The sequence below is a fragment of the Sceloporus occidentalis genome, unplaced genomic scaffold, assembly GCF_023333645.1.
Source record: "Sceloporus occidentalis isolate IW3139 unplaced genomic scaffold, rSceOcc1.0.p SCAF_7, whole genome shotgun sequence".
In the NCBI taxonomy this organism is placed as follows: domain Eukaryota; kingdom Metazoa; phylum Chordata; class Lepidosauria; order Squamata; family Phrynosomatidae; genus Sceloporus; species Sceloporus occidentalis.
The window spans coordinates 43,768,227-43,840,315 of record NW_028316987.1 but is presented as its reverse complement, the minus strand read 5'-3'; the positions used below and the strand labels follow the sequence as shown (position 1 = coordinate 43,840,315).

Below are 72,089 nucleotides of genomic sequence, written 5' to 3'. Positions count from 1 at the left end.
TACAGTCGGGCCTTTGTATCCATAGGGTATCTGTTCCAGACCCCTTCATGCATATGCAAAAATGCTAGACCTCAAGCCCTGTGTCCCTAATGGCAGTGTGATGTGCATGTGGCTGCCATTTGGAACAATGGGTCTTGATGTCCATGGATGCTCAAATCTGCAGTTGGCGAGGTCCACTGTACTCAGAGGTGGTTTTGCCAGTTCCTTCCTCTGAAGTATATCCTACAGCACTTGGTATTTATTGGTGGTTTCCTGTCGAAGTACTAACAAGAGCCAATCTTCCTTAGCTTCCAAGATCAGATAGGATCTGGTGACTAAGTATTTATGCACTGACTGTTTACCTATTATTAAACAATGCAGGCTGTAAAAGTAATGTTCACTTCCAGACCTTAGGATCTTGGGACAGTCATGTAGAAATGTTCCTTAAGCTACCTCAGTTCTTCAGCGTACAGTGGGCCTTTGGTATCCACCAGAGTTTGGTTCCAGGACCTCTCATGGATACCAAAATCTGTGGATGCTCAATCCTATTGTAAAGAATGGTGTGGTAAAATGATGCCCCATGTATAAAATGGCAAAATCTAGGTTTACTTTTTGGATTTTTAAAAATATATATTTTCAAGCCATGATTTAATTTGTGGATGCAGAATCCATGAAGGGCCAGCTGTAGTAGTTTTTAGATAAAGCATGTTTCTACTAAAAACAGCAGTAATGCCACCTCCTCCTAATGTATCCATTTTATATAGACAGACATATATGTATGCTGCATGGTTCATGATAGATAGTGGATTGAGACTATAGGCAAGCACAGAAACAAGACTCTGTAAATCTATTTTCTCCATCATTAGTTCTGAAATAAAAGATGTGAAACACAGCTGTTATACCACAGTAAATAGCAGGCACTGTATAATGCAGAACTTCATTTTCAACTGAGAAACCAACATACCCCAGAGCTTAGCTTTAACAGTCTATTAATAATGTTGAATAAAAGCTGCTGAACTAGAGCATTTTAGTAATGGAAATTAATGCAGAACATCTCAGATGCAGATATGTAGTCTGTTCTTTTCTATTAAGGGCTCAAAGTAGGTAACATTGCTCTTTTCCCCATGTGCTGTATGGGTCAGGATGAAAGCACTACTATCTTCAGTGGGTGAGACAGCACAGTTACAGTGCTATGATTCCCATTTAACTGCATGGTTTTGTCCTGCAGAATCCTGGGATTTGCAGTTTAAGGAGAGGCATGTAGAATTCTCAGCCAGAGAGCTCCAGCACTTCACAAAACTATGAACCCCAGGATTCCATAGAGATTCCTGGGGTTACAGTGGAATCATAGAGCTATAATTGTGTAGTGTGAAATGGTCCAGGTCAGCAAAATATGGAAACAGGAAATACATACTGGGGAAGGAAGCATAGTGGCAGTATATTCTGCTAGGTTGATACTGAAGAGGTGCAGGCTTTTTGTGTTGACATTTAGTGACCCTAACTAGACATACTCGGTTTGTTATTCAATGTGACATTTCCCACAATATGTCACATTCAAAGCAGTTCACAAAAACAAACAAATGCAGTAACAGTAATTCTCATATAATCAATGCATTAACTCACTTGCAATTCATTTATTACATGTCTCAAGTTTTAATAAGAACACCGCATACTCATTGGTCAGTTAACAGTCCCAGATACCAATCATACTAACATTATATTCACATTATACCGTTCACTTAATTCATACTAAGTACCCTAACAGATAACTATGATTGCAATTTTTTTTCATTAAACAACAGAGTTTTGTAGCACTTTTATTTTAGCAAGACTTTTTGCAGACATCTCCTCAGATGCACAGAGCATAATATTAAGGGGGACCATCAGGAGTTGTGAGGGTTGAAACTGCATCATCATCCCTCCAAGAAATGAGCTGTCAGAACTGCAGTTTGAAATATTTTCTAACAAGTGAAATATCTTCAGTCTGTGGACTAGAGCAATGGTTTTCACACTTTGGCCTTTCATCTGTTTAAATGGGACTCTGGCTCCTGAGCAATAGGCATACAGTCTAGAACTTCTGGGAGATGAAGTCCAAAATATTTGGACTGGATTCAAGTCTTTCCACATGAGGGCCAGCTTCTTCCTTTTTGCTGCCACAGAGAGCTGAATCAATCCCCACATTGGGGAGCAGCATTAGCAATTTCAGTAGCCAGTGTGGTGTTGTGAATTTAGCTTGGACTATGACTCTGAAGACCAGGGTTCAAATCCTGACTTTGCCATGTAAACCCATTGGGTGACCTTGGGTAAGTCACACTCTCTCAGCCTCAGAGGACGGCAATGGCAAACCTAGGGTCACCATAAGTCAGAAAAGACTTGAAGGTACACAAGCACCACCACAACAAGGAATTTCAGAAATTACTGTCTTGGCACTGGAGATGTAAGTTAAGGAACGTAGTGGTCAGTGGTGGAGTTGAACCAGGGCTGACAAGGTTAAAAGTGATAAGACTATTTGATCACCAGGAATATGATCTACAATCTCTATATGGATTTCCATGTTTCCATTGAATTTAGCTTTAGTCCTTATAGTAGCTTAGGTGAAAAGACTTTCTCCAGTAATAATATACGGTACTGTATTATTTTGAGCTATCCGTGTTGCAGTGCAAAGTGTGTTTGTATGGGTCATACACAAACACAAAGCGATATACACATGGAGCTGCTCAGATGCCTGTATCCAAAGATTCACCCTGGAAGGTGTGGCTGTGTCACTATAATTTGTCTGTCCATCAAAATTTGCCTCTTCACTGCTGGTAATGATAAGAGGTATAGAAAGATCACAGTTGCTTACCGCACTGCTTTGAAAACCTCCAGCCTCTCTATCAGCAGTGCAACCTTGAGTCAACTGCAGCTGGTTTGCCCACTTTCTGTGGCTAAAGGCAAGATGGGGATGTTGTTTCACTCTGACCACTATCCCTTGCAGAAGCTGCTTTGCAAGTTGCTGCAAGTCAGGCTCAAACAGCAAGGAATGCAAAAATGACTCATAGCTATGCTATCTTGACATGTGAAAACAGGAGCTCAGGTGAAGTTCAGTACTGCGTGTGGCATAATGGATGAACCTTGGCAAAACTTTTATTAGTGTGTCATCCCTACATATCACTATATATCCAACTACTCAATAACAGACAGCTGAAGGCAAATTATGTTGATCTAGTTAAAACAACCATTCCATGTCTGTCTTTTTCCCAGTCCAAATAGTGCTTTGATGCTGAATCTTATCTTTTTAAAAACAGGTGGGGAACTTGTAGCCCTCCATATGTTGAACTACAACTCCCATCATGCCTAATCATTGATCAGGCTGGTTGTTCATGGGAACTGCAGTTTGTTAATATTTGAAGGGCCACAGGTTTCCCAACCCTCTTTTAAAAGTAAGGTATTTTCAATCTTTCATAAGCAACAACCAAAACATGATACGAAAGAAACTTCCTATAACAAATGTTGTTTTCTTGAACTTAAGGGGAAAAAACTCAATGAGAAATATATGCACATCACATGTTCTTGTACCTTTTTACTTCCTCTCCATTTAGATCAGAGATCCATATACCTGCTATAATTTTAGGCAATGCAAAATGCCATGAATTTCAGATCAGGCAGCCTCAAATCAGCATTCAACCCATAAGCACAAATATATACACTGCGGAACAATTATAATTAAATTTGAATGTACAGTGAACAATATTTGTCCTCATATTACACTTTGCATTTGTAGCAAATGCCCACTTAATTCATACTGCCTACATTTGTATTTGCCTATAGATCAGGAAAATCGGGCTTTATAAGAGCAAGTAAGCCTGGGTTATAGTTTTAACGCTAACCAACTGCTGATAATAATTTCTAGAATGAATATTCAGTTAATAAGAGTTCTGATCTGTAATGTGCATATTGAGAATTGGAAATTAACTGGTCTCTCTCAATTCACATCATTCCATGAAGATTAAATCCCCAAGGTACTGCAAGTTTTTCATCCCACAAAGCATTTGTGTGCCTTCAAGTAACTTGTCAATTTATGGTTTGCTTGGGCAAAGAATACTCAGAGGTGGTTTTGCCACTTCCTTCCTAGTCTAAAACATAGCCTGCAACATCTGGTATTTGCTAGCAGGCTCCCATCCGAGTACTAACAAGCGATGACCCTGTTTAACTTCCAAGATCAAATAGGATTGTGTGCCTTTAGGGCGTTTAATCCTACTTCTGGTTTATTTCCTTGTTAATTATATGTCTCTCATCATGGGCCTAAAAATAATTCAGGGAGGTTCAAAAAATGATGAAATTGCCCCCACAACCCCCAGGGGGCATGGGAGGTGTACTGTGTGACAAAAGTCCCATGAAGAAAAGAGGAATTGTAGAGGGAGGTGACTGGGTGGGAATTCCCCATCATTGTTGTAGTGTTGCTGCTAGACTGTAGAATAACCAATGTATATATTTTAAGAACAGTGGTCCTAAAACTGAAAGTCTCAAAGCTTTGCTGTTGTTTCCCCCCCTGAAAAACACAAATTCACGACTTGATTTGCAAAGCACATATAATTTTATTTTATTTATTTAGGGGGAAATAATGCCATCATGCATTTCAATACAAATTTCCCCAAGGTAGACAACAATATACAATCCAGAACCAAGTAACTTTCAAGCAGCTGAGGCAAACAGTAATTGTAGCTCAAACTGACAGATTCAGGGGGGAAAAAACCCTAGTCTCATTTTTAAAGCTCCCTTAAACTAATCAGATACCAAGGAGGCTTCATGTGAGAGATGATTCCATAGTCTTGGAGGTATGAAAAGACATTTCATACCTTGGTTGCTGCCATAAGTTTTGCAAAGGTAGGCATTAAACTGTCATGACTGGAACGCCACATGGCAGGGCACATAAGGAGGAAGGCTCTATTATGGGGAGGGAAACATGTGGCTTCCAGATGTTAGATTATAATTCCAAGCATTCCTTTTTCCTGCTTTACACACTGAACAATTATACTACTATGATTCTGCTTTCACTGCCATGGTTCTATCTTATGAAATCCTGGGATTTGCACTTTAGGGAGGAGCATTTAGAATCCTTAGCCAGAGAGCTCCTCTTCACCAAATTACAAACTCCAGGATCTCACAGGATGTTGCCATGGCAGTGAAAGCAGAATCATAGTGGTATAATTACATAATGTGAAAGAGGCCCTAGAGACTCACCATATTATGAACATGGAAGCCACTGGCTGCCACTCTGCTGAGCTATAGCTGGGAGGAGACATACCATGCTTATTCTGCTGGTGTGAATGTCTGCAGCTGAATTTTTGTATTATCCAAGCTGGTTAAGGCTAGCTGTGATTTCACTTGATTTTTTTTAATGTGACTTTTTACTGTTCACTTTTAACTATGTTCTGAGGGCAGGTCAGGCTGTGATATGCAGGCACTGACATCAGAGAAGAGATAGAATGATGGAAGAGTGGTTGTCCTTGCCATCAATCAGTTAAGAACTTTCTTCTCTTCTGTTGTTAGTTTCTTCATATCTCAATCCCTGGGAGCTCTAGCAGTCATTCATTATTTTTATTTAATTACTATATGTTCAGTCCACTCAATAACAAAAGTTCTTCACTAGCCTGCACATAAAGTCGGATGAGTTTTGGGTAAAACCTCTGTTAACCATAATTTAATAACATAGGAACAGACCCTTCCCTGTGTTCCAACTTGAGTAAATGTTTGATTGGGTCCAGGCTATTTGTATCTCCTGTATGAGCTCCCCGAGTACTGAGATCATCTGGAGAGGCTCTTCTCTCTGTCTCACCATTCTCTCAGGTGTGTTTGATGGGAACAAGAGAAAGGACCCTGAGGCCTTGCCATTCAACAACTGACCAACACAGAAATTAACATGTAAATCACTTCCTCTCAGCCAAGAGTCACACAGTATATATACCCCACTCACTTCCATGCCAGCTTTCTCTGAAGATGCCAGCCATAACTGCTGGCCAAACATCAGGAATAAACTCTTCCAGAACACAGCCACATTGCCCTCCCCAAAAACACAAGAAACTAAGAGTGTCACCTCTTGACCTTCCAGGGTCCCTGAGGCAACAAGGTTATGTTGGGTCCAGGCCAAAGAGCTGCCCATTTTCTGTGAAGGAGCACAGCCCAGGAAGGACAGTCTGGTCCAAGAGGAATAATAGGCCTTAGTTGAGCTTCCAAGCTTGAGACAAACTGTTAACCTAAGAGTTTTCCAAAGTGCTACCTGAAAGTTCCTTATATGCATCTGAGGAAGTAGACTGAAGTCTACAAAAGCTCATGCTGCCAACTTCTTTATTTCAGTTCGTCTCAAAGGTGCTACAAGATCTATCTACATATATGTGTTAAGAAATATATGCAGACAAACACCAATATTTTTTTAATTCACAATAAAAATGAATAGAATGACACATTGATCACGTTTCCATAGCATAGTTACTTATTCAATGATGGCACGTCCACCTTACCCCATATGAAATTAACTATATGGAGCTTATCCCATGAACAAATAAACTTGCTTACCTCCTCCAGCCTGAATTCAGGATCCAGGATGCCCCCAGATGTTATCATACATAAATTGCCACCTATCTAGCTGGGATGCCACTGCCTGGATGCATCCTGGATTGCGGCCTCACTCAGCCAGCACTTTTTTGAAGTCAGGGAGCTTCCGACTTCAAAAATTGGATGGCTGAGTGAGACTTCAATCCAGGATGCATCCGGGCAGCGGCATCCCAGCTAGATAGGCGGTGATTTAGGTATGATAACATCTGGGGGCATCCCAAAACCTGAATTCAAGCTAGAAGAGGTAAACCAGCTTATTTGTTCATGGGATAAGCTCCTTAATTAGAATATCATTTCAGTTATTAAGACTTTATTACAGGTTTGCAATGGATGATGGTGTCCAAGCCATTCCGCATGAAGAAGCCAACATTGCATTTTTGCTTCAAGCTGTATCGGTTACTGGTTGGGAAGATGAGTTCTAGTTAAGTTTGTGACAGTGATCAAAACAAAGCTCAGCAAGACTAAATTGCACAATTTAACAGGAGGATTTTAAGCATATGCACATGTCAAGGCAGTTTCAACACCCTGCACTTTGAGTGTGGGTAGAGCAGCCTTGCAAAATTCTTCCAACCCCTCTCCTTCACTCCTACATGTAACCCTTTCATCCCAGAATTCAGATTTGCCTGCCTTTGACATGGCTTGGATGTCACCAATCCTATTTTTATTTCTTCTCCCCTGAAACCCAGAAAGAAGGTGAGGCCTTTCTCCATTCAGGGGCCTTCTCACATTCTCCCCTTCAGATCCCTCATGAGCTGACTCTCTCCTGGGAACAAAAAAGAACAAAGAAGGGGCTGTTACCCAGCTTGTAAGTTCTCACTAAGCCTGCATCCACACTGGAAAAACAATCTGGTTTGACACTATTTTAACTGGTTTGCTCTGGTGCCACAACCAACTAAAATTCCAGAATTCCATAGCATGGAGCCATGGCAGTTAAAGTGGTGTCAAACTGGATTGCTTTTGCAGTGTGGATGCAGCCTAAGATTCTTTTAGGTTAGTCTTGATGCCTTTTCTGCAGACTCACCTCTAGTCTCACCTCTGTAATGGTCTTTCAGGTGTTAGGCTAAGGTTGCCTGCCAGGTTTGTTACAATGTCTAGTCAAAAAGTGTTGTCCTGCCTTTTACAGCATAACTAGATTATTAAACCAATAGAACTTTGACTGAACAGTAATACTGGAGAAACAGAATCATATGGCACCTTAAAGACAATAAATGTTTATTTGGCAAATGCTTTCCTGGACCCCAGCCCACTTCATCAGCTACATTCTATCATGTCATTGCACACATGATAAAACTCACTGAAGCCCATGAAAGCTTATGCCAAATAAAACTTTTAATATGCTGCAAGATTTTTTATCTCCAAGTGGGCATTTTGACTGTATGGATCACCACTTCCCATGCAGGATTGTACCAAATTTTCTTCTTAAGATGCCCAAATTCTGTAAAGTGGAATGGCTGCTGTCCTGAATAATGGATTGTGGAAGAGAATGTGGGTTATCTTATTAACAATGTTGATTTTTTTTCTTTTTCAAGAAGCAAGCAGTAGCGCATGAAGGGATTCCTCTTCATCAGAAATGTTGCCTGCAAATGATCTTGCATATTCCACTTTGTCAAACTTGTTTCCATAGTAACAGGTCTAAGTTCACAGAGCACCATACAATATGGCATTGCTATTTTCCCACTGAGTGGTGCGCCCAACGACTGCATTGACTTTCATAATTACTCTGGGAAGAAGACACAGATGACAGAAGTCCTCTGCCATTGCAAAATTTGGTACAGGTCCCTGTAACATTGCAGGTGGTGGTGGTGATGGTATGAATTACCAGTTTCTCACATGAGATAGCTTGAGATACACTGGTATACAACACACGGGAAAAATACTTCCTCATGCTTTATTCTCCTTGTATGGAAATACATTGAATGGGTATTCCTGCATGGCAGGGGGTTGGTGACCCTTGGGGTCTCTTCCAACTCTATGAGTCTAGTGCTGCACTTAGATAACTTTAAACTTTACACAATGGTCTCACCTGGCTCTCTCTGTAGATGACAACATATATTACCTCAAAATGTGGAATGCTAGCTCTGCCATATGTGTTTGGAAGGAGGTATGTGGTGCTCCTTCTCATTCTGTTGTGTAGTCTTATCCATAGTCATATCCTAATGGTACTGTTGTGGAGGAGCCATAACAATATTATGTCTACTTTTGAGTTCATTCTAAACCAGTCCTCAATTTGCACAGTGATACTAGTAAAATTCTGCATCAGGTTGCAGAAAATTCAACCTCCTTTTCCACTCTTCCACTGGGGCTACCAACTTTCTTTCATTTTTAAGATCCATGTTCCTATTTTAATAGCATCATGGCAAGCAGAAAATAAGGGGGCAAAATTTTATCCACACTGTCGATAACATTGCCCCAGTTATGTGTTTTTAAAAGAAAGCACAACAAAAGCTAATAAAATATTGTCACTGCTTGCCTTTCAATTTAATTCTAAACCACAAGTTTGGGAACCGTCCTATTTCCATCTCCTCCACTGAATTTTCTTCTCCCTTCCCAGAAAATTATGTCCTGTTTCCACAAAGATGCTGAGACAAAAATCAGTTACAGGAACTCTCTTTGAAATGGTCTAAACCAGTAGTAAATAATATAATTAAACTATAAATAAGATTGATTTAGTAAGCAACTTGCCACATACCAGGGATGCCATTTGCCCACAGGTAGGAACTTTGAGGTTATACATTATTTCCTATTATCAACAGCTGCAATGCCTTTGATACAGATTCTGCTGAAAGAAGTCAATGGCAACAATGGCTTACTGGTATATTCCCAAATTTGATGCTTGAAATGAGGAGTGACGTGATAAACATCAGTGTAAGGAAAATAATGGCCAATGTGCAAAATTAAGAGTACCCGTAACCCCAGTGTGCTCTTCAATAACACTTATTTACCAGAATGAGATCTAACAAACCTTTGGCTATTCTCCAATTAGACAAGTGGACTTTGTGGGGTATGATTATAGAGGGAGACTCATACTGCAATCAACATTCATCTCCAGGCTGCATTTTCTTCCTACTTTGCAGCAAACATTAATATGCGAATGCTTTATTTAACAGAGCAATTTGGAAATGGCATCATAGGGAGCTCTTATCTGCCAAACAACATTTTAAAAAAAGAAAAAGAAAGAAAGAACCCACACAAAGAACTGTTACGGTAACAGAGCCTCTGTGCTTCTAAAACCTTCCTGTGGTATTGTATCATGTTATTCAGCTACCTATAATTTCTTGCTTCCACAGAAGCACCCTGTTAGAGCTGGAGGGGGGCTGCGGGTAAGAAGAGGACACTGCACCAACGTTATGTTCTACTGCGAAATTGGCTTTCATCTTTGAAATATGTAAATTGCCACTTATATGCCACACTTTAAAAAAAAAAAAGAAATCACATATTTGGAAATTCAGTTTGATAGTAATACACATACAAGCCTTGTAGACTCAGGACCATGTTTTTTTTTATATCGCCTCTGTTCATCTGCAATGCAGTCTTCCTCTTTTCCTACTCCCTAAGTTCTTTCTTGCCAAGCATTATTATCTTTTCTAGTGAGCCATGTTTTCTCATGATGTGTCCAAAGTATGACAGTATCAGCTTAGTTACCTCAGCTTCTAAGGAGAGTATTATAAGTTTACTTTCATTTTTAGAGGGATGAATTAATCTCAAGGAACTCGTTGTTTATAAATTACTTGTGGCTTGCTATGGAAGAGAGCTAGGCCAATGCACTTGAGATATGGCAAGAACCAGGATGGACTAGCCATGGAGATCTGAACTATTCCACATAAAGTGGGATCAAAAACCTGTAAACAATTCCAGTCTCAAATAGACCTAATTTGAACCTTCTTCCCCTCCTGCCTAATCTAGTGTCTCCAAACCACTTTGGCAGATGGAATTCCTTTTTCACATCTGGAAAGTCTGAATGCAAATCAATACTCAGTCTGAAGCCTCGTTATTTTAATATTTCCCACTTGGTTTAAGGATAACTTCAGGATATACTTGTAGCTTTGTTGCGTTCAGTGAATGTATATTTGCTCAGGTTCATGTCTGGAATAGCAACTTTAGCTCTGGTTTCCTAGACAACCTGTTTTAAGCGTGTGCTGTGATCATTCCTTGCCACGGAAGACTATGCAAGTTCAATGAATCTCTTTCAACCATCTAGCTCCACTTTCTACAGCAAAAAATGTGGGGGGTTTAAACAAACTTGTGGGGTTTTAAATCAGGGAAGACAAGATTGCTCATATTGAGATTTTGACATGGAAAGTGATGTTGACAGAGGCTGTGCAAAATGACTTCAATCACAGGCCAAGAGGACCGCACTAGACTGACATTTTAACACTTTTAAGCAGAGCTTTGAATGCTATTTTTAGAAAGTAACATATTAGGCATTACTTATCTTCCCTTCTGACAGTATTACATTAGTGATTTCTCATTGCATTAAGAGCAATAAGTAATGCCTTAGCATTATTTATGTCATCTTATTATTATTATTATTATTATTATTATTATTATTGAAAAACACATTTAAAAATAGAAAAATGGTCTCAAATTGCACAAAATTTCTGAAATAACAAGCAAATGCTTCCTATTTCAGAAATGAAAGTGGTGAAAGTAAGAATGGCATTGTTCAGAAAAAGGGGTTTGCCTGTGAACTGTCAATACCATTATTTCACAAAAGCAATGTCATTATGCCCGTGTTACTCCCTAAAGTAATGTTTTACAGAGAACACCATTAGTTGTAGCATGTTACTTCGAAACTCTTCTTGTTAGTGAGACCAGGCTTGTTCTAATTCCCAACACAATCCTGGACACATGTAATCAGAGTGTGAAACCTACTCAGTTCAATAGGATTTTTGTCTGTAATAAGACAATTTAGGACTGCAGACTTAATTCTGTGGCCATCGTATTGATGTATATCAACACGTGAATCTGATATTTGAATAACCACACACAGAGATAATTTTTGAAAACCACTTTTCATTATTTACCGATTTGATTGATACCATACCTTTTTTACAGAACTGGGACCCAAATTATCTTGTTACAAAATTAACAACAAATGCAGATTAAAACCCAGAAACAATTATACTGTCAAAATACTTTTTTTAAAATCCCACCTTTCTTCTAGAATAGCAGTTCTCAACCTGTGGGTCGTGACGCCTTTGGGGGTCGAACAACCCTTTCACAGAGGATGCTTAAGACCCAGGGTTGTCGCCATAATCTATAATACTCTATTGCAGTGGTTCTCAACCTGTGGGTCACAACCCCTTTGCGGTTCTCAACCTGTGGGTCGCGGCATTAGGAAGGTTGAGGTTCTAGAAGCTCAGGTTTTAGGTTTTATTTATCATAACAACCATATGAGGTAGGATAGATTTGAGGATGATAGGACCAATGACACCCTGTGTCCTACATTTACTTTAGATACTATTCCAGTACAGTAGAGCCCAACTAGTTGGAGTCAGGAGTGTGAGGGTTGTTAGTGGGGGGACTTAGGGTCCCCTTCAACTGTGCCAGTGTCTCCTTAAATAGTGGGTGAAAGGTTTAGCTCAGAGGAGGTCTGTGAGAGGTTGGGTAACCTAAGGGACTGTTTTCACCTATCCATACTGGTAACTAAATCTTGTAGGACTCCCAAGTTTAATGACTAAAGGTTTTATTTAGAAATATGTGAGACAGCACACAAACACACAGTAACAATTCAATCAGAAGTACCATACAAGGCTAACCAAAACAGAGGTATAGACACTGGATAGCAGAGGTTTAAGATGATAGAGGGGTGATAGTTACCAGTCCTGAAAAGGAATCCACAGAAAGCAGTATGTGGCTCAGTGTCTAAGGGTGATACAAGAAGGGGAAGTTCTAGACAGTTGGACAGAGCTCTAATAGGTGACAGTTGTATGCACAGAATGACCGTACGTGGGCCAGAAATTATACCTTATTTAGTGTCCTGGATGGGTACTTAATGTTTCCACATGAAGTACAAAGAATGAGTGCTTTCCCATGGAATTGACAAAAAGGCCAATTTTGGTAGATGGTTAATTTCTGATTAACAACACAGTGATTGGATATGGGTCAACCCATATGGGATGCTTTGATTGTGAGTTCCTGCATGGTGGGAAGTTGGACTGGATGGCCCTTGTGGTCTCTTCCAACTCTATGATTCCATGACAGTATCTACTGCAACCAATCATAGATGAGAGAGGGAAGGGTTGCATCACTCAGAGTGCTTATACACTTTCATTCATCAGGCAACAACTGTGAGAGGCTGCCAGGTCATAAATAATCCAGTAACTTCTTCAGGAGGTTATTGCTGACAACCAACCATTCTGGAGGAAGCAACATATTCATCTCTTGATTCCTGGCTTGTGTTTCCAAAGAACCTTGGACTCTGCATTGCAAGCTGATCATGCTACTGGATATTCCCTTGGACTGACGTCTTGAAATTACTGCTATATTCTACTGATACGAGAGTATGGGCCAGCCACTTTTGCCTACACCCCTCTGAGGTGGTGGGTAGTTGCTCTATCTTCTATCCTAACCCTGATGGGTCTTGTCCTACAGAGGTAGCCCTGTCTTGTCTTTGGATATGTGAATGGGTGGCTGCTGGGTCTCTTGGCTTTCATGCTGACAAGGTAAGATTTGTTCCTCATCTGATGACCAGTCTTCAGGGCAGAATGTGCCACCCATTAGTCTCCATGGATGGATGCGGATTGGAATCTGGATCTCTGTGTTTGTAGTTCAACATTCTATTTCACTACCCTGGTTGTATATTCCTAGAATCCAGCCCAATGCTTTCTGGATGTTTTGCACCTTTTCTGACCACTGTGCATGCTGGTGGGGCTGATAGGAATTGTAGTGCAAAAGCTCAGGAAAACATCAGGTTGGATAAGGTAGGCCTAGATAATATTTTGCTACAAAAAGCTTCACAAAGTTCAGTAACATCTTTAACCATCTGGTTCTAGTTTGTATAGAAAAATGAAAGAGTTCAAGTCACTGTAAAGTTAGCTGACATGAATGCTTCCTTCTGGCTTTCCAGTCCTGGTTCTATGCCAGGCTTTAGTGGATTGGCAAGAGGTTTAGCATTCTGAGGCTGGATAAGTCATAGTAAAACAAATATCTACTGAAGGATAAACATGCCTTAGGCAATGTCTAAAAGGAACATCTATTTGGAACTTCAAGACAGTAGATCATGTAAATGACCTAATGTACATAGTCCTAGGATAAGTGAAAACAGTAGTTCATAATCATTTCTGAACAAATGGATTAATCACGCAAGTGTCTGGTAAAAAAAGAAAAGAATTTAGCCTGATAGGAGATACAATACAGATATCTGGATAGCTGCATAGTTCTCAACCCTGAGTTAGAAGGCCGGGATGGGATTAGAATCCAGTTTCTAGTCCTGTTGAGCCATTAAATTTACTAGGTGAATTTGGGCCAGCCATTCTCTCCCTCAGCCTGACCCCCCCTCACAGAGTTATGGTTAAAGATAAAGTGGGGAGGAAAGGAGCTATGTAAGATGCCTTGAGCCCACTAGAAGAAAGAAGAGATATAAATTAAAACAAACTTTATAAAAACAGCCAGTTTATGGTAAACTGGGATTCCTGTGGAAAGAAGTTAGAGAGACCTACAAGATGTGCAGACCTTCCAAAGCACAGAATTTTAACTAGTTTATAATACAAATGATAGCTTCAAAGATTATCTAAATTCTAAAGCATGAATTAAGTTGAAAACCAGTTTTTTAAAGTGAGAAAGCCCATCTTCCTTCTCCACAAGAGCCTTCTAATGGTTGCCAGACTAATGTAACTCATCTTTATCTGCTTATTTTATTACATTAACATCCCATCCTTTCTTCCAAGGAGCTCAAGATCTCTTCCCTGTTTTTTCACAAAAACTCTGTGAGGTGGGCTAGGCTGAGAGTCATCCAAGCTTAACAACTGAGTGGAGATTTTAATTCAGGTCTCTTCAAGAATTGTTGTTAACTGCTACCAAGTCAACTTCAACTTATGGCGATCCCATGAATAAGAGACCTCCAAGTTACTCGATCTTCAACTGGCCTGCTCAGGTCTTACAGACTGAAGGCCATGGCTTCCTTGATTGAGTCCATTCATCTGGAATGCAGTCTTCTTCATTTCCTACTGCCTTCTATCTTACTAAGCATTATCATCTTTTCTAGTAGCAAGTCATGCCTTCTCATGAGATGGCCAAAGTACAACAGTCTCAGTTTAGTCATATGAGCTTCTAGGGCAGGGCTTCCCAACCTGGGGGTTGCGACCCCTTCGGGGATTGATTGACCCTTTCTTGGGGGCCGCCAGGTTGGGATTCCCCAGTCTCCTCCTCCTCCCTCTTCCCTGCGGGTGCCGGTGCTGATGCCGGAACCATGCGGGAATGAAGACGGGGCTGCCTCCTCCTCCTCTCTTCCTTGTGGGTGCCTCTGCTGGCACTGGAACCGCACAGGGATGGGGACGGGGCTGCCTCCTCCTCCTCCCCTTTTCCATGCGGGTGCCGGTGCTAGTACTGGAACTGCATGGGGACGGGGCTGTCTCCCTCTCCTCCTCCGATGGCGCTGGCGGCAGGCCAGAGCAGGCCTGGCCGGCATGGAGGAGGAGGAGGAGGAGGAGGGGTGAGGAAGCGGAGGTGGAGGGGCCTCCAGCAGTCTTTGCAGCCGGAAGTCCTGCCCCTTCTTTCGGCTGGCGGCCTCCCTAATTGGTTGGGAGGCCATGAAGGGGCAGGACCTCTGGCCGCAAAGGCTGCTGAAGCTTGTAGGCAGCTGGAGGTCCCGCCCCTTCTTGGCCTCCCAACCAATCAGGGAGGCCGCTGGGTGGGATTTTCATCTGCAATGGGGGTCATGGCCCAACAAAGGTTGGGAACCGCTGTTCTAGGGAGAGTTCAAGCTTAATTTGCACTATGACCCATTTGTCCTTTTAGCTTCTATGGCAGGGGTAGGCAACCTCTTTGAGCCGGGGGCTGGGTTGCTGTCCCTCAGACAACTGGGGGGCCGAAGCCAAAAAATAATAATTAAATAATTTTTTTAAAAATTAAATATATAAATAAACCAGGACAAATGTAGGGCAAATTTTTCAAATGGAGGACACTTTTTAAAAAATGGAGGACACACGAAAAAAATTGCTGATTTTAAAAAAAATGTTAATATAAATGCATGTTTCTGAGGCTTCTATAGACAATTGCTCCCCAAAGGCCCTGGCGGCAATCGGCGGCAGGACTGGGCTGGGGCCGGTCCCAAGGCCTTGCCGGGCCGGATCCAGCCCGCGGGCCACAGGTTGCCTACCCCTGATCTATGGTGTCCTCAGAACTCTTCTCCAGTACCACATTTCAAAGGAGCTGATTTTATTCCTGTCACTTTTCTTCACTGTGCAGCTTTCACAGCTAAACACAGACATCGGAAATACGATGGCACAGACAATTCTAACTTTAGTATGTAGTGATATATCTTTACACATTAGGATCTTGACTAGTTCCTTCATAGTTGCTCTTCCAAATCCTAGCCTTCTTCTGATTTCTTGACTGCAATCTCCATTCTGATGAATGGACCAAGATATGGAAAATCTTGAACTATTTATTCAGTATTAGTCAGACACTTTGCACACCACACTGGATCTTGACCAAGAAAAAGGGAATACACAGGGATAGGCATTCAGTTACACCAGATAAATTATGCTGAGAGGTATATGTATTAATGCCAGTGAGCTGTATCATCCTGTTACGCATCTAATAACTGAAAGCTGGTGGGTTACTCATCAGTGAAACTAGGAAGGAAAGGAAAATGGGTTCATGGTCATTCTGTAAATTGCATGGCACAGCAGGTACTAGAACCTAGATTTCCAATACTCCAACCAAGGCTAGGAATCATGCAAAATGAGTATAGCATGCTAGATAGCAGGACTAGAACCTGGACTAAAACCCAGAGTAGGTTTACCATCTCATTGATATGGAAACCACTAGACACCACTATTTCCAGTCTGGGTATAGGTTGGTTATGGCTCTCCAGATCAGATGCTGCTGATGTTGGACTGCATTTCTCATCATCCCTCATCATTGGTTATACTAGCTAGGGTAGTTGAGAATTGCAGTCCAGCAGCCTTTATGGAGGCAAGAAGTTGCCAATCCCTGATCTAGAGTCTATACTGTTAATTTGCAAACCCTCCAAATAAACTATTGCATATAATAATAAACTTCCACAATCAATATAGTTGAAGATGAAACCATGGTTGGGGACATTATTTAATAGAACATAAGCACATCTAAGTGCACTCCACAATACCACATCATGGCACATGTTTGCACAGTATCTTGACTCTGTTAGGAGTCTGCCGTTTCAGTCAGACACATGCTGGTGAAATCTGTCCCTTAGCTTGTATTAAAACGTCTTTGTTGCAACACGGTATTAGTCTTTCTTCCCTGGTAAATAAGGTTGACTATTCCTTATCTGAAATACTTAGGACCAGAAGTGTTTTGGATTTCAATATTTTGGGGGGAGGATTTTGGAATATCTGCATATACATAATGAGGTATCTTGCAGATGGGATCCAAGTTTAAACACAGCATTCATTTCTGTTTCATATACACTTTATACACAACATTTTGATAATTTTGTGCAAGAAACAAGTGTCTTACCAGCTCAGCCACCCATGTGACAATTATGGAATATTTTGGGTTTTGGAATTCTGGATAAGGTATACTCACCCTGTACTAACCAACAACAGGAGCTCTCCATCCAAATTCCAGTAAATGGGGATTATTTATACATTTAAAACCCAATGTGTGCTATCAAAGTATAACATCCGTATTTTACTACTGCTAGGTGCTAAACATATGTGTTGTATTTTGGGCTGAACTCTAGTATGTATCCGTTGCAAAGTCTTTCATCACTTCCCTTTTTTGTCACTTGCCACATCATCCAAGCATCTTCTAACTTCTTACCTCATACTCCAAATATCAGCACTTTTGAAAGTTACTATTTTACGACTAGTTTCCAAAATGCTCCAGCCAGCATGGCCATGACTATCAGTAAACTGTCTAAGCTACAGATGGCCCTAAATTTGTGCAGTCCAGATGTTCTTGAACTGTAATTTCCATTATCCACCTCCACAGGCTAAGACAGGGTGGAAATTGTAGTCCAACAATATCCAGAGGGCCACACATCTCCCATCCATGCCTTACACCACCATTTCCCTTTCTGCTTTTTCCAAAAGAAACTTTGAATTTGAAGTAGAGATCTGTGAAAACTAAGAGCTAAATTATTATTATTATTATTATTATTATTATTTGATCCTAATAAAAGTGTTATGATACATTCCAGCTTGGATTTGTACTCGTATTTGTGACATTATGTAACACTTGAGTTCCTTCTAAACAGATAAACGTTGCATAATGGTGGGTGGGGGCAGGAGCTGACAATAGAAAAGGTGTTGCACTTCCTACACTTTCTCTCTCTTGGAAGCCAATACATACCTTCCAACTGTGCCCATTTTATTGGTGTAGGATGTGGGTATAGGTTGCCAGTGTTCACCGAAGATGCTGTAGAACCTCCCTGCTGTTTTTCATTTTTTACAAGAAATACAATTTCATGCCAGATTGTGACATTCTGAATATTTTAGAAGTGAACTATTCATCTGACAACTAATGTGCAATTATCTATATCATATGTGTCCAAATGTGTATTATGGACTGGGCGTTTTTTGAATTTAATATATCATTCTAGGTTGCATGCAGCATTTGGGTTTTGAAAATTATGCAATGCTAAAGCATGCCCTGGTATAATTGCTTAACCACTTTCCCTCACTTCACAAAACAAGTTCTGCACTTAAGCTGCTGCAAACCTCTACTGCACTTAACGTGAAAGGGAATTTCAGCAGGTGCAGATAATTATAATAAAATCCCCTCTTAGAGCAATTCTCTACACCTTTGCAACAGGTCAGCCTAACATGGAAATCGCACCCTTGTTAAAATGAATAAATCTTCCCTTCCAGTACACAGGAAGTGAGGTGTTTAGAAGGATGTCAACATTTGAGTGTTGGACTAGGAGAAGGAGATGTGGGTTCAAAACCTCAGTCAGTCATGAAGCTGAATCTTAGGCCAGTCACTTTCAGCTTAACTGACCTCACAGTTATCTCTTGGGATAACTTTCAACATCAGGAAGGTGAAATGCTAGTGATTCACTTGACAGCTTTTAAACCACTTGAGTCCCAATTTTGAGAAAAGGATATAAATATATAAAAACAACAACAACATTCTCTTGTCCTTCTTTGCAGTTGGTCTCTCTATTGCTGAACAAAACATAGGAGTTGCCTTTTACTGAGTTTGACCATTGGTTCATCTAGCTCTGTACTGCCTATACTGATTGGAAAAGACATTCAAAAGTTTTAGTCCTATCTGGACATGCTTGAGATGATTGAACCTGGGTTCTTTTGTATGCAAAGCGTGTGCTCTACCACTGAACTATAGCCCTTCCCTACTGTGCTGTCTCATTATTGTGACAAGGTGCCTGTCTCTTGGGAGGAATTCATGGTTACATAAGCCAGCGATGCACGTTTAGACAAGCTTTTTACAAACTATATTCTACCTCCACATACAAGCATTCAGTTCACAAAATGGGGGGTGGCGGGAGGAAAACCAAGCAGGAAATGGAGGTTTTGGAAATTTCACAGTAGGTAAAACATTATCACAAAAAAAAAAAAAAAAAAAAAGTTGTTGTTTTTTTGAGGAGGAGGAAACAACTTTGGGCAAAGTGCAGCTTTGGTGCAGCTTCTGGATGCTTAGGATGCATGCATCATTTAAACAGCATACCTCCAAAGAGACCTGAAGCAGCTTTATTTTGGCAGTCTGTAATAGGCCATAATTTGCTTATAGGACCAGCTCAATCATTAGGCCACATGAGTCAGTTCAAAGTTGTTTCTGCCTCAGGCAATGTATGTGTCTGACTGTAGCAATATGTCTTACTATGGATTGCCTTTTGTGGGAGACCACCATTTGCAGCTTTCTTTCAAGCAGGCAAGTGTCTTGGGCTGGATTCATTTAGAATAGATGATAGGAGGTGATAAAGATGAAGGTAGACATTTAGTAGTGTCTGTATGGTGCAGCAAGACTTTCACATATCAGCCGTAAGACGGTGGTTTAGTGTGTACAGATTTGGGAGACAGTTGTGGTGATGAAATGTTTTTGGCCAGCATGGATGCAGGAACAAACCCAAGCATATTATTATTATTATTATTATTATTATTATTATTATTAAAATTATTTCTTACCTTACCTCCCCAAGACTTGAGACAGCATACAGCATGGACAAAAACGCATAAAACCATTTAAATACTGTAAAGACACATTTAAAACACATAAACCCAGGACACATTAAAACCATCCAGCATAAATTAAAATATCCTAATTTAAAATGCATAATTTAAAACAGACTGGCTAGGCCTGCTGGAGGAGATAGGTCTTTAATCTGCTTTTGAATTCTGTTGCCACGACTAAGTACAATTCCCATTTTAAAATGCTTTTGAAAGGAGCCCTGATGGTGCAGTGGTTAAGTGCTGGTACCGCAGCCACAAGGTTGTGAGTTTGATCCCAGGGCTCAAAGATTGATTCAGCCTTCCATCCTTTTGTAGGTCGGTAAAATGAATACTCAGCTTGTTGGTGGCAATTGGCTTACAGATTGTAAACCACTTAGAGAGTGGTGAGTTCATTATTAAGCAGTATAGAAATGTAAATGCAAATGCTATGTTGAATTTAGACAGCATATTTAGTTGCAGAATCAATCCTGGCAGGTCATTCCACAGTCTAGGGGAGGCCAAAGAAAAAGTCCTCTGAGTGACAGTTGCTAGTCTAGTCCTGGCTGGTTGAAATAGATGTCCCCCAGAGGACCTGAGTGTTGGGGGCGAATAATATGGGAGGACGTGTACCTGCTTAACTAGAAACTATTTAAAGTTGTTCATTTAGAATGGTGAAATACAGCAGTAAGAGATGTATTCCTCGTTGTCTTTAAGCCTAGTTCTTCCTGCCTTCCTGAAAGCACTTCAACCTATCTAAACTTATTAATTAAACAGACTGGACAATTTCCTTTACATAGAGCTTCAGTCTCCACTATTATGTTCTTCTGTGCTTTTGAGCCTGACTTTAATGAAGTCACAGTGTTTTGCTTGCTCCCTTGAGAGACTATTATGCAATCTAATACTTCTTGCTATTTGGCAATTATTCCTGCATGTAAGAAGTTATATTTTGTTCTGTTATGTTCTGCTGCTTGTAATTACAATAGCTGTCATCCTCTCAGGTCATGACATCATGAGAATTTTCTGTACTAGACTGCTTTCAAGTCATTTTCACTGTAGTTTCATACTGCATTTATTAAAAGGTAAGGCGTGTCTTTCCAACATAATTTTCAGACATGACATGCTAAACTAAGCAGTACCCAGCTCTTCCTGTGGAGCCTGAGAAAAATTAGAATTACTTTCCCTTCTATTTCTCCTGAGACCAGCACCATTTGAAATTCTCATTCCCCCTTCCCCATTTTGATGATTTATTATTCGTTGAGAAAGTCATATTATTTCATCACTTAAACAGTGGCAACTGTTGGGCCTTATAGCCTAAATCTTGTTCTTAGTCATAACTAAAATAGACTCATTGACTCAATGGGATTTACCCATGCATCTACTCAGGGGAAGGCAAAGGCAAACTTCCTCTGAACAAAATTCGCCAAGAAAACCCCATGAAAGGTATGCCTTAGGTCAGGGGTAGGCAACCTTTTTGAGCCGGGGGCCGGGTTGCTGTCCCTCAGACAACTGGGGGGGGGGCCGAAGCCAAAAAATAAATAATTAAATAATTTTTTAAAACTTTAAATAAATAAATAAACCGGGACAAATGTAGGACAAAATTTTCAAATGGTGGACACTTTTTTTTAAAAAAAGTGGAGGACACACAAAAAAATTTGCTGATTTTTAAAAAAATGTTAATATAAATGCATGTTTCTGAGGCGTCTATAGACAATTGCCCCCCTTGCCCCTGCGCGTGAGAGGCCAAAGGCCCCGGCGGCAATCGGTGGCAGGACCAGACTGGGGCCGGTCCCAAGGCCTTGCCGGGCCGCATTCGGCCCGCGGACCGCAGGTTGCCTACCCCTGCCTTAGGGTCACCATAAGTTGGAAATGACTTGAAGGCACACAATAAATAGCAACAATAACACCAACCATTCACCATTCAACAATTGACTGAATAGGCCTACTCTACTTGGGACTAACCAACAGGCTGCCAGACCAGATCTGTGGAGCAGTGAATCTGTTCTGGGTTTTAGTCCAAACTTCTCAAAAGGTTACGATCCAAAATCTGTGTTCCAGATGAGTTTAGCACCCTGGACAACTCCTTAAAATTTGAAATAAAATCTGAAATGGATTTGTTGATCCATAAATGGGAGAGTGATCAGCTGCCGCTAACTTAAAAACACCCTTGAATTTCTCTGGATAAACTGGATATTATACACACAGGGTTCTATTTTATTTTATTTATATGTTGCCTTTCTCCCAGGATGGGAGCCCAGGTGGCTTCCAGAACAATAGAAGAGAAATGACCTCCTTCTTTCAAAGGTCCTCCTCTGTGACACACCAGAGAGGCCAATACACTGTGTGAGGATATGAAATAATCCAAACTGTGGAACACCCTCCTCTTGATGACCTAACTGGTGCCAGTGGTGGTTTCATTTAGGGACCAAGTAGATACATGGCCATTTAGTGCATCTACACTATATAGTCACAACAGTTTTATACCACTGTCATGGCTCTGTGTTATGGAATCTTGGGACTTGTAGGTGAGTGAGGGGTACTTGAAAATGCCTGCTGAGAGCTGTAGTGCTGCAGTTTTGGGCATCCACTGGAGTATTCTAGAAATCTAAGTACTTCACCAAACTACAGATCCCAGAATGGAGCTATGGCGGTTAGAGTACCTGTAATCCAAAACAGCTAAAACTGTGTAGGCATTGCAAGAAAGTACTGTGAAGTAGATTGTAATCCACAAAAGCTAAAAAAGTCGGCCCTTCTTATACACGGATTTTTTATACACGGACTCAAGCATACACGGTTTGAAAATGTTCCAAAAAAGTATAAATTTACCTTGATGTTCCATTTTTTATTAGGGACACCATTTTGCTATGTCATTATATTTAATGGGACTTGAGCATACACGGATTTTGTTATACACGGGGGATCTTGGAACCAAACCCCAGCGTATAACAAGGGTCCACTGTACACAGATTTTTTATACACAGATTCAAGCATTCACGGTTTGAAAATGTTAAAAAAAGGATACATTTCAAATATCAAACCTTGATTTTCCATTTTTTAAAATAAGGCACACCATTTTGCTATGTCATTATATTTAATGGGACTTGAGCATCCACGGATTTTGTTATCCACGGAGGACCAAACCTCAGCGTATAACAAGGGTCCACTGTACTTTAAATAAAACTACTGTATAATGAATAAAGAGTCAAAGAATCAAATGCCTCCTTATGGCTACTTTTAAAAACTGCCCAAGTTCACTTTCTTTTGAGTTATGGCAAGTTCATAAATGCACATTTTCCAGCCGGTAGTAACTGTGTGACACTATGAAAGCATAAAGCACTCCTCAACCACCACATGTAGCACATACATTCCTCTCTTGCCACCTTGTACACAATGCTTTTCCATGAGAGCAACACACTTATTCCAGCCGTTGTGAGTCACCGGATGAAAACCCATCCAGTGGTTTACACACACGAGTGATTCAATGTCTTCACATGTGATGGGAGATGTACTGAAAACAGGAAGAGCAAATGTTCCAGGCTTTTTATCTTGCAGTTCCATATCATGTCACAAACAGTACTTTTTGAAACAGAATGTGCAAGCTATCCTTGCAACAGCAGTGTGTCTGTGTGAGGTGTGAGGGGTCCCATGTCAGTGGGGTGGTCAACCCAGTCTAAAGGTATTTCAGACTTAACATATTGGATAGTTTCTTTAAAAAAATTAGCGTAGACACCAGTTCAGACTCTCTGCTTTCCTTCCTGGAAGCCAACCACCACTATATATGTTTTTCCTTCAGTGAACTCATGATTGTCCTCCTCATGCTATTTTATCCTCACAACACACCTCTGAGGTAGCTCAGACAAAAGGGCAGTATGTATTTATTTAATTCATTTTTATGCCGCCTTTCTCCCAAAAAGGGACCCAAGGCAGCTCACAAGATAAAAGTTCCAAAGTAACTATCCTAAGGTCAACCAATGAGTTTCATGGCTCATTGGGAACTAGAACCTGGATCTCCCAAGTCCCAGTCCAGTCTAACGGTACCACTACACCACCCTAGCTTTCAATAATTCGCTGTTCGTTGCATTTTTAAATTAGGTCAGATGGGATGATGGCTCTCAAGTTTTTTCCTCACATGTCGCAGCACACATTTGAGCAGCGTTCAACTCATTTGCAACTACTGTATTACAATAGAAACACATTACCTGTCTCTAGAAGGAAGTGAACTTTGGAACGTTTTGCTTGTAAAAGGACGTAATTTTATCTGACTGCAAGCCACGGTATTCCTATAAAGGAAAAACATCAAGGACAGTGGTAGATTATTTCTTCATTTTTATTCAATTTTTGTCCCCAACACTAGAATTCAAGGTGGCTTACAGAAAGTAAAACAAATGCAGTTAAAATCCCTTGCAAAGGCATAGTAAAAACATCTAAAATCTTATTACTGTTATTAAAGTGTGGCGTAGTGGTCTGAGTATTGGATTACAACTCTGGAGGGCAGGGTTCGATTCCTAGCTCAGCTACGAAAACCAGGGGGTGACTTTGGGGAAGTTACATGCTCTCAGCCTCAGGGAAAGGCAATGGCAAACCTCTGAACAAATCTTGCCAAGAAAAACCCACTAGTTTTGCCTTAGGGTAGACATAAGTCAGAAACAACTTGAAGGCATGCAACAACAACAAACTATACTATCCAAGAACTTATTGGAAAAACGGCATGCTGTTAAAAAAAGAGCCCTTGCAGCCAACTTCTAGGAGATGGTTGGAACAGAAAAGTTTTCCTTTGTTGAGGGAAGGCCAGCAAGGAGGAACCATCCAAACTTCACTCAGAGAGAGTCTTAAGATCTAGAAGCAGCCGTTGTTAAGGTCCTCCCATGTGTCCCCACCAAATGTGTTTTGGAAAGTGGTGGGACAGAGAGAAGGACTCCTCTGTAAGACCAGAGAGTCCAGGCACAGTCATAATGTAAGATATAGTCTGCAGGTCCTGCCACTGAGAAGAATTTTTTTAAACCTAGATGACCACTCATGTCTCTTGTAAGCCCCTACATCCCCAGTTTCTACATTTCCATTCATAATGAACTCATTCACCTCAGTAAGAGATGACTGCTTGAAAGTTACATCATGGGAAAGCCCGGGCTCATTTCACTCAGTGTTTACATTTCTACACTCTGCTTAGTTCAAGATAGTACATAAGACTCTTCTTCTCCCCATTATATCCTCACTACAACCCTGTGAGATAGGCTGAGAGGGAAATAGCAACAGGCCTACTGTATATGCCAGAGATTGTTGGACTGCAACTCCCAGCATTACTCACCATTGCCTAAGCTCTCTAGGGCTCCTGGGACTTGCAGTCTAGGAGCGTCCAGAGGACCTCACATTCTCAAAGCTGGGACTGGACCTAATGCATAGGGAAATTCTTTTTCATTGTTCCCATTGAAACAAATGATGCCTGTGCAGGAGAACCTCCTATGCACTGAACCTGGGCCCTGTGTTAATTATGCCACATTCAAAAAAGGAAGCTGGCACCATCTGGACTTTCCACTTATGATACCAAACTACCAAAAGTTGCCCTGGCATGTATCTCTCCTTTTGTTTTCTAGCCCCGTCTTTCAAAATGGGACACTCAGTGGCTCTTACAACAAAAAGACTGTGTTTAATTTGAGGAGGTCCTTAGAATATCTGCCATGGTGTTCTTCTGAAGGATTAGTTGAGGGGTCAAGGGGGTCCTAGGACTCTCTTTGGACCAATCACCACATCTCAGCAAACTACACATCCCAGGATTTCATAGGAGGGAGTCAGGGCAGTTCAGGTGGTATCAGGCAGCTATGATTGTGCAGTATAGATACACTCATACCTTTAAATAATAATAATAATAATAATAATAATAATAATAATAATGTTTATTTAGACCCATACTTGCCCAGAAAACCCCATGACAGATGACTGTGAGGGCAAGTCTCTCTTTCTCAGCCTCAGAGCATGGGCCAGGGCCAACCAGCTCTGAAGAAACCTGTCCAGAAAACCCATAAGATGTGACTTTGAGGTCAAGTGCTACTCTCTCAGCCTCAGAGGAGGGCCATGGCCAAACCTCTCTGAAGAAACTTGTCCAGAAAACTCAAAATAAATGACTTTGGGGGCAAGTCACACTCTCTCAGCCTCAGAGGAGGGCCATGGCAAACCTTCTCTGAAGAAACTCACCAAGGAAACTCATAATAAGTGACTTTGGGATCAAGTCACACTCTCTCAGCCTCAGAGGATGACCATGGCAAACCTCCTCTGAAGAAACTCACCAAGGAAACTCATAATAAGTAACTTTGGGGGCAGGTCACACTCTCTCAGCCTCAGAGGAGGGCCATGATGGCCAAACCCCTTGGAAGAAACTTGCCCAGGAGAGGGTCACCATAAGTGGGAAAGGACTTGGAGGCAGCCCAGAAGAGCAGTTCCAGCAGTGGGGCACTGAGTGTGTCCATCCCAGGGCCTCCCTCCCTCTGAAGGGCTGTGGGTGCCTTAAGGAAGAGGAGGAGCCATCTTACCTGGGGATCGGAGGCAGGAGGAGGGTGGAGCTGGTGCCCTGGCCTCCTCCTCCTTCCCTCCCCAGAGAGCAGGAAGAGCAGCTGGGGCTGGGACCCAGAGCCACTGGAGGATCGGAGGGCGATGGCGGCGGAGCAGAGGACCTGGCCCCCTCTGGGTCCCCTCCTCCTGCTCCTCACCTTGGCAGCTGCAGGTAAGGGGGACTCCAGCCCACTGGGAAGGGATCGGAATTGGGGGGTCTTCTCTTGGGGGATGGGGCTCCAAGGAGTCCTAGGGGGGCAAGTCACGTTCTCTCAGCCTCAGCATTGGCATTGAGACCAGACCCATCTCTACAAGTGTGTATTAGGCACTTCTTTGTCCCTAGGGCTGCGTCCACACTGGGGAAATAAACCGGTTTGATACCACTGGAACTGTCTTGGCTCAAGGCTGTATGGAAATCTGGACCTGGCTCAACTTGCACTTGGTTCAACTTTCTGTCCAGGAGGAAATCTCAAATCACCTCCATCTGGAGCATGGATTTATCATAGAATCACAGTGTTGGAAGAGGCCCCCAAGGGCCATCCAGTCCAACCCCTTCAGCCATGCAGGAACTCTCCATCAAAGCACCCCCCGTCCAGCCTTTGTTTAAAAGGCTTTGCTCTGGTGCCACAACAAACTACCATTCCCAGATTTCCATAGCCTTGAGCCAGGACAGTTCAAGTGGTGTCAAACCAGATTATTTTCCCAGTGTGGATGCATCTTAGGTGTAGTTAAAAACACACTTATGTGTAGTAAAAACCACACAGAGAAGCGGATTGGAAACGCCTGCTTTTGAAACAGATCCAAGAAGGGTGCTTTCTTTTCCTCAATGGCTCACAACACACCTTGGCTTTCTCTTTTCACTCCTTGCAAAGCAGTTAGGCAGGTTCAGAGATGGAGAGGGATTCATCTACTCTGTAGAAAGAATGCGGCTTGACACCACATTAACTGCTATGGCTCCATCCAACACAACCCTGGGATTTCTAGTTTTGTGAGGCACCAGCACTCTTGGGCAGAGAAGGCGAAAGACCTTCCAGAACTACCAATCCCAAGATTGCATAGGATGGAGCTACAGCATTTGAAGTGGGGTCAAACTACAGTTGGCCCTCTGCATTTGCAGTTTTGACCTTTACGGATTTGATTATTTGCAGTTTTGATTAATATGTTCTCTTTAGGAATCTCTAGGTCCTCCAGTGCAGCTCTGCAAGAAGTAGACACTAGAGTTGTGCTGGAGAAGCTAGAAGTTCCTACAAAAAACCATTTCTCTAGGCTTAGTTTTTTTTGTGGGATTTTCGGACTACATGGTTGTGTTCTGGAAGAGTTTATTCTTGACTTCGCCAGCATCTGTGGCTGGCATCTTCTCTAGACATTTGTAGGTCCTCCAGCATGATTCTATGGCCCGCTTCTGGCAGATGTTGACCATAGACTTGCACTGGAGGACCTGGAGATTCTTACAATGGTGTTCTCTTAGGTAAAAAGAATAGTGTTTTTAAATTTATGGTTTTTCCACATTCATGGGTATCCTTCACCCCTAATCTTAGCAAATGTGAAGGGACCACTACTGTATACATTATTTCTACAGTGTAGATGCACTCTCTCAGTTATGCTTAAAGCAGATCCCTTGGAATCAATGGGACAAGCAAATCCTGTCTCACTTTGCTGCCATTGATCTCAGTGGGTCTCCTTTGACCATGATTAAACCGATCCACTGATGTGGAGGAAGAAAGAAAGTGAGCAAAACAGCTAACACAGTGGTGATCTTTTCTATCTTTGCCAGGTGATCTTCTTTACAATCTACTATAACCATCTTTCATGAATTTTCTAGACTGCTGATCCAAAACGTGGTAGTTTTATTGGTGAGGCATTTGCAATAATCTGCCAAGAAATTGCAAATTGTATCACTCAGAAAGGAACCAGTTCTTGTTTTCAAAGAACATTAGGATCCCCAGTATAAGGGGAGTGTAAAGAATAACACATTACTTCTTTTACTAACCTGTATTTAAATTGAATTGTACAATACAGTCTATAACCGGTAATCTCCTTTCAATAAACTCTGTATCCAACTTGAAATGATTACTTACTGGGTTTGTTTAAAATAAATTGAAATGTTTTTCATTTTCAGTGCATGGCTTTTGTGCATCTCTGCGGCTGTTGGTTCATTTTGTTCTAACAAAAGTGATTGCGCTACTCTTACTGTATGTCAGGATTGGAAAACTTGTGGCCTTTCAGATGTTGATTTTTCCCATCAGCCTTAGCCAGCCTGGCTAGTTGAGAGGAATGATGGGAGTAGTAGTTCACCCACATTAGGAGGGTCAAAGGTTCCCCACCCAGTTTTACATATTCCTGGCACATTATCGTTCCATCTAATTTCCCAGTGATATGGCTCCTCTGTGTAGGGGACTTGGAGTTGGAAGGGCAGCTATGAAGGAATTAGATAGGGTCCTGAAGTATAAAGATATATCATTGAATACTAAATTTAGGATGGCCTATACCATCGTATTTCTCATTTCTATGTATGGCTGTAAAAGCTGGATAGTGAAGAAAGCTGATAGGTAGAAAGACAACTCATTTGAAATGTGGTGCTGGAAAAGAGTTCTGTGGCTATCGCGGACTGCGAAAAAGATACATAAATGGGTCCTAGAACAAATCAAACTTGAACTCTCCCTAGAAGCCAAGGTGTCTAAATTGAGTGTTGTACCTTGGACATATTATGAGAAGACATGACTTACTAGAAAAGACAATAATGCGGTAGGAGAAAAAGGAACATGGTTTTCCAGATGGAAGGACTCAATCAAGGAAGCCATGGACCCAGTCTGTAAGACCTGAGTAGGTCTGTTGAGGACAGGGTGACCTGGAAGTCTCTTGTTCATAGGATCACCATAAGTCAAAGTTGACTTGACAGCAATTAACAACAACAAATGTAGGGGTGATAGTATCTGGATTAATCTCTCTGACAGCAAATTCCTATTTATATTTTCAAAGACATGAATCCAGCTCGGTTGAAGAGGACTTGCATGCCTTAGATCCAATCTTGGACATCTCCAAAACTGTTGATATTCAAACCAGGAAAAAATGTTCTACAATAGTAGAAGCCAGCAGTGGCACTCCAGACATTTTGGGTTTTAGTTCCTGCCAACCCTAGTCACCATAGCCAGTTGAAAAGGATTATGGAAGTAGCACTCCAAAAACACCCAGTCACCTACCTTTTCTACATAGACCAAGTAGGCACAAGATGGATTTGCTTTCCAGTAAATAGAATCAATGTTGTAATTTTCTTTAGTTGTTCTAAATCATATACAGTCGGCCCTTCTTATACACTGATTTTTTATACACGGATTCAAGCATACACAGTTTGAAAATGTTCCAAAAAAGTATAAATTTACCTTGATTTTCCATTTTTTATAAGGGACACCATTTTGCTATGTCATATTTAATGGGACTTGAGCATACACGGATTTTGTTATACACGGAGGATCTTGGAACCAACCCCCAGCGTATAACAAGGGTCCACTGTATGCATCAAGCATTGCCTTTCAGTTTAACTGAAAATTTTGTACTGTTGCATGTAAATTTGTAATTGCTTGAGTTGTCTCTTCATTCTCCACCATCACTACCATTGGCACACGACATGCAAAAAATGATAAAACTGTACCCTGTACTCCCTTCAACAGGGATGGAAAACAGTATGGCCCTCCAGATGTGTTGAACTGAAACTGCCAGCATTCCTCAGCACTGGCTATGCTAGGCTGCTGGAAACTGCAGTTCAGCTGCATCTGCAGAACCACCCTGTCTTAAAAGAGTTTGCACCTGGAGAAGGAGAAACAGTGGTTATTCTGTTCAGTGCTTAATAGATAGCTTGATCACTATGTTGTTTTTTTAAAACTGGCCAAAATAGGTTGGTCAGACTCTGATTCTACAGTGCATCAGCAGACCCAGAGAAGATGGAGTGCATGAGGAAGTTGAAAATCCACATGGTTGCCAGATGCATTTGTTTACTCTGTTAACTATAGGAAGCCTTCTATTGTATCCCATCTCTGCCTGAAATTGGCAGGTTGCTACATGAGCGAGGGCTTCAAGGAATTAAGGGCCTCATCTGGAAAATTCCCTGGGCATTTCAACTGTGTGTGAATCACACCAGTTCTTCCCACTTAATCTTCTTTGTATTTGACATTTATTTTGTTCTGTAGAATATGGCCAGTTGTCTTTGTTCTGAGCTATGTGCTAGTGTCTTAATGTTTTGCCATCAAGTGAAGCTGTGAAACTGATTTCTGTTTGTGGGATGAGTGAATTCTCACTGTGTGTGGAGCTGCAGGCAAATTTAAAAGAACTCCTTATGTGGCATGAGAGAGGTGTATTCTCCAAACTTGATGATGATCTTTAAAGGTTTCTTAATTAATCTAGGATGATTCCATGCCAATAAACTGGTCTAATGGCTAATCAAAGGCTGACCCAATGCCAGCACACAAGAGAAGTGTACTTTAGCCTCCTTCAAATTGGTTGGATTCAGTGACCATTGATCCTACTTATTAGAGAGCAGCATTTATTGGAAAGTCAACATGATATAGTACTTTAATGTCGGGCTCTGGGATGTTAGTAGGAAAACCTGTAGATGTTGGTGGACTCCAGCATCCATCAGCTTCAGGCAGCAGGGCCCATGGTTGAAGATCATGGGTTGTAGTCCTGGAAGGCTACCGGTTCTTCCTCAATGTCTCAAAAGGCCTTGAGCCCCAGCACCAACTGTTCTTGTCTATGCAGGGGCTTGGATGCACACACACACTCTACGTTTGTTGGTTTCTGTGAACTATCAATTATAGAGATTATATGTATAATTGTTTCAGTTGAACCTGTTAACTCTTTGTAATGTTATCCCCAGGAAAGAGTAGCACACTCAACCTCTGTGCTGGCACACTTTTTTGTTGTTAAAAAAAAGCTGGATATTTCCCCCCAGAATACTTTGACCAAAAGAGACCTCCTAAATCCCTTTGTCTTAATTCTCCTTTTCTTAAAAGAGAGAAAGAGACCAAAGAGTCTTCTTGCAACATGCAACTGGTGTTACTCAGCAAGTTGGCCCACTGAAGTAATTGCACAGGCAGAGAGGGGCAGGAAATGGACGTCACTGTGGGATGTCTTCTCATGCTCTATTTCAACCCCTGGTTGCTCCAATGCTAAAAATGTTCACCATGCTGGGTACATAACAGTAACTGTAGCTAAGCCTGTTGAGGACATCCACATTCCTGGTGCTTTGAAAGAAAAGGATCTGTCGTCAAACCCCAAAGCCCTTTTACTGATAAGAGTGGATTTAGCAAAGTAGAGGCAGAGCCTGGTGTGTTTGCATGCCCACAAAGCAACTCAGCCAAGCTTTAATGACCCTGATAAGGCTGTTTTTGAAGTTACACAGCATCCTGTTCCTGTAAAAATAAATAAATAAAAGTCAGAAATGGGGGGGAAAAGAGGACACAAACTGTTCTGAAAAATGAGAAGTTGTGAGTGAGTGTTAAGATTTTAACCTTGGTTAGGGATGGGCTCCATTGTTTAAGGGTGGTTGTGGTTTTGTATTCCAGCAACAGCATAGCTAAATGTTGACTAAATAAACCAGTCAGCATTGTGAATAAGACTGAACCGTTCTTCCTAAAATTCCCAAAGGATGTGATTTATCATCTCTGAAGGTTCTGGATCTTGTCTGTGGATATTCTCTCCTAAGCCTTGCTGGTTCAGACCAAGGGTCAGACATCCTGTTTCCCACAGTGGACCATCAGATGCCCTTGAGAAGTATATAAGTATGACATGAGAGCAGTAGCTTTCCCCAGTGTTGATCTTCACAATTGGTACTTGGTGGGATATTGCTTATGACTCTTGGAAATAGCTTAGACTAAACTAGATTATTTGAAGGACTAGCTGCATCTGTAGAAACAGACTTTGATTGTACGACTGTGGTTCAAGATCTGTTAGAATGGTGGGCACTAGAAATATCCTATCTGTTGTAGACCCATCTTTCTAGATTTCCCTGCTACAAGTTGTGTACACAACTCTTTTCCCATTTGTAAGTAGACTTTAAACCTGGTTGTTCAAGGCTGCTTTCAGCTGAACATGGGCCCATCTTTCATGATGCATTAAAAAATATTTTGGCTATTTTACCTTGTTTTTATTTAATGCATTATATATATATATATATTGTTTTAAATTACTCTGTAAAAGCTTTGAAGATACTTTGCCTTCAGAGACAACATAGGAATGTTTTAAATGCATAAATCATGGCTATTAGTCCTTCTCAGACTGTGATTTGTGTAATTCCCCTTTATAGACCTTTTAAGCCTAGTGGCTATTTTTAAAAATTTTTCATTGAATTCTGCAAATTATGTGTTGTGTAAAGTGGTACTTTTTTTTTTTTTGCCTTTCTATGAATTTACTGAGAATTAAGTATTACTTGGTTCAATGGGCCTGATTCCCAGATGTGTGTTTGTGGGATTACCACTTCAAGCTATTGCTAACCAATTTCATAGGATGAACTGGAGTGCTAATATTCTATGTGGGGAAGAAAAGCTTTTCTGTTCATTTTCCTTTTAGTGGAAAGCATGCCCTCTAAATGCCCCTAATTTGCAATGACAGTCCCAATTAATCCTGTTTTCCCACTTTATCCAGATACTTTTAAAATGACCCAGTTTTGCCTCCCATTTTCTCCCTTTGTCCTTACTTGCTGCATTTGCATACGTAAAGTGGGAAAAGTGGGAAAACAGGATTAATTGGGACTGTCATTGCAAATAAGGGGCATTTGGAGGGAATGTTTTTATAAACTGATGTCATGTTTCGGTTGCTGCATACTGAGTTCAAAGTGCAGTATCAGTTTTCTCTCAATTAATTTAACTGTGCGAAGAGGAGTGGCAGAATTTTGCCATTCCCAATATAGATTAACCTGGACTGTCCCTGCCAAATCAGGACAATGAGAGAATGGGATACATTTGGAAGACTGCAGTTTGTAGTCTATTCATTATAACATAGCCAGAAGCAGTTAGTTTTATTACTGTTCATATGGTATATAATCGCCATGCATCATTCCATATCATTCCATATCTTCAGGAACTGTCATGAGAGAATATAACCATTGTTAAGGTATGCAGTGCCAAATATGGATACACTGTTCGGTAGAAATGTTCATAGTTGTGGAGTTCAATATTGACATGCTTTCCTTTATTTTTATTTTATTTTCTTATATCACGCCTTTCTCCTAATATAGGGACTTCCTTGATGCTTATACAGTCGGCCTTCTGTATCTACAGAGTTTTTTATCCATGGATTAAACCATCCATGGCTTAAAAATATTGTTTTAAAATATAAATTCCAATAAGCAAACCTTGATCATGCCATTTTGTATATGAGAAACCATTTTATTGTGCTACTGTATTTAATGGGATGTGAGCATCCAGGGATTTTGGTAACCACAGGGAATCCTGAAACCAAACCCCAGCAGATACCAAGAGCCCACTGTAATTATGGTCATTTTTTCATTTTGCTAATTCTTAGTCCCTTATTTTGTACTTCACTATATATTTCCCCCATTAATTTCTTCTTTAATGATGCATACAGCAATTCTTCCATTATGGTTGGGTTTCTTACAGGTTTATATTTTTAAAATTACAGTAATTCAACCATAGCCTGCCTCATTCTGAAAAAAAAAGTTTTAAGAAAAAATTAGATTCAATTTATTCCTCTTAAACATAAAATAATACAATTTAATTATTTCCAAGAAAATCTTTCAATACATGATATCCAGAAGCATTCTCAAAATGCATATCCCCTAATATTGCTTAATTGTTTTATACATGTGTGAATGGACAGTTTTCGTTGCATACTGTCCCCATGCCCTGAAGATTACCTGCTCACATGGATTCTGACATGCTATCTTCATATCTTCCCTTACATTAAACCAGACCATGTCTTTCAAATACAGATGAACTGTCCTTCAAATCTTAACATTTTACCAGTCTGACAAAACTGCCATTATAAATGCAGTACAATGCCATGAAGAATTTGGTATGCCTTACCCAGGGATTACACATTGTATGCAACACAATCTATCCCCCATAACATTTACTTGCAGCACCTTGCTGTGATTTTAAGATAGTTCTTCTGATATTCAAAAGGATGTTAACTAGTAAAATAAAGAACAACTTCAGGACAGCCATTCATTTTCACTATAGAGATATATCCCATCCATGTTAAGACATTCTGTTAGCATGAGACCTAGAGGAAAGAAAATCATGTGGTTCTCTATATATTGTTAGGCTGTAACACTATCAGCCTCAGCCAACATAACCAATGATGAAAAATGCTAGGAGCTGCAGTCTAACAAACATCTAGAGGCACACATGATTCCTACTCTGATCTAAATCTCGTCAAGATTTTCCATTATCCTTGCTTTAGAGGTGATCTTTCTCTTTGCCTATCTGCCAGGAATCCAGTCCAGCCTTCCAATCCAGTGATATGCATATGGCTCCTGGTCTTTCTGACCATTCCATGCACCCTTCCACATTATACAATCATAACAGGATGATTCCACTTTTAACTGCCATGGTTGCATCTTATGGAATTCTGGAATTTACAGTTTTATTGACAAACTAGAGCTCTCTGGTTGAGAATTCTAAACTCCCCTCCTTAAACTGCAAACTTCAGGATTCCACAGGATGGAACCATGGCAGTTACGGTGGAATTATAATGCTATAAGTGTATATTACAAAAAGTCTGGCTGTGGCTTCTGCTTCTTGCCATCACGCCCTCCTAAGAACAATTTTAGGGCACCCCTTGACTGTGCCCTTAAACAAGTACCTGAACAATGGTCCAAAACACACTGCAGATATAATCCACTTTGAGGCCACTTCAACTGCCCTTGCTCAGTGCCAGGGAATCCTCAGAACTGTAGTTTATTGTGGCACTAGAGCTCTGTGACATAGAAGGCCAAAAGTCTCACAAAACTAGAATATGGATGATCCTAAGCTGATGTATGGACTGATATACAGTCAACCCTCTGTATCCACAGATTCTTTATCCATTGATTCAACCATTTGTGGATTGGAAATATATATATATAGTACAGTGCACCCACTCCATACACAGGCGCACCAAACATGGCTTTCACTTTACGCAGAAACCACGCTGCAATCAAATGAATGGGGCCCGCACTGCCACAAGCACAAGTCCCATTCAATAGAAGGAGGCTTGTGCTTACACAGAATTTTCCTTACGCAGGGGGCTCCGGAACAGATCCCCCGTGTAATGAGAGGCTCCACTGTATATACTCATGTATAAGTCTAGAAATTTTAGGCAAAAATTGACCCCCAAAACCTATGTCGACTTATCAATGGGTCAATTTAAGTACTGTACTTGAACACTGATTTACAAAAGGAACCATCACTGGTGAATGGCAAGAGCATAATCTGTCCTGAAAGCACTGGGCCCCCACTATTCTCTCATCCATCCAGCCATTAGCATGAGCACAAACAATGTCTGCTGGATTTATATATATTCCCAAAAGCAAACCTTAATTTTGCCTTTTTATATAAGGGACACTATTTTACTATGCTATTGTTTATAATGGGTCTTGAGCATCCACAGATTTTGTTATCCACAGGAGTTCTGGAACCAAACCACAGTGGATACCAAGGGCCCACGCTGTATTCCTTTATTATGGACTGGTTTCCATTTATTTCTTTTATTAATAGAAACAGAGGTAAACCCACCCAGTTCTTATGATAGTCTCTGTAATGACATGTAATGACATCTTAACCTGAGGACTAGGAAAAGAAATGTATGTATGCACACTTATTATATATTGTGCTAAGGAATGTTGACAGTCTGTAATATTTCTTTTCTTTTTGTCGGCAGGCAAAGACACGTTTTGTTTAAGCAGGCTTTTAATGTATAAGCAGGGGAGCTTCTTATTGGGATGTTTTATTTATCTTTTAAAACTTGGGCATGTTTTAAAATGATTTTATATTGCTTTATGTTTATGGTTAGAATTGGTTTTGAATATTATTGCAAAGGCTTTTAAATTGGGAGCAGCCTTGGGACCCACTCTGACAGAAAGGTGACACAGAAATTAAATAAAGGAATAAATAAGAAAGAAAAAAGATGTTTTAAAAAAAGCTAAAGGAAAAACCCACTGAAAAATACCTCCCACAGCATTCCTCATGCGAAAAGACACCTAACTGATCTGATGCAGAGTACATATGATGTGAGTGGGAACTATCTGTGCTTACTTTTGACTGATGATTTTCTTTGAAGTCAAGGCTCTGCTTTGTAGCTGACTGCCTACTTTATTTGCCAGAGTACCAGTTGTGTTAACCAGAGTAAACACAACTCCTTTGGCCTGGCTTCTTTGTTTGGGTTGGGCTGATAACTTCCTTGTCCTTGACTGTGCCCATGTTTTTTGTGTCATGCCTTACTACACAGAAAATGCTGTATATTCTTTCTAGCATGTGGAAGAGATTGGAATGACTTGTGTGTCTGTGGTTGGAAGTTTATAGTTAATTTGTACTTTTGATCTTTCTAATTCTTCTGATGCAAAAAGCCAGCCCACTCTTGTAGGGCTTTTCTTTTGAACCTCTAAATCACAGAGTTTTTGTGTATTACTTTGATCCCAACCCTCTTTGAGACTTACCTGCAAGGTTTTAATAATGCAAATTAAAGCAAATGGATGGTTAGGAGGGGAGTTTAGGAGAGGGAATTTACTATTTCCCTCCTTGCTATTGTCATGAGGAGAGTCCCTTGTAGTAATGGGCTTTTGTGTTGAAAGCAGTTCCTTTATTGGTGGTTTTTTTTTTTAATTTAATAAATTTTATTGATACTATAGTTCATACAATGAATTTTATACAATACATTATTCTGTATTGGTGTTTATTGGGCCGATTCACCTCCTTCCAAAAACTAAATAGTAAAGAGGCCGTTGTTATTGTTGTTGTTGCTGTTGCTGTTTATCTTCAAGTAATTTCCAAATTAAGCCAACCCTGTCATTTTTTTGCAAGATTTATTTAGAAAAACAATATTTTTATTGAATAAAATTACATAAAATACACTATTAAAAACAACAGACCACAGTATACGCAACCAACTACAAATAACAAAAACTATAGCCAAGAAAACAAAAGAAAAAGATGACTTCTGACTATCTTTACTGCAAATACATTTCATTTTTTAAATCCCACCCCACTCCAAACTTAGCTGTTAATTACACTTCGTCTATATATCTAACTCATATTAATTAATAAAAGCAACAATCCTGGCGTCTGAGGAAATAGACCAAACCTACAAAAGCTTATGCTACAACTTCTTTCACACAGGGAGTCTCAAAGGTGCTACAAGATCCTTTTGCATAATAATCATAACTACCATATATACTCATCTTTAAGTCTAAAAATGTATGCCCAAAAATTGACCTCAAAATCCCAGGTTGATTTATTTACTGGTCAGTAAGATAATGTGATAGCAGCTCTTTCAGATTTCCCCATAGTTTCTTTTTCTTTTAAGTCAAGCAGAAAGAGTCCTGAGTGATTAATTGCTGTTAGACAAACAAATAGGGACCCAAGATAGTTTCTTTTGCTCTTGTGTCAAGCGAAAAGAGTCCTGAGTTATTAATTGATTTTAAATAGACAAACAGAGACCCTCTGCCGCCTGTGCTGGTCGGCTAAAACCAATGTTAGAGTCTCTCTTGCTGAAAGCACACATACACACACTGCAGGAGCAGTATATATACGTAACTTCTTTATCTTTAACATGATTCAAATACATTTTTATAGCATGATTTCTTTACTTTGTAACCAAGTTCTCATAATTCGGACAAAACCATACGCATTCGCCAATATTTCTCTTATTATTGCTATAATCAAATTTCAATTACTCTCTACCATGAATACAATTTGAATGCATTTTTATGTAGTAGTACCTTTACTTTATCTACAAGTTCCCACATCTAGTAATAAACCAAACCCATATATATTCTCCAAAACGGAGTAAAACCAGCCCATTACAATTATAACTTATTAAATTTTAATGTTAATTTTCACTTGAAGTATTTTTTAAAACAGAGAAACAAAGAAACAAACAATAAACCATAATAAGAATTGAACACATAGCACCCTGGGGAGAGGGGTCTGGAATAGATACAACTTCCCACCAACACCAACTGTCACAGTCTTAAACGCTCTATTTTCTTTTGCTTAATAAAAAGCAAACTCCTAATCAGACAAAATCTTCACATGTTCTTTCACATAAGAATCCTTTCTTGTAAAAAGTCCTTTCTATGTAGCACTTTCCAATTTCTCCATGCTTTTTTCCAAATTTCCCAGCTTCTTCCTCTTCTCTCTTCTCTGAAGGTACACAGTCATCCTGAACCTTTCTTCTTCCAGCTGATCACCTTCTCCATTTCTCTCCCCATCTCCATTTCTTTCCTGTGGCTCCATTATTGATATCCTCTCATTAATCAACTGCCTCAACATTCTCATCTTCATATACATCTCCTGCCAAGATTGTTGTTAACTGCCTCTGAGTCGATCTGAATTCATGGCGACCCTGTGGATGAGACATCCAAGACTCCCTATCCTTCATTGGTCTACTTAGGTGTTGTAAATTCATACCCATGACCTCCTTAATAGAGTCCATCCATCTAGCATGTGGCCTTCCTCTCTTTCTACATCCCTCTACTTTTCCTAGCATTATTGTCTTTTGCAGTGAGTCATGCCTTCTCATGATGTGGCCAAAGTACAATAGCCTCAGCTTTACCATCTTGGCTTCCAGGGAGATTTCAGGCTTGAGCTATTCTAGGAGCCATTTGTTTAACTTTTTAGCTGTCCACAGTATCCTCAGCACTCTTCTCCAGTTCTATATCTCAAATGAATTGATTTTCCTCTTATCTGCTTTCCTCACTGTCCAGCTCTTGTTGGACAACATTGGGCAGAGTGTTTGCTCACAGAAGATGTCTTCCCCATACCAAATGTTGAGCTGTCCCCTCTCAGCTCATGTGTCACAGTTCTCTCCATTCATGATGCTTTCTGACTCTAAGGAAAACCTTTCCAGGGGCTACATGGAAAGTTGTGCCTGTCCCTTGAGTCAATGCTTCTCAAAATCCATCAAGGATAAGGACATATGTATTTCTATTGCTCCTAGATAGAAATGACATCAATTACTTCTTGGGTCAGTTGATGTAAGAACTAGTGAAGGACATGCAAATAATACAATCTCTTGGTCACTTTCTTAGAAGGAAGTGATCACAATAAAAAAGCCCAGAGCTGGGCAAGTATTTCCACAGAATTCTGCATTGTAGCTTTATCAGACCAGGTAGTCAAAAAGCAGGAGATGGGAGAAGAAAGAGAAACACCCCAAAATAAGGCCAGGTGTTGGCCCATGAGGTCTGCAGCTTAGTCCCGGTCAAGTGAAGACTGACTACATGAGTGTCTGTTAGATCGCCAGGTTATCAGATTGCACCGCACATACTAAGACAAAGAGGAAGGGCTAACCCTTTCCCCCTAAAAACAAAGATATAGCCGTGTTTGTCTGTAGAAACAGTACATGGAGAGATCTTGTAGCACCTTTGAGACTAACTGAAAGAAAGAAATTGGCAGCATGAGCTTTCGTAGACTTCAGTCTACTTGCTCAGATGCATTTGGTGGAGTGGAACCACCAAATATATCTGAGGAAGTAGAATGAAATCTACGAAAGCTCATGCTGCCAATTTCTTTCTTTCAGTTAGTCTCAAGGGTGCTATAAGATCTCTCCACCCACTGCAAAAAACAATGGACTGGGCCTAACCTGGGCCTGGTTCATGCTTTGGAACTTGTCTTGAGCAAAACTCCCCTGGAAGCACTTTCTTTGTGAGTAAGGTACAGCTGAAGATACTGGGAGAACACACAACAGAAGCAATATGACTATGAGCCAAGACAACTAGGGGCAGAAAGAGGCATTTTTGGACTTGAACATCCAACCCTCAGTTGCTTCCCAATTTTCCCTTTTGCTCTAACAGAAACTTCCTACATGTTTGATCTCTTGCTGCTCAGAGTTTGGTGGCTTTAGGTCTGTGATATATTACTGGATTCATTAGATAAAGTTCTGAACTGGTTTATTGTTTCAGATTACATCTACTCTGCCTTTGTGCTTTTGATATTTCTATATTAACTGTTGTGAGGAGGCTTAACATAATTGTTGTGAAGAAGCTTGTGAATAAAATCTCTGTCTATATATATCTATTTAAAAAAAAAATCATAGCTGGCCAACACCACTAAAATCTCCATTGCACAGCTTCCCTCCCATCACGTTCCAGGCGCCAGTCAGATATGCAGAATGGAATTCCCCCACTTTTGGTGTGTCTCCCCGATGACAAATCAGGCATCTCTGCTTCATGCCTCTTCCTTCTGTGTATTGGTTCTTGGGAAGTGTTAATCACTCATTTCCACAGGGGCTTTTGCCTGGGCTTGACCAAGATATAAGCAGTAGTTGCAGGATTTGTCATTAGGCACAGTGTGGAAGCTGTCTCAGGCAACAGTTCCTGGAGGGATGGGAGTATAGCAGTGGAGCTTTCAAGGGCAGAGCGATGCTTATGCTGCTGCCAATACTGAGGCCACTATTGTTCAGGACAGCTTATTTTTGTGGAATGGCAGAGGGGAGCAGTGTTATCCTTTGCTGCAGGTCTGGCATGGCCCTGTGTAGTTGCCCCACCTCCCAAGTAAATGTAACTTGCAGCCCTTAAAGTTCCTCTCATTCAGGAGGTAATGTTCCTACTGAGAGATGGCATCAGGAAAGGGCTGCAGAGGTGCCTACTCCAAAGAACATCTGCTTTCTCCTCAGTTGTGTTAGACTTCATGTTGACTGCTTTGGCCTCCCTTGTGAAATGAAAAGAAGAGTACTGTACAAATACAGGCTGTGAAATAAGAAGTGATATGGTACAGGTCTTTAAAAAAATTGCATAAGACACACACAGGGAAAGTAGACAAAGAATTTATTTTTCCTTTTGGGTCTTTCACATCATTTGGCAGTCAGGTCAGGATAGATGAGTAGTACTACTTTGCACAAGACATAATGGACTTAGGGAATTTATTAACGGAAGACCCAGTGATGGTCTCTAGCTGGGATGAGATTAGGCAAGGATGGGAGCCTTTTTAATAGGATTAGGCACAGTCACAGAAATTGAGTCTGACAGAGACTGAACAGCTAAACTGATCTTTCATATTCCCAGACTCTATGTTAACTCGGAGTGGCAGAAGCAAGAGACAAACAACGGATCACCATTATTTACTTTTCTTCTTCTTTGAATTTATTAGGGTTGCCAGACTGAAAACTGGAGAGAGCTCCTTACCTTTAATGGTTGTGTGGAAGAGTGTTCCATTCACAGTTGTTGCTTGTCACACAACCAGGTAAAAGATAATGTTTGCTGAAATTCCCTTTTCTACACAACCATTAAAGGTACAGGAGTTCTTTCTAATTTTTATTCTGGCAACCTTAGTCTGTATCCATATCTGTCTTATGCTTGTGTGAGTATGTGCAATGATCCGCACAGAAACACATTTTTGAAATGTTTGGAAATAGTTATTGCTTTCATGTTCTGCTTAGGAATTTCTTGTGGTACCTTTTGGTCACTTTTGGAAGGATGAACTCTGGATCTGACAGGCTCTGGCAGATTCACCTGGTTGCAATGAGAGCAGTCTTAGTAATGCTACGCACTTACATTGTCTACACACCTTTTCGTTTCTCACAGCACCCTAGAAATAAAAAAATGATAAATCCAGCACTAATGCTCAGAGTACTAGTCCATTAAAAAAGCACACGCTATCAGACTAGGCAAGGCAAATCTGGAAATGTTGAATGACACGTTAAAGAAAATGGCTAATGTGGTAGTGTTATTTGTTACTTTAATTTTTTTATAGTGTGTTTCTTTTACAGTACTTACAATTTTTCCAATAGCATAATGTGTTAGTTCAAGGATACTTCAGTTAACAAAGTAGCTGTGTTCCTGGGTGTATTTTTTGTATGTATTTTTGTATTTTTATGTAATTTTGTAAACCGCCTTATTTATATCTTTTGGAATATATATAAATAAAAATTATTATTTTATTATTGCTTCTTTAATAGAAATTTTGGTTCTAGAGACAGAAATAGCATAGAAAGAATAGGGTTAGGTTCTTACATCGCAAAAAAGTTCAATATATTCCATCAGCCTTGTTCAAAAGTAACAATATGCACATGTGAAATAAAACAACCAGGTCAGGTAAGCCTTGCACAAGTAAGGAAAAACATTTTGATCCATTCAGAGACCACTTGAATGCGTCTTCCAAAATACATCCAAGGAAGATTTTTCATCAGCCCTTACTTTTATTACGATTTGCAGTTTTAGTGGTCAAAAATGCTTGGGGATAGCTGGTGTGGCAGGTTTATCTGCTTTCTCAGTTTCTGTCTGTTTTGCTCTTCACACATGCTCATTAAGAGATTTCGGAGGCATCTACTGTTCCTTTGCCTGTTATAGGCAAATGCACACAATTGAAATAGGATCAGCTAGAGTAGAATCCCACTCTTTCCCAGCTCAAGCTTTATTGCATTGTTTCCTATAGATGCGCTGCTGCAACCCAGCACTAAAAGTATGCATTTCTCTAGTTCCCCTTCACCATCTTTCCAATGCTGCTGCTGCTGAAAATAGTTTCCAGCTAGACATACAAAGGAGAAAAAAGTGTGTGTGTGCATGTGTGTAGGCATAAAAAGACTTCATCACAAGGAACTTCTTAGTCAGAAGCTTTGTAATGTGTTATTGATGGGTTTCTTTTTAAATTTTATGGTCAAACAATTCCTCTAAATAAAGCCTCTCATATTTTTGTAAAGAAAATGTACCTGTGCCAGAACCTATAATAAGTTAACATTGACATTTAAATGAAGAAATGATAGTAATACCCTTATAATAATGTAAATGAGCCAGTGAGGTGTAGTGCTTTGAGCATTGGATGATGACTTTGGAGACCAGGGTTCAAATCCCAGCTTGGCCATGAAAACCCACTGGGTGACCTTGGGCAAGTCACACTCTCTCAGCCTCAGAGGATGGCAAGTACAAACCCACTCTGAAGAAAGTTGCCAAGAAAACCCCATGACAGGTTTGCCTTAGAGTTGCCATAATAAAACAATGACTTGAAGTCACACAACAAATTTTACATAACATTAATTCTACAAAGGAGATTATCAGACAGGGATGGGAATGAAGTGGATCATGCTCTCCCAGCCTTATCCCGTCTGTGGCCGCACGAAAGATATTCCTACGTGTCATGCTGATCTTGTCATTATCCTGTCAGTGAAGTGGAATTGTATTAATTTATTATAAAGTGAAGAGCAATGACGGGACAATCCCTCTCACTGACGGGACAATGACAGGCTCAGTACAATGTTGTATAAAACTTTTCCATGCCATCATGGTCACTAATGCTTTACTGATGGGAAAATGTCTGGATCAATGCGAAGTCATGTGAAAGTCGTTCCCGTGACCGCGGACAAGGATGGGACAAGGACGTCATTTTCCCTGTCTGATAATCTCCAAAGGCTCTTGTCATGTTCATATGTACTAGGAAGGTTTGGCACAGATTCTATTGTCTTTTCAGCTTTTTAAAAGCTATGAAAGCACTTCTAGCCTTCAGCCTTCTGGACACTTACTTGGGAGTAAGTCCTATTCCACACAGTAGACCTTTCTTCTGACTAAACATGCAGAGGGTTGCATTGCTAATCTTAAAATGCATTTGTTATTTAGGGAGCAGCAACTATTTAAAATGTTTTTAACAGTCAGGCTTTTATGCACCTTTTAACAGGATATACAACTTCAGTGTAAAACCTACTGAAATGGTTAAGAGCTCTACAACTTTATACATTGTTATACAGGAACTCAAGGTTTATAATTAATTACAGCTCTTGTTTTTAACCCCTTAGATTGGACATTTGTTCCTGGGTTGAAAATTTTCTAAACCCGTAGAGCACTGAGTTGGAGATTATATTAAACAAATATATGGAAGATATGTCTTTCAGTGACTTATTGCTAAACTGAGGCTATTCTGAGGCTAATCTTGATTAATGTTGCAGAGTATTTGAATTGGGATGTACACATCTCATTGCTTAAATCTTGGCAGTGATAACATTATAATGATGAATTTTATTGGTGCATGAGGTAGTTGAGTATATTTTCCATTTTACAGCTGCACATTTAAAGCTGACGTATTTGCATGAAAGTGTTTCTGTATCTGAGGACTGTTCACATACTATGGCCCAAAGACACTGGTGTCTCGATGAACTTGTAGTCAACCTGAAGATCCTGCAGCATGTATCTAGCATGAGTTTGTTAAATACGTTTGTTTTATTTTATATTCTAAAAATGTGACACATGTAAGAAGTGGCCTAAAGCTGGGGTGTGAACTTGGCCAGCCTGTGACACTCTATCCATTTGGGTCCACTGACAGTTACCAAATTGCAAGGGAGCTGTTACTGTCAGAACGAAATAAAAATGAACACATGTAGGTTCTGATAATGACATCAGGAGATAACTGAAGATTCCAGGCTTAGTGGTCTTGTGTGGGGCCCTCCATATTAATAGTAAAATGTATTACTTTATGTGTAATTAAAATGTGATATTCAAGAATTTTGAGGTGTTCCTGCTGATTCTGGCCAGTGGGACCCCGCCTGGTGCCCCAAATTCCTGATTTGATAGCATCAATGAAAAGGAATTGGTGTCTTCCCCCCATGCCCCAGGTGTACAATAAGAAATTCCATTAATTTTATGGGCCACTTCTTCTGTACCATCCCGAACATAATCTCCACTCAGAATTAGGGTTCCTCATATAAAATGTCACACATGGAAGACATGGCAGGAATGCCATTAGTGATTGGAGTTTGGAAAGAAGCTCTTAGGGGCTGCATCTACACTACAGAACTAATGCAGTTGGAAAACACCTTAACTCCCATGGCTCAATGCTATGGATTTCTGGGATTTGTAATTTTGTGAGATATGTAGCTTTCTCGGTTAGAGAACTCAGGTGGCACAACAAACTACAAATCTCAGGATTCCATAGGATGGAACCATGACATTTAAAACAGTGTCCAATTGCATTAATTCTGCAGTGTGGCAGCAGCCTGCTCCTTTTTTTCTTGCACCTGTTTTTCTATTCAGATTTATTCCCTGATGTGACGGGAAGGCATTATGCTTGCTGAAAAAGCAGGTGCTGAGAGGTAAGAACAGAAAAACAGCCAGGAGAGTGGGAGTTAAGCAGCACCCTCCAGTGCCACTTGTCTAATAAAATGCATAGCTAACTGCATCTTTTTGTTCTGAAGACAACAGATGGGAGACTTAAAGGTTCCCTGTGCAAAGGCCTAGTTTGGCTTTTATGCTTTAAAATGCAAATAAAATCATTCTTACGGTTCTTAATAAAGTGTATAGCTTCAGGTTGTCATCTTATGGTGATGCTACCAATTTCATAGGGTTTTCTTAGGCAAGGAGTACTTAGAGGTGGGTTGCCATTGCCTTTTTCTAAATATTTCATACAGCACCTATATTCTTCTCATTAAATAGCTCTTGATTGGAGGTGATCTTTATATTTTTTCTGCATATAATATTAATAATGAAGTTATTTATAGCTAGAATTCTGAGCATTATGAAAACGTGTCCTTTAAATAAAGGATAGGTGTATTTGAGAGGGGGCGGGGGGGGGGGGGAGAGAGGAAACTGCTTGGAGCTGAGAAAAGTGATTTTAAACCCCAGTTGTCTATTGCTGCTTATTCTTAGTGTAAATCTGAACAATTTGGATAAATCTATGGACAAAAAGAATGAAGAATCTTGCACGTAAATAAAGAATTTGGAAATCTGCTTAAAACCTGAATGGACCTCAAGCATCACTGAGGAAATGTAAGCAGCTGCAGTTGCTGACTTTATATGTCATTGAGGCTATTAATCTACCTCTTGTTTGGTCCTTTCTATATATCAGCTAACTAGAGTGCTCAGCCTGTTTTGAGGATTTGGTTCAGCCCCTTGCCCAGGTCCTTCAAAACTGAAACTAAAAACCCAAGATGGCTTCATTGCTCAACTAACATGGAAATCATCAGCACCACTGGATGTACATAACTCCTTCTCTTTCCCTTTGTCGTATACATTTTAACATGTTCACACACTGGCTGAGCAAATCACCTTCGGGAGAGTTCAGTTGTACAATCTTTTATTTCATCCTCTGCTGTATCATCATGCTAAACCGACGGTTTACAACCCAAAGAAATTCCCTCCTTATGAGCACAGTGTGCATTTCTTGTAATCCTCAGGAGGATACATGCAGAGAGAAGCGTTTACTTAAAACACATGCACTCTCTCTTATTTCAACATGACTCATATTGCTATTGCTGTACTTGAAAACCACTCTGGTAAACAGAATGTTACATTTGCTTCTTTCTCCAGATGGTATATCAGTCTTTTTTTTTTTATTCCATTAGCTGACTATGGTGAGATCTTTGCTTATCCTGTGATCCTAAATATTTAGTGAGTGGAAATATTTGCTTATCCTTCAAATGATGCTGCTTTCCTTTCCCCACATCTTTTGGTTTACTTATGGAATAGCAGAAGTGAACTTTGCCATTTTCTGGACATGGGAGAATTGCTGACCCCATGAACCAGTTCAACATAGCTCTTTGTCCAGATCTACTGTAAACTGCTCATGAAGGTTCATAACACACTGCAGAAATAAGCCAGTTTGAGACTGCTTTAACTGCCCTGGCTCAATGCTAGGGAATTCTGAGAATTGTAGTTTTGTGAGACATTTAGCCTTCTCTGACCAAGAGAGCCAGGTGCCACAATAAATTATAATTCCCATGATTCCCTAGTTCTGAGCCAGGGCAGTTAGAGTGGTCTCAAACTGGATTATTTCTGCTGTGTGGTTTGGACCATAGTTAACATGCCAATACACACACTCTTCTTAATTTATTCTTAAAGTGGTCTGCAAGTTAGCTGCAGGTAATATGGCTAGAGGTAGAAAGGGCATTTGGACCATTGATAGAAGGCCATTCTGGAAGAATTGCCAGAACCTCAAAGCAGCTTGTGGATTGGATTGTGGGTGAATAATGTACAGAACAACTAGAACCTTCCCGAAGATTAAAGTGCCCTCTCTTTGTGCATGCTTTGTGCTTTGGAAGCTTTTGTGAAACAGTCCTTTGGCTTTTGGTGCTAGATGTGCCACCATGGTGAATATGTAAAAACTCTGAAAGCTTTCCTAATTGACCTGATGCAACATTATACAGTCTAAAATCTCTGGTTTCTCTTCCGATCGTATAAATCTTTTGCCTTCTGCTGTCTAAAATCTCTTTGCTCTTTGTGCATTACATTGGACCCTTGGTGTCATCTGGGATGTGATTCCAGGACTCTTCATGGATGCTCAAGTCCCATTATATACTGTAGCATAGTGAAATGGTGCCCTATATATAAAATGACAGAATCAAACTTTGCTTTTTGGAATTAAAAAAATAATCAAGTAGTGGATAATTGAATCCATGGATTCAGAGAGCTAACTGTACTTCTATAGCAGTGGTTGGAAACCTTGGGGCATCCTCTGTTGTAGTCTACAGTTCTTCACAAATCTTCACGAAGAGGGAAACCAGTGTTGTAGTCTAAAACATCTGAGGGGATCATAGTCTCTCCCACTCCTATTCCAAAAGCGTGATTGATTATGTTTTATGGGCTGAAAGAAACCTCTGAAGCTAGTGGAGAAGTAAGGACTTAACACTGTAGAACCCTAAACATACCCGGTCTCATCTGATTGTGGAAATTAAACTGTGTTGACTTTGATTAGTACTTGGATGGGAGATCACCAGGTGGGGCTAGGAAGGAACCCTGTCTTAACAACTTCTTGTGATTCTGTGACTTCATTGGCAAGTGACAGGACTTCCTTGTCTTGCTAAGGTTTTTTTGTTTTTTGGAAACTAGGAAAGACAGAATATTTTATGCAGAGTATGCGACTATATGGATTATTTCCTAAATTTGCATTGTTGTGTGCCTCCAAGTTATTTTTGGTGTTGTTGTGTGCCTCCAAGTTATTTTTGACTTCTGTTCAGGCTACAAAATGTGACTGTTCTTGGTGCAGACTTTTATTTGCTAGTACAGAGGACATCCTATCAGTGCCATCACTAGATCTGGTATCATCAGGTGTTGGGTTGGCTGGCAGCAGGGGGTTTAAGATGGAAGACGAGTACCATCCCCTGGGCTTTCACTTGGTGTGGGCTACACATCTGTATTCTATAGTGACACCACTGCACCCTATCTTTGTTTGAAGGGGTCGTGGATGGTGAAGTTAAAACAAACAGGCCTTTTTATAGCCATGAACAGATTTGCAGTACTGAGGATATTCAGCTGATTTGGTTAATCAGTGGGATGGAAAATAAATTTACACATTTCTGGAACTGCAATGTAGATCTCTGTTTCATAATTGAGGAAAATTTTCACTTCATGAAGCAAAAAGGCTATTGCTCACGTTCTTGGAAGGAACGAGTGCTGTCATTCATGACCGTAATCATTCACAAGAAACAAGATAGATTAAAACAACAATTAACTCTGGGTTTTGATGGAGCCAATTTTTAATCAGCTAAAGCTTTAGTTAATTAATCTACCAATTATAGCTCTCAGAACCCAGTTCTACTTGAACTGATACTTCTGCTGAATTATGCCTTGATTGCAGAGAAGCTTTTCTAAAGAAGAACCATTCACGGGAAGGTGGAATGACAACTGAGATTGCATCTGCACTGCAGAAATAATCCAGGTTGACACCACTTTTACTGCCATGACTGTCTGCTATGGAATTCTGGGAATTGTGGTTTGTTGTGGCACCAGAGCTCTCTGCCAGAGAGGGCTAAATGTCTCACAAAATGACAGTTCCTAGAATTCTATAGCATTGAGCCATGGCAATTAAAGTGGTGTCAAACTGGATTATTTCTGCAGGGTGAATGCAGCCTGAGACTATAGCCCTTATCAGATGAGTCTGGAACTGGGGGTCTTCAGCACTGGGCGGTTCGAATTCACGTTATTTCGCACAATACCATCATACCTGGGAGCCCCTCCGAATTGGCATGATTCAAATTGGCCAATACGCATTCGCGCGAAGTGCATTCAGTGCAGAATGTTTTGTCACACCGGTGCTCAACATGAGGATTGGCCGATTCGTATCGGCCCCCTCGCACATGCTCAGTGGTGCCCTGCATGGGTTTGCGACCTTAAACGCTTCCGGGGTGAAAGGGGAGGTCACGTCATGACAGCCCGGTAAACAGCTGGAGAGCCAGCTCATGCACATTAACAATCGCGATACAACGTGCCCTCTCTACATTCCTCTCTGTTTCCTCTCTACATTCCTGCTTGGTTTTAACGTTACCATGACCTTCCCTTGCAACAAATTAGCAATGCCCGGTTGTACGTGTGTGTGTGTGAGTGTGTGAATATGTATTCTGGGGGGGGGGGGGGAGGACCAGTTCCAGCGGCTGTCAAAGAGGCTGGATGGCCATCTAAGTAAATGGGGATGCTTTTTTCCTCCTCCTCCTCCCGGCTTGGGAGCCAGCATAAGCTGCATCCCAAGAAGGGAACAGGCGCGGGGCTGCTAGAATCGCGGCGATCGCCGCCGTTCCAGCGGCCCCCGCGCCTCTTCCCTTCTTGGGATGCAGCCTATGCTGGCTCCCAAGCCGGGAGGAGGAGGAGGAGGCTGCCGGAACCACGATTCCAGCGGCCCCCCGCGCCTCTTCCCTTCTTGGGATGCAGCTTATGCTGGCTCCCAGGCCGGGGGGAGGAGGAGGAGGAGGCCGCTGGAACCGCCCCCCCCCCCCGCTTCCCTGGAACCGGCAAGAGGAAAGACCCACCGGAAGTTAAAATTGGAATCTGGGGGTCTTGCGATGGAATTCAGGATTGGGTAGTCACACCAGAGCCATTCGCACTGAGATCGAACAGAGCCCCAATCCAGGATATTGCCAATCCCCTTATCAGCGCACTGGCCAACACGCTCCAAAAAGAGGAGCCAGTACGCATTCAGTTCGGCATCTCGCGCATTCACGTGAGTTCGGATTGGGCCATTCGAATGCTGGTATGATGGTATTGTGCGAAATAACGTGAATTCGAACCGCCCAGTGCTGAAGACCCCCAGTTCCAGACTCATCTGATAAGGGCTTATCTCTAGCCAGCCATGTGTGCATGCACGCACACACACTGATGACTGAGACTGAGGTGGTTTTGACCAGGGCTGGATTATCAAATAGGGTAAAGAGGCCCTATTCTTACAAATAGTAAGGTTATACAGTGGGTTTCCATGGCTGAGTGGCAATTTGAACCCTGTGCTCATAGGGTCCTAGTCCAAAACTCAAACTACTACACCTTGCTTGCTTTATGTATTTGATCCTAGGCCCTAGATATTTTCAATATGTGCCAAAATATCCCCAAATGTACTTGGAACTTGGAGCAGTTCTTTAAGTGAGTTATTTTGCAGTCTTCTTTAGCGGTGGAGCAGCATGGCATGATTACCGTACAACAGTGTTATTCATATTTGAATGGATTTGACCTCAGTTGCCATCATTCTAGTGAACATGACAATAGTTGCATAAGACTCCTTCACAGAAATTCCTCCACCTGCTCACTTGCCTGTATATGCTTCTTAAATTTTCTGGTTATTTAATTGGTACCCACAAGTATGAAGTGGATTCTTTCTGGCTTGGTAATCCTATCAGATTTACCAGTTACAAATTAGGCTTTCAGTCCATGAAAGGCAGAACTCTGTCATGCAGTTAACAACTGTTGGAAGACTGTGCCCAGAAACAAACCTTCATATCGGTTATGTGTTGTTTTTTAAGTGAATGTAGGGCTCTTGTAGCCCTTGGGACAACATTTGGCTTGGGTGCAAGAGTCCCATCTGCCCATTCTGAAACACTTCCTTCATGTAAGAGGAGATAATCCTTTCTTTCCCCTCAGATTGATGGGATCCTCCAGATCAATCCCAGAACAGAGTGTGATCCAGCATGGTGTATGTGTATGTGTCTACAGTTGTGGACTGATCAGTCTTGGGCACAGGGGCAAGTGTTAGTGCTTGTGCAAATATATATTTGAATAGGTGTGTGTGTTTTTTTAAAGTGTGTGTATTTTTAAAAAAACTGAAATATTGAGGAGAAAGCCATATTATTTTGACTGGGTAAAGATGGAGTAAAGGCATTGTTGTTCCTTTTGCCAAATATGTGATAACTGTACTTTAGGACTTTAAAGACTAAGCAGTTTAAACCCTTTAAAGTACTAGCTCATTATTTGTGGTAAGCTTTGATAGTATGGATCAGGAGCTGGCAATTTGAGGCCCTCGAGATGTTGTTGGACTAGCAATTCTCAGCAGCCCTGATCAGTGTAGCCAATGATGAGGAATGCTGGGAGATACAGTTCCCCTTTGCTGCAAGAGACTACATATAACAATCATTCCAGGTGCTAGTTATATGATGGACAACTAACTCACCCTTTAATCTTTTCAGGTGCCATTGAGATCAACCTTCAACGTGTTGACAACGTAACAGTTAGGATAAAACCTGGATCTTCAGTACTAAAAACCTGTGCGATACGTATAGCAGGAAAGCAATATTTTTCTGAACAAAAAATATATTCAGGACAACGGTCTGATTTTACTTTTGATTGTCAGACTCCAGAGAAATATTGGGTCTTGGTGGTGGAGAAGAACATTGGTAAGTTGAGTTGCAAAATTTGCTATTGGGAACCTTTTTAAAGGAACATGGAGGTTGTCAACAGGGACTGTTTGCCAGAAGCCTGAAACTCCAGGGGTGGGGGGAATGGTCCCTGCAGTCACGGAGCCCTGGCCTCCTCCGAATTTAGAGTGAGAACTGGAGGGTCCTTGGTGTTTGGCCCAGAAGTTGAAATTGTTATTTTGGACTCCAACTCCAAACTCCCCTAGCCAGCATGGTTCAGGGAGTTATTTTCCCAGTACATCTGTTTTGGCAACCAAGTACCAAAAGAGCTAGTCCTAGTCTCCAAACTGTCCACAATGCAGTTTCAGGGATCTTCACCTCTCTAATTCTATAATGGAGAGGAGGTGTGGGCTTCTCTGGTTACTCTTGACAGAAATTGTGGGCTTACGCACCAGACTAAAATACAACCACTCAAACCATAAGCAAGTCTGCCTTTACCTAATGTACATTTGCCCTTACCAGTTTTTTTTCTGTTGGTGAAGTCATTACCTGGTTTCTTCTCTCCATTAAACTAATGGAAAACCTGCTGCTCTACTTAGAGCAAGACCTTCTGTTATTACTTCAGTGTATACTGACAATTGCTTTCAATTCTGATGACACATTTTTATTAGACTATTATGAAAGAAGAAGGGTAAAAAAGGCTTCATACAAAATTCCACTGTGATCCCCAGAAAATAATGCATGGATAAGAAGAGGCCAACATTACAGTGCTACAAAGACAGAGAGGCCTAGACTACAGCCTTCAACATACTTACTGAGTAGTCATTCTCAATGAATTCAGTCAGACTTACTTCTGGAAAAGCATGCTTAGGATGCTTTGGAGCTGACAATTCTAGTAGCAGAGCTCAGAAGAGGGGGTGGGTTAGATAGTTGCCATGGTACTTGGAAGATTCTGAGGGTAGGAGTGCAAAAGATTAACTTTTCAGAATTCAACTGGGAAATAGAGTGCCCTGGGATTGACTCACCTTTCTGCTCTTAAACTGCATGTATTTCTGCTCTTCAGTCAAAATGATGATATACTTACTTGGCTACCTTTTGCTCATCCTTCTGTCTGCTAAGCAGAATTCCCTCCAGCAGCATGCCCCTGTTCCACAGCATAAATGGGAAGGAGAAAAACCAATGGTTAGGCCTCACTTATGTCATGGATGTGAAAGTTGTTCAGCCTAAGGGCTGATTTTTTAGTTTTACAAGAGTCTCAGGGGCCATATATCAGGTGTGATCAGCACTAAGGGCATGCAACAGGTCCATAGCAAAGTGGGTAGATATAATTCTTGTATCATTTTCACACCAAGCACTGAAATCACAACCTCATTCTATGCATATATGCTCTGGAACAAGCTCCAGGACAATAGCTTTCAGATACCCAGATTAAAGTTTTGTTTTATGCAGCAGATTCTCAGACTTTAAATCACCTGTTACCTCAACTGCAATCATTGATCAGAGATAAGAGAAGAAGATGCTCATAACCTAAGGGTCACAACTGGCCCAGGGGCCAGAGGTTTTTCTTCTTTGCTTTAAGTGCTCATTCACTATTTCAAAGTAGTGAAAGGAGAGCTGATGAAGGGTAACTAACTTGCTTGATCTCTTCCATTAATTTCATGCCTAGTGGCTTTTCATGTTCTGACCTAGCCCTCTACTTGTGTGGGTTTCATTAATGATTTCTAAATGCTTTGTTTGTCTAAGCAGGCAGTTACTAGATAGTCTTTACGTTTCCTCACTTTCTAGGTCAGCCTTTCCCAAGGCTGGTGTCCTTCTGATGTTGATGGGGCTTCAGTTCCCATTGGCCCCATCCAAAATGACCACTGGTCTGGAATATTTGGAATTTATTCCCAAACTCCTGGAAGGCACCATGACGAGGAAGGCTGATCTAAATCCAGCTAATTGAAACCGTTACCTTTATTTTTCTGTATGAAATGTATTAGGGACCAGCTCATAATTCAGTGTTCTGTTAGATATACAGCAACTACTTCTCAAGCCATAATGAAGGCAAAGACTCAGTAATGAATCACATGCCTTATTACATATGGTGAGCAATATTGTAAAATATGGAATTATACATTTAATCTTTTAACTCACCAGATTCAGTGCCTTCTGTATTCTTACCTTTCTATTGTAACTTCTTAAATATTTAACTAAAAACCATTGTTGCATTTTTACTAGGTGGCTGACCTGGATTAAAAGGTGTGTTTATGTATTTGTAGGGCATGCAGTTACAGAATGGCTATAGAAGAGCCAGATAGGATCATTGTAAATGAAAATGACATGAAAACTCAAATCGTTATAATCTAGATAGCTGTATGTGATTACGATCCTTTCTAATCTAATGTACACTTGTATTTTTCTAGATTGTATGTCAAGACAGTGCCCTTTTGGTGATGTCCTGCTTCAGCCTTCTGGATTGCCACGCCTTAACAAGACCTTTTTTTGGGAGGTTAAAGTTGACCAGTTTAGTGGCCTTGAGCTGAAGTTCTCTCCTTGGTTAAGACAAATTCTGCCTGGAGACACTTGCTCTGATCAAGTCCTTTATAACATTGGCTCCCGTCTTGCCACAACCAGAGTCAACATTGGAAACTTCTGCAGAAATGGTTCTGTGTCTCGAGTGAAGGTGCAGGGGGGAGTTATCTTGACTTTGCAGCTTCCTTGGGATTCCAAAGTCAGTGCCTCTGGCTTTAAGCTGGAAAGCAGATCTTCTATACAAAGTAAGTATATAGGTCCTTACCATTTGACTTCCATTGTCATATGTCCAAATTTTAGTTTGGTATAATAAAGGATATTGTATCTGAAAAAGTGCACTGGAGCCGGTGAAAGCTGGTGCAGAAATAGGTTAGTTTATTTTACAGGTGCCACAAAATGCCATCCTTCTTTTAATATTGAAACAGCTATCTCTGAAAAAAGATGCCCCAAGCTTGTTTTCTAATTACTGGTGGTAAAGAAACTATGTATTAGAGGAGGGTCTTCTGAAATGTGTGGGAAATATGCCACCCTACAGCTGTTGGTGATGTCACTAAACATAATAAGTGTTAGCTGCAGTTTCAAATAAAAAACGCTACCAAATCTAACAAATGAAGAGAATACACACATTTCATTACAGTGCTCTTGCCCAGAGATTCCTTCCCCTGGCCCTGAGGACTAAAGAAGAGGATTCAGACCCTGAGATTTATAAACTCTAAACAGACTGGGAGTATATGTAGAACATACCATTACATCTACTATTCCATGACATTTAGAAAAAGTGTTTTATTTCTGTTGAAAAAAAAGAAACTTAATTCAGTAGGTTAATACTCCGATTTTGGTTGTTTTTCAGAAATTTGATTCAAAACTCTAGCACATTAAAATCCTTGTCTCCAGTTTCAGAGTGAGCATTTACATATTTTTCAGTTTTAGATTACCTTGATTTCTTACTTGAACTTCTAAAAATATACAGCACGTCTTATAAAAGTTTTTTTTTAATGGCACTTAAAAAACAAACAAAGTTTGTCTCCTGTTCAGTTCTTTCAAATTAACAGTCACCAAACAATTATCCTGTTATGTTAATCATTTTCATCAAGCTGGCAATGGGCTTGTTGATTCCTTAACATATTTCTGGTGATCACCTTTGTTTAGTTTCATTTTGTATTGATTGCTATCTGTATAGATTGGATTTACAGTCAGCCCTCCATTTTTACAGGGGACCTGTTCCAGACCTCCCCTGCGAAAACAGACACTCACCTATATTCAAGCCCCATAGGCTAGAATGGGATACGTGCTAATAAGCGCACATGGGGCGCATGCCATGGGAATGCGCCCTGTTGAAAATAATGGAGGCCGGTCCTCTGTGAATATTCAAGACGGTGGACCTCAACTCAAGTCTGCGAGAAAGGAGGGACGCTTAATTTCAGTGGCACAATCTATTTACAAGACTGTAAAACAAGATTGAGGGACATTCGGCCCTCCAGATATTTTGGCCTATGAGTTCATTCATTCATTCATTTAGAGTATTTATATTTCACTCTTCTGCCACCTCATGACCATAAAGGATTGTGAGACTCATAATTCAAAACATCTGGAGAACCAGTGTTTCCTCATCTCTGTCATAAAAAATGGATCACTTTTACACCGATGCTGCTTATTCACAATAAAGAGGCCTAGTCCAAAAGCTCTCCTTAATTCATGTATTGGCCATACTTTTAGAAATGTCTTAGTACACTTTGTTGTTGTTGTGTGCCTTCAAGTCCTTTCCAATTTATGGCAACCCTAGGATGAACCTATAATGGTTTTTTCTTGGCAAGATTTGTTCCGAGGAGGTTTGCCATTGCATTCCTCTAAGGTTGAGAGTATGTGGGTTTCATGGCCAAGCTGGGAATTGAATGCTGGTCTCCAGAGTCATAGAAGATTTTCATACCTGGCATAAATGTGGCTGCAATGTGGCTTAGCTGTCTTGAAAAGGTGGAGGAAGTGCACATGTCTGAATGCCAGGCACACTTCCTCAATTGTCATGGAAATATGGCTCCCACTAGCGTCCCTGAATTGTCGCAAGGGGAGAGGATTTCCTATGAATGCAAAGTTTGCATTCATAGGAAATCCGCTCCCCAGGAACGATTCAGGGACGCAAAGGAAGGAGCCATGTTTCCATGACGATTGAAGAAGCATGCCTGATATTCAGACATGCGTGCTTCCTCCATCTTTGCAGGACGTTACGGTGAGGTTTGAGCCACGTTTATGCCAGGTATGAAAATCTTCATGGTCAACACTCAAACCACTTCACTATGCTGGCTGTCATCTCTTGGTAAACTACTACAGTCAAAGATAATTAACATTTGTGAGGGTTTTTTGATAGTTTATATATTTAAATGGTTTGAACTTTATGCTCGGTTACTGGCTTTTTAAGTTTCATATGCTGTGAATTTTTAACTATATTTTTTAAACTGTTGTTAAACAGTCCAAATTGTGGTATATAATTAAATATAGTACAACAACAGTAAGATCTCATTAGGCATGGGGAGATACCTACTAGTTCTACTAGTTAGATCTTGGGAGAAGCTAAGGCGCAGTACAGACCTCCCCAAAGGGTTGGCCTGCCGGTGGCCTAATTCCCTCTAGAGGGAAGCCACAGCCGCCAAACCGCGCGGCTTTCCTGCGGGGTAAAAGAAACCTGGAAAAACCGGGTTCTTTTTGCGCCACAGGGCAGACATCACGACTGCGCCAATGGTTCACTCATGATGTTAGCAATGCGTGACGGTGAGCGGATGCTGCACAGTGCTTACGTCACAATGGCGGCACCCGTATACACGGGATGCCACCATTGTGATGCCGCCACTCCATACTAGGGTTAACCTAATAACTTAACCCTAGTATCGCTGGGAGTACACCGCATTTGGGTGGTCTGTACCGTGCCTAAATTTCCTTTTTTCAATCAGTTGGATGGAGTGAAATTTGAAAACATGTTTATTTTACTAATGTAAAGTAAGTAATGTATTTTTTAAAGTAACAACTACTTTCAAGACATTCGTATTTAGAGCAACATTGCAGCCTTGGGGACAGTGGCTTCTAATGACTGCTAGGTTCTAAACTACCAGAAGCAGGCTAGGAAGAATGTCTACCCTGCAGAAAAATTCAAAATCCAAGAGATTCATAAGGTTAAAATTCATTAAGATACCACTTTGTGGTATTTTGGCTAAGACTGAGTCTAAGTAAGAGAAACAGAGAGATTTATTCTTCCATGTGCATACAGATTTTTCCCCTTTTATGTATTGTCTTGCTTTTCTTTTTGTTATAATAGGATTATGCATTATTGAATCCATGCTTCAAAATGAATCATCCACTATGCTGATGTCTGCCAACTATCCACTGGGGTTTCCAGAAGATGAACTCATGACATGGCAATTTGTCATTCCACACAACTTAAGAGCACACGTCTTCATCCGAAATTACACTAGACCAAATTGTGAACGGAAATTTGAGAAGCTTGAATACTTCTTACCTAAATTACAATCTAGCCATGAGGTTATAGTGTTAGGACTGGACAAGCCACAACCTACCAACATTCCTGGTAGTTTTAACCTTTCTCTTCAGGGTTGTGACCAATTTGACCGGAACCCAGGGGTCCTGAGTCTGCTTTTTGAAGTTGATGTTCGGTATGCTAAAAATGAAGACAGTAAGTAGCCACCTGCTGCTTTTCTGTGTTGCTTTTCTTTGGTGAACATTTTACATGTTTGAATCTGTTAAAACTCCCTCCTGAGCAATCCTACACTCTTTTATCATCGGCCATGTTATGTGGAACTAAGGGAGATTGTAATATCTGTAAGGGCCAAAAGTACCTCAATCCTACCCTGTAGCTTGGTGGACAAATTGTACACTGAAGGAAATTGTATGCAATCTTCTACTGAAGGCGAGTTTAAAAAATGTGAGCCACATTTCCTTACTCACCCATAAACTGGAGCATGGATCAGCAGGTATGACCAACAATCCAAAACCAGCTGATTAAGAAGTAATGTCTCCCCTCCCTACAATGCGCACGCACACACATCTGTTTCATCCAGGAGATGAAGCAAATGTGTGGACAAAATGTTATCTGTGGCAACAGCAGCAGCATCCCTGCCCCTGGTGTCACCCACAGGGGGCAGGGACCACCCTTCTTTCTCCTTATGAGGAGAAGAACAGGACAGCACAAGGGGGGAAGGACCCGACTGGATGTCACCTTCTTCCGAGTTGTCACCCATTGCAGTCCACACCTCCTGGGCAAAAGCACTGGTTGTACGGCTGTTTGGGAGCTAGAGGCTGGGGCCTTGGCTTACCGTCTCACATTTCTTTCATATTTTTTTTCAAATTGGTTTTTCAGGAACACTACCTGTTAATGCAGGCTGTAGAGAATATCCAGATTTTCTGATATGTTTATGACAATATCATGGAGGCGAAGGCTTTCATGGCCGGCATCCATAGTTTTTTGTGGGGTTTTTGGGCTATGTGGCCATGTTCTAGAAGAGTTTTCTTCCTGACGTTTTGCCAGCATCTGTGGCTGGCATCTTCAGAAAATTATGACAATATTTTCTGGGCTTCATCCCATCTGGGTCACCAGATGCATTTCTTTTTCTGTGAGGGATCTTTCAAGCCTAATACATTCAGAATGCAAAGAGGGTTGCCAAGTGGGATACAGGATGGCCATCCGGTAATTTTAATCCTGAACAGATTGTAGAGCAAGATAATGTAGCACAAAACTGCATCAAGCAGGACAGAGGTGACTGTTATTTCTTATTTTCCAAGCTGCAGCTATCCCTTCCCAACACAACAATTGCTTCATTGGTTGAGGGCAGGGCAGGGGGCCCAGAGGCTCCATCAACAAGAACACAGTTGAGTGCTCCACTCTCCTTTCCCCAGACTCACCACTAGAGTGGCAGGAACCATGTTGGGAGGAGATGGCAGCATCTGAAAGTTTGGAAGATAAGAGAGGATAGGTGCATTTGTACAGTTCGATAGAGTTTTATGATTCTAGTCCTGTTCCACCATCAGTTCTGGAGTAAATTTACAAGAACCACATTCCATATCTAACCCAGCAACCCTAAATGCAAATACCAGGTTGACTGTCCCTTATCCAGAGTCCCAAAATCTGAAACACTCCAATATTATCCACATGGGTGGCTGAGATAGTGACACCTTTGCTTTCTGATGGTTCAGCATAAGCAAACTTTGTTTCATACACAAAATTAGTTAACATTATGTATAAAATTACCTTCAGGCTATGTGTATAAGTTGTATATGAAATTAATTCTGTGTTTAGACTTGGATTCCATGTTTAAGATATCCCATTATGTATATTTAAATACAGGTATTCCAAAATCTGGGGAAAAAGTACAAAATACAAAACATGTCTGGTCCCAAACATTGTGGGTAGGGGATAGATTCTCTACCTGTATCTTGTTAAATTCAGATTGACCCATCAAACAGATAATCATTTTGTGAGATAGACAGGATTAGGTTGTAACTTGCTCTACCTTTGCCTGTTTGACAAGTTTCACAGCTTCAAATTCTATCATAGTGCACCAAATACTATGTACAATAAATTAATAAATGAATTCATCTGTAGATCTTGCTTACTCCAGGATCAACCACATTAACATATGTGCTGAGGTGCTGCAATTATTTTAAAATAATCCCCATGCCTTTTCCCCCCACCCTTTTCAGATGTAACCCTTACCATTGACCTAAGGAGAGAGAAACACATGAATCTTACTATTTATTCAAAGCCAACGAAGCCTGGGTCTCTTCTGAAACATGAACATGGATGCTTGATCTGTATTGATTCTAATAAAAACTGTAAACCTAATGTGACCTTAGAATCTGCCTTCAAATACTCAGTCACCTTTATGTGCCGAAATCTGGAGAATATCAGGATAATAGCTGAGAAATCTATAGGTATGAGCAAAATTATCAATATTTATTTACTGGAAAATGGGTGGAAGCACTTATATTGTTGTATGCTGGCTTGCATTTTCAAATGCTTTGTTGCTGTCGTTGTTGGGTATTTTTCATCTAATTTTGCTTACTTTGGTATTGGCAAAGTAGAAATAACACTGAGTGGCTTTCTCAGTGATGATGCTTCGTTTTGTGGAATACTCTCCAAACTTACATCCATTCAGATAGCATTTGCTTTGGTGGCGTTCAGGTGAAAACAGTCTCTTCCATGCCCCTGCCTTTACTAAAACATTTAAAGGAAGTAACTAGTGTGTGTGAGTGTGTGTGTGTACAGGTGTTTTCATGTCACCTATTGATTTATGATGATCCCATGAATTCCATAGGGTTTTCTTAGGCAAGGAATACTGAGTGGCAGTTTTGCCAGTTCCTTCCTCTGAAATGTAGCATACAGCATCCAGTGTTTGTTGGTGGTCTCCTATCCAAGTATTAAACTGGGGTTACCCTGCTTAGCATCCAAGATCAGATAGGTTCTGGTGCCTTTAGGGTATATCTGCCTTTAGTAACTTCTTTACCAACTGTTCGAATCTGTTTATTTGACAATATTCCACTGAATTTTTGAGGTGGCTGTTTCTCTTTTATTTTGTTGTTGTCTTAAATAGTGTTGTGGATCACCTCACTATGGTCAAAAGACAGGGTAAAAGTATTTCAAAGACTGTCAGCAACAGTGCTGATACTTTCAGCCTGGTTGGTGTTATCCTGTTTTGGAACTTGTTGCAGGTGTGTGTGATCTATTTACAAATTGAGCCCCAATTTTTTGGTGATGTTAATTACTAATTTCCTGTGTAGGACACACAATCTTGTGTGAACATTGGGACCTTTAGTTTGAGAAGGTAAACTTGAATTGTGGTGGCAAAAGATTGCAACGAGAAATTATTTGGTTCTTCAAGATGTCATTGTCCCTAAACTCACTGTATGTAATGTGGGACCAATAGGAGATGAGACCTTAGGGTTATAAATTACATCCTAGAAATATAATTGAAATTAGGATATTTGATAGTAATAGTAATAATATTGGCCTTCCTCACCAGTTTTTTTTTTTTTTTTTTGGCACATATTCTCGCCAAAATCCTTGGAAGACAATTGAAAGGTCTGGAATATGCTACATAAATGTTAGGTATTATAGTTCTAATGCATTAACATGCCGTCAGAAGAGACAGAGAACTTGCTTTTATTCTATCTAATATCTCGTGTTTGCACAAAAAGGTGCACGGGCAGAAACAGGCAAATTTCATCTTGTTTGATGAACTCTTAATAAAGCCATTTATAATCACAATCCTGAGAGTGCTTGGTGAAACTTCGTTCATCACACAAATAGTTTCATAAACTTTTGTGGGCTTAAAATGTAGTTTGCCATGTAGAAAATGTTGCTTTAGAGAACGTATCCAAAGGTCACAGAAGATTGGGTTTCTAATTACCTAGATATCTGGTTCTGAGTTTCTAACTGTGATTTGGTGTCTTTCTGATTGCAGTTTGTTGGAATTCAAGAAGTTGCCCCAAAGTCTTTCCTCTGGTTGTACCCCCATCTCTTACCCAGCTGCCAATCCTAATTGAGAGATTTACATGGAAACTCCAGGCTCCAGAAGATCTCAACATAGAAATCAGGTCTCCAACCCTGAAACTGAAACAACATATACCACAGAGAGAGCAGCTATGCCGGGGAAGTTATAACTATGCCATTAATGGCACCACCCCAGGGAAGATACTGAGCTTTGGCATCTTCTGTCCTGGGGGAGCCATTGAAAAAATTCAGATGAAAGACAATGTTACTATAACTCTTAAGACATATGGGAGCAAGTGGTTCAATGAGTCTCAGAAACAGGATCTTCAGCTGTTCTTCGTGCCAGCTATACAAGGTGAGTTTATTCTGTTTGATTGCATTTCTACAGTCAGAGAATTAAAGAAGTTTTAAATATATGCTATATCTCAGATCAGGAAATAGAAGTATGCGTTCCTGGACATTACTTCTTTAACGGAGGATTTGGTACCAGAAGCAGAATAACTTGGAAAGAATAAAGATAGGTTTCTGCACCACAAAAAAGAGCTTGTTTCAGCAAACTTTTCCCCCATCTCCAAAACTAAATATGCACACATGAAAGGAAACAGCCAGAGTCAGATAAGTGTTGCATAAATTAACAAAAACTATTTTCAATCTTCTTGAGACTATTTGAAGGCTTCTTCCAAAATGCTTTCAGGGATGACTCTTTTTCCCCAGCAGCTTCTACTTTTCTTACACTTCCTATTTTGGTGTTCAGACTTGCTGATCAATGCTTTTTAAAAAATATTTGGAGGTACCTAGTCAGACAGGCATTTCTGCTTTCCCATTTTCTCTCTGTTTTGCTGTTTACACATGCTCAGTAAGGGATTTTGGAGTCAACAGTTGTTTACCTGTTTGTAGGCTGGTACACATGGCTCAAGTTGGAAAAACTAGAGTAGAATCCCACTATTTCCCAATTCAAACCTGGTTTCTTGTAGTGTTTACTGCAGACATACTGCTGTAACCCAACACTAAAAGCTCTCCATCATCCTACCAGTGCCAAGTTTCTAAATACCTTCCAGCTATACAGAAGAGGAGGAAGAAAAGAGGTGGGTGGATGGGCATAAAAAGCCTTTAGAAAAAAGACTTTCACTATAAGAGGTTTTGTTAACTGAAGTATGCTTATAGATCAGTGATTCATAAACAGTGATATGAGATCCCCAGGATGGACCTGGGAGTTTCTCTGAGTGGGTGGGGTGAGACTTGGAGGCCCTGATCCCACCTCCTTTTCCTCTTCCCCAAACTTTTTAATGTGTAAAATGTACACATGCATTTAGGTAAATATTGAATTTACCTAAATAAAACTGTTCTAATTTTGAAAGATATTATTTCCATAAAAATGTTAAAATATGAATAGACGTAAATAAACACAATATTTTTATTCATGCACTACTTCAAGTGTAGGGGATGTCATCCAATGTAGATGTAAAAGAGGGACAAGGGTAAAAAGTTTGAATACCACTGCTGTCGATCATCAAGCCATAGGCTAGTCCCAACTAGAGTTAGATCTGTTGAATCAATGGGACTTACGTGAACATTGACTTGCTTTTTAGTATTTGGCTCAATACAATTGGATTTAAGCAAGACTGGATTAAGATAGTCGAAACCATGGAGCAGTTTCAAAAACAACCTCCATTCAGGAACAGGGATTACTTTGCTGCAGTAAAGTTACTGCACTAAAGATCCATGAGTTGTTTTACAATTCACCACCTTTCTTTCCCTAAACTAGTTACACAAGGAGACAGACCTTATGTAGAGTATACATAGAAGATCTCTAAATATTTTAGTGGAGTATAGTATCCTCACATCTATGAGCTTATTTGTGACAGCATGCTGTGTAGAGGTTCAAGTGTTGGACTATGACTCTGGAGACTAGGTTTGAATCCATATTCGGCCATGGAAACTTACTGGGTGACTTTGGGCAAGTCACACTCTCTCAGCCTCAGTGGAAGGCAAATACAAACCCTTCTCTGAATAAATCTTGCAAAAAAACCCCTATAGGATTGCCATAAGTCAGAAATGACTTGAAGACTCACAGTAACATCCTTGAGTTCTAATATAGTAAAGATTTTGCATAACTAATACTGTAGAATTTGCAAGTCTGAGGTTGTTGCTGGTCACTGAAATAGGTAAGTTATGCTTCTTTAACCAAAGTAAGAATTATGACTTGTGTTTTTGAAACCATTTCACATGTTCTTTTTGTGTCTTTACAGAAGAATGTATTTTCAGTCTGACTCCAGATCCAAAAGCCAAAGTTTATCTAGAGACTCCTAACTGGTTGGAAGGCTTGCCTTCTTTTATGTCAGTGTATTGGAACATTAGTATCCCAGGAAAACAAGTTGCGCAGCTAAATTTCCTAAGTGAACGGATGGGTGTAACTTGTGAAAAAGGCCGGGCTTATATCAATATTAGAGAACAGAATCTGAAGGCAGAAGAAACTGTGTGTCGTGAGGATCAGATACTGCCAAAGAGTTTAGAAATGCATGACCGCTTCTGGATGAACATCACTAACTGTAAACCTGCTGCCAGACAGCTGCTGAGTATGCATTTCATGGTGACACTTGTTCAGAAAAACACTGGTAAGTATCATGTTTTGTCTCTTGTTCCACCCAGCAAAGGTCTCTACAACTCCCCACTGAGGGAAGGAGCTCTGCAAATGTTAACCTTGCAGTTCCATATTCTTCCCAATGAACCCAGTGAGGTGGGTTGCACATGTGCTGTGGAGATGAACTCTGGGCAAAGCATAGTCTTCCAGATATGCAAATCCCAACATTTTGGATGATACATGTTTTCTAGACCTATTTCAACCCGGCTTCAGAGCAGGGTACAGAGATGAAACTGCTATGGGCACCTTAGTAGATTATCTTTGTGCATTGACAGGGGAAGTGAATCCCTGCTGGTGCTTTTGGACCTCTTGGTGGTATTTGATATCATCAAGCATGGAATGTGGGGAGTGGGTTGCAACTTGGGAATCGGGGGCCTTGTGTTTCAGTGGTTCTGGTATGTCTTTTAAGTAAATTCTAGAAGACAGTGCTTGCAGATACATTGATTGCCATTGTTGCTCTTGTTCATTTTGTATCTTTTGTCTGTATTGGTTTTGAATATTTTTGTTACATACATTGTTTATTACTTTTCAACAGAAATAGATAAAAATTAGTTATATTACCTTTTGCATTTTGGCTTTTCAATCTTATTTTTTCAGCAAAAATTTTCCATGTGGGAAATGTAATCCAAAAAAGTAATTTCTTAAAAGTTCTGATTTGAAGTCAGGGACCTGATACATAGGGGTGGGGTGTTACTGCCATCCATACGTTTTTATATATAGCCACCTTGAAACCCATCTTGAGGGAAAGATGAGATATAAATACAATAAATAAATATATTGTTGGCTTGCCAGCCCCATTATTTTTCACCTTTGCCTATGCTGGTTAGAGTTGCTGGGATGTACAGTCGAATCTGGAGGGCTGCTTGATTCCTACCCTTGGCATAAGACTTTGGTAAACAATATCAGAGAAAATGTGTTATATCTTCATGAAGGCTGCTGTAATGTTTGTCTGAAAAGGTGAAAACATAACTAGATTGAACCTGGGCCTTTTAAAGAAAAAATATATCATAAAACTACATAGTAGTTATTGTTTGTTCAAATACATTACCTCACTTGGCAGTCATTTAGGAAAGGAAAGGTATAGCAAAAGATGCTGATGATTCATATTTTCATTGCACACATATGCAAGAAAGTATGACTCAAATATGACTGTGCAACTACTGTATCTTTGTAAAGAAAAATTCTTGTGCAACACCATTCTTCAGTTGCAGAACTTGCAACACCCTCTCTCTCTCTCTCTCTCTCTCTCTTCCTCAGCCCCTTCTTCTCTCTTCCTTTCCACCATCTCATCAGAGAGTTGTAAACCATTAAAAGGACATTTACTGCCTTTTTTGATTGTATGTTATTGTCTCTTTTCATTTATCTTTTCACAGCACTGCCGGTTATAATAGGTGCCGTGGTTGGTGGGATAGCAGTCCTAGCTGCTATTGGGCTTGTCATATTCTGCAAGAAGAAAAAGAAGTAGGTCCACTTTATTTTCAAGGCATTCCTAAGCAAAATAAAATATACTTTTACTCCTTGCACCACCTGCCCAGAGGAAGCTCTGTGTTGTAACAGAGAGTAGCTGGCCAGAAACAAATGTGCCTGCCTTTCTGGACTGAATCTGAATCAAAGTTTGCACTGGCAATCTGTAGCAGCATTGATCACACACTAATTTTTATTGTTATTTATTTATTAAACATTTACATCCACTCCTATATCACATACAAATAAAATCAATATAAACAGATTAAAAGCAATAATAATAATAATGTAAATATATTACAGACCTATTGCTCACATTAATAAGTTAAAATAGGAAAAGTTAAAACAATTTAAAACTTCAGGCCAAGCATTATGGAGTAAATTAGGACTAAAGGCATTAGTAAACAGCCATATGTATTTGCAGCAGTATTCCCGTACCAGGTGTCACCTGGTGCGGGGGGAGGACTTCTGGGATGGCGCATGCTCCCTTTCCCCATACTACCCCCCATGTATGCTGGTCTGTTCCCTGGAGACGGAGCGTGTGGTGCATGGAGTGTGCGCAAGGGATGAAGCAGCATGCACATGGGGTATGGAGTGGTGCGTGCGGGGAAGGAGCATGGGTGGTGGTGGTGGGTTGACTGGATGTCATCCCCTCCTGTGGTGTCATCCGGTGTGTCCTCCCCCCACCCCACCCTACCCTACCCTGCAGTGACATTACTGTGTATTTGGCAACCAATGTGTGATCAATGCTGCTATGGATTCCTAATGTCGATTGCATCAAGAAGTTTCCACAACAGATAAAAGAAAACTCATAGTCTCAATGCTTGCAGTTTACACTGAATGCATGTTAAGTGCTGCACTTTGATGTAGAAGATCAGTTTGCATAGCCTAAGGTCTCCTTTCTAGCCCTGCCATCTATGAATTGTGATGTAACTTAGCTTGAAAAGAGTGTGTGAAGAGGGAACAATAGAAATAGGTATTTTGCCATTGTGTCTGAATGGTCCTATCTTGAGGAGGCCGTGAGTTAAAATAACACAGATCAGAGGGCCCATCTACACTTGGGGGAAAGTCTGAACAGTCTCCCCATCTGTTCTGCCCCACATGCATCCTGGAGCTGCCTTGCAACTGTTTTATCTGCAGCAGTTGTACTTGATGCTATTGCTGTGGTCCACCATCAGCTCTTGCCACCACTGCTTTTCCCATAGTTCCCAGAGCCAGGACAGACTGTTGCCTTGGCAGGGTCTGCCATTTACCCTGCTTGCTCAGAATAATGTTAAAATAAAGATTTTTTTGCTTGTGAGGTGCCTGGCACCTCATTGTAACCCTAAAGGCCACAGCCAGGAGTGGCATGGAGGAGGGAAAAACAACCTGGAATAACATGCTACTTCTGGCGACATGTTTTTGAGCTTACGATAAGGCTCCTAGCTCTAACAGGGGCAGGAACTGACTGAAAATGGTGGTGCCTGCCAAGTGATCTCACAGGTTCATATGAGGAGATATGATCTTTCAAATATGATCTTCCTAATGTTCCAGACTTGTTTCATTCAATATTGGCTCCATGTTCCCTTTCTCATGGTACATTTAAGGGATCATTTAATTGGTACATTTGAAATTCAAAAAAGGTTGCCAACTGAACATGGGTGATTTCCTTGGCAGTTCCACCACAGACTTGTTGACCCCCTGTTCGTGCAAGTTTCCCTTCCCCTTTATTGACATTTGAAATGGTCATGAGAACAACGCAGTTGGCTCTGTGCATCAGTGCCTAATCAGCATGCAATTGGAGCAGCAGACGTGCCCACATTTCCCAATTCTGTGCCTTCTAGCAGAAGTCACGTTGCAATGAACAGTTTGGACAGTGTCTTTCATGACCGTGGGTAGCCATTCTTCAGAAAGGACTAGGACTTTAGAAGTCTGAGTCACACTGGTTTTTGAGGTCTGTACATCTTGACCTTTTCATATTATGTGAACTGGGCAACAGAGAATAGTTACTTATGGAAACTTACATCAGAGGAAATGCTTAAATTAGCGTATGATCTGACACAGTAATTTGTTTTCAACTGGTGGCTATTTTCACACATTTTAGTTCTTGTGTGAAAATAGGGTGAGACTTCCAATGCTACCTCTCTGGCTGTGGAACCCTTTCCCAATCTGGGCCTTTCAGAGTCCAATCCATTACAGCAGTAGTTCCCAAACTGTGGGGCAGGATGCCCAGGGGGCACAAGGAGTGTGTGAGACTTGGAGTCCCTGATCACTTCTCCTCCTCTGCTTGAGGGCCCTTTGTGTTTCTGCCTGAGGGATGAGAAAGAGGAGAGCTATTTCTTTATATAATTTTAAAATAGGTATATACATGAATGTGTGAACAAAAATATGCACACTAAACAATTTTTTAAAAATCATATACTATATTGGGGGAGGTGTGACATCTGCATGTAGATGTAAAGGCAGTCACAAGGATAAAACATTTGAGAACCGTTGCATTACATTTAAGATAGGCAAAAGAATTTTTTCCTGCCAACTTTTCAGTTGAACTGGGTGCTTTATGAATGCTGCTGTCTTTATTAATACCAGTACAACTTGTGGAACCTACGAAACTACGCTTCCCCTGCCAGATACAATGAATCACTAGGTCTTAATTTAAAGCTCTAGCTTTGGATGCTTGTCTGGGGCAGCAAAACCAGTGGGTTTTTTTGCATACCTGGCAGGCTGCAGCAGACATTCATAGGAAATGTCAAATAAAATAGAAAGGCTTGACGGTGAGAGACAGTTTAGGATATACTTTATATGGAAGAAAGATATATTCATTCACCTTAAAAAGCCCTGATGGATTGATCAGCCAGTAACAGAACTTGACTAAATCTGTCCTCCGGCATTGAACAGATGAAGAGAGAGCTTGGAAAAACTGAGCTACAGGTCCGGGAATCCTGTAGCTTGCTTGGCCAGAAAAGGTGGGAAAATCTATACTGAGGATTACAGCTTTATTATTCATCTGAAGCAGTAGTCACTAATTCTGAAAAATGTCTTTATGTTGGTCGTAGCTTGGAGACAGAGTAGGTGGGAATCAAGGTTTAATAGTAAACAACCCGTTTCTGGTTGGTCAAAATAGACTGCAAGCTTCTGCATAGCAAAGTTTGATTGGTAAGCTTTGCAGATCCAGATCGTGAAATGGGAAATGTGTATGTGTGCATGTGTAAATGCAAAAGCAGCTGATTTTTAATGTTTCTTCTGCTGTCTCCCCCTCCCTTCTTTTCTCCAGCAAGAAAAAGGAAAGCTCCACCCCAATGGTGGGAGTGTATAATACCAATATCAACACCCAGTTACCCGTGCGACAGGGCAAGTTCAAGAAGGATAGGAAAAACAATGACTCTCATGTCTATGCGGTCATTGATGAATCCATGGTTTATGGGCACCTGCTGGACAAATCTACAATACCAGAAACTGCAGCGGTAGGGGTGTACCAGCCCTTTTCCGGGCCCACGAGTACTACTCCCCCTTCCCCTCCTCCACTGAGGAAAGCATCCAAAGTGCCCGAAATGGAGGAGTCTTCATTCATGATAATGACTGACAACGAAAACTATGCCTTTACACGCCGTTCACCAGGGGAACTCCAGGGCAATGGTGATGTGAATGTGAGTGGCAATGGAAATGTGGGTAGCGAGCCCTTGCTTGAAAGCAATGAACAGGGAAATTCAGCAGAGTAACCTCTATGCCAGTGACTTCTCAGGTTCAAAGAAGATATCAAGTCTTGACACTTGAATCTGTGTATGTGTTTAAAAGGAAAATGCCTCTGAAACCAATATTTTCTACTTTTCATGTGAGGGTTGTTTTTTTTTTAAACAACAGTGGTTGCAGCTCTTTTCAGTTTTTTAAATGAAATTTCAGACCATAAATTGCCTTAGCATGTTTCATGGGAATGTAAATTTTGACTATGGAAGGGAACAGCAAAGATGCATTTCCAGTCTTTGATTAAGAACAGACTTTAAAAAAAAAAAAATTAAAGGCAGGAGACCAGATATTGGAACATTGTCAAAAACACCTATTGATTCCTATCTACCTTGGAAGAGATAAGGTCTCATCGAGATGAAGATTTTTAACTTTGCTACAGAATGAATACTTGTCCCAAATAACAGCATATCTTGAAGACAGCTCTCCTAACCAAAGCTCTGCCAAATGAACATTAGTTTTTATTATTTATGAGGTTTTATTTCTCACTTTATGTCCAGGTTACAGACATCTTCACAACTAAAAAAAAATGGTTTTGCTGTTTGTAAGGAAATATTCAACTTATCTCAATTTTCTGTCAGTTCTGCCGTATATGTACAATTGTAACTGCATTTTTTAAATTTCCATTTATATGGAAAGGATATTGTGAATTTTTATTGATTATTGTTTTTTTTTAAATGTTGAGGTAATGCCAAGGATGTAATGCAAAGAAATGTATTACTCCAGCATTAAAACGTGCCCACATAAGGAGTGGGTTGTCATATGTTTGATTGTCAACCTGTAGTGTCATATTAGTATCAAATGTGTGTTAATTGTGGCAAAAAAACCTCAGTGTCCTATGAACATCAACCGCACTATTCCTCAGACAGTATAGCTCTCCAATGATACTCATCAACCTCAAAGTCTAGCCTAGCGTGAAGGATAATGGGAGTAGTAGTATCTTTGTCCTGTTCTATAGATGTGAGAAAGTTACATTGCAAAAATAAGACCACTTTGTGCTTATGATGAAATAGTTGTTATATGCATGCCCTCAGATCCAGAAACGCTGTTAAAGAAAGCAACAGTTTTATTTGTATGGGTTACAAATAGCCATCACAGCCAAAATGGTCACAAGTCAGTCTGTGTATTCAAGCACTTCATTCTGGAGTATATGCATGTCACTGATGGCTACTGGGTCCCATGTTAGTGGGGCAAAGAGTCCATTCCAAGTTTTGGCTAGTTTTAAAGGAATTGTCCAAGTTGTTGAACCTTAGGAATTAAAATCTTCAGTGCATATACTTGCCCCACTGACATGGGGGCTATCAGCTGCCACTGATGGATATTGTGGAATATGCTCTGTTTTCCACTAAATGCACAGCATCCACTCAACCATTTGGCTGGTTTATTGTGAATAAAACCCTGGAATAATGATAATATGATAACATCTTTTATTAGCCTTCTAGCAATTTTTTTTATCTTGAAGACATATACTTACCAATTGTCATACAAATTTTTCACTCAAAATTATTCAGCACCTTACATTTTGTGGCAAAGCATGTTCACTGGAGCTTTCTGGAGGCTTCTTGAAATCAGCGTTTCCTAACTCTACATAAGCATATTGCCTGAGAAGCTCTTGCATAATTTCAGTGGCTCTTAAGCACAGAGTTTTTGTGTGGTTTTTACAAGCAGAATTTTAATCCGTCACAGAATCTAGAATGACTAGAACCCAAAGGTGTGGGATGATACTCAGTATATGTTATGGGCATACAAATACCTCCCTCTTTTCAGAAGCAGCCCTCTCCATGTTGCCTAGGCAGCTGATCTTCGAAACTCAGGGAAATATCAGTAATGATTTCTGGCTTGCATTAAGCTGACAAAGCAAAATAGAGCAATGCTATGGCACTCAAACGAGTGCTTGCACAGCTGTATTAATTTGCATAACCCAATTAGCATTACATTTCAGACTTTTAAATGCATATTATATTGAAGCTTTTAGCAAAGTTTACATTGTTTACATTAATATTTCAGATTTTTATAAAATTAATGCTCCCTGAATCTCTTTACCAGTGCTGTCTGTGGGGGGGGGGGGGGGGAGAGGTATTTCTGAACTCTGATATTACTTGTGCTCTGTGCAGTTGCCCCTCTTCAGTTAAACAGAAGTCAGATATGGACT

The 72,089-nt window shown here is 40.6% G+C and overlaps 1 protein-coding gene across 1 annotated transcript; it reads left to right on the top strand.

The window, feature by feature from the left end:
- The first annotated feature begins 26,534 nt into the window (after positions 1–26,534).
- CDCP1 (CUB domain containing protein 1) lies at positions 26,535–70,426 on the top strand. The gene is made up of 11 exons (XM_089532467.1): positions 26,535–26,604; positions 44,627–44,751; positions 51,899–52,145; positions 54,512–54,865; positions 57,925–58,299; positions 60,324–60,554; positions 62,084–62,467; positions 64,362–64,727; positions 66,127–66,214; positions 69,372–69,374; positions 69,471–70,426. Exons 1-11 carry the CDS (start codon positions 26,535–26,537, stop codon positions 69,913–69,915), a joined length of 2,688 nt encoding a protein of 895 aa, XP_089388593.1. The 3' UTR covers positions 69,916–70,426.
- The last annotated feature ends 1,663 nt before the right edge of the window (positions 70,427–72,089 follow it).

Coding starts and splice junctions, on each gene's coding strand:
- CDCP1 (XM_089532467.1), top strand. CDS start 26,535: ATGGCGGCGGAGCAGAGGACCTGGCCCCCTCTGGGTCCCCTCCTCCTG. Junction 44,752..51,898: donor ACCTGAAGATCCTGCAGCAT/GTATCTAGCATG, acceptor TCCAGGTGCTAG/TTATATGATGGACAACTAAC. Junction 64,728..66,126: donor ACTTGTTCAGAAAAACACTG/GTAAGTATCATG, acceptor ATCTTTTCACAG/CACTGCCGGTTATAATAGGT.